Genomic DNA, 71,887 nt, shown 5'->3' with positions numbered 1-71,887 from the left:
TCCAATTCGGACCCAGATTTATTATGGGAGCCATCGAGTAAACAATCCATAGGTCAATGGGATTAGGAATTACATTTGCAAGTTTGTCTTCGCCATTAGGAAAGGCCCAATTGGTGTAACAAAAACGTCTTCCATAGATTCTTCCCCATTTTATTATGGGAGCCAAGAAAACAATCCATAGGAGGATCATCAATTCGGAAAATCAACTATCAAAGAAGCTAGAGCATGTCCTTTTCAAAGACAATGCAAGCAAGAAATCATCAAAGAGAATCATCAATCTGAAAATCAAATTTTAGTTTGGAATTAATTTGCATGTCCTTTTCTAGAAGGCATCAAAGACTTTCCCATAAATTTCAAATCTTCAAGCTTGATTTCGCATTACTTAAAGATCTTTTAAAGAAAAATACCCAAGATAACTTTCCCACCAACCTCCCATGGAAGATGGCATGGTTTTAATAACCAATGGATAAACTGCAATTTAACATGTCATTGAACCAATGAACCAATGCAAAGTTTTTTTCCATTTGAATAACGAATCTACCATCAAGTTAACACCGATAAAAAGACTGCCCACCATCTACCATCATCGAAAATTTAAAGTAAAGAACTAACAGGTTGATGAGTCAATTGTAGGAGGTATATGCCAATAGGTGAATTGCCAAGGACTTGTCAATATAGGAGGATCGACCAAGTACTTCTTTGTTGTTGCAATGCCATCTCACAATCAACGTTCCAAGTTGTCACGCCCTTTTAAAGTCCGAAGAAGGGATGACAACGATCGGAATATTTAGAAATAAATCTATGAAGAGCGCAAGCCGACCAAGAAGTCGTTGAATTTCCTTCTTATTTTTGGTGATGGCATATCAATAACGGCGCCAGATTTGATCAGATTAGCCTCAATACTCTAATACGAAGTCATGAGGTATCCCGTAAATTTTCTAGAAGAGAGGCCAAAAGAACATTTGGCGGGATTCAGTCTCATGTGATACTTGTTAAGCCTATCAAAAACAAGTTGAAGATCGGAAAGATGATCACCAGTAAGCTTCAATTTAACGACTATATCATTGATATAAGCTTCCATTATTATCCCCAGCAGATCGGAAAAAATTGTATTGACAAGCTTTTGGTAGGTTGCACCGGCATTTTTCAGACCAAAAGGTATAACAGTGTAGCAGAAAATGCCTTGGTCGGTAATGAAGGCAGTGAACTATTGGTCATCCACATTCAAAGAGATCTGGTAGTACCCTGAAGAAGCATCCATGAAAGATAGGCGTTGGAATCCCGAAGTGGCATCCACTAGTTCAGAAATTCGTGGCAATGGATACGGATGAATCGGACAAGCTTCGTTAAGGTTTGTGATAAAAGCCCAAAACTGTAGTTTTAACCCTGTAACAGTCATACTTTTAGACCAATTATGTGAGTAATAATTAAGAGTTAAATCGACACACGTGTTTTATGCATTTCAGGCTTCAAAGTCCATTATGTGCGAAATGTGTCACTTTTAAAGGAGATAAAGGAGCAAATGGGTTGCTAAGGAGTTCTGTGAATAAAGGCCAAGATTCAAGGAGACAAAGCCTTTGTAAAGCCCGATCAAAAGCTAAAAAAAGTCAACACGGCATAAACAAGACACAAGTTAGTAGAACTTCCAAAAGTCGTATCTTTGGACTCGGACCTCGAATTGGGGAGTATCTTATGTCCAAACGACCAGCTCGGAAAGAGCTTTCCAATGGTCCAAGCCTTGACCCAATCAGAGGAGCAAAAGTGGACGAAATATCTGTCGAAGCCAACTGTGGCTGAAGAGCCCATTTTGGACTAAAATCGGGTTTTGGTCCGATTTTCCGCCCAAAACATGGCTCCAAGCCCATGCACGATTTTTGGATCTGAAAGTATAAAAACAGAAGCTTGACTCTTTGTTAATAATAGATAGTTAGGTTAGAAAATAAATTAGGTTAGGATAAGAAAAGTAGTCATTAAACCTTAGTTCTAGATCTAGTTTTAGATTAATTAATTAGTTTATTTCTTGAGTATTGAATCATTGTTTTTATTGTTCATTAGATTAATAAGTAGTTGTTATTCATTCAATCATATATTGTTCTTATTGTTCTATTAGATTTATAAAGTTAATTACTTATTCCATAATGACATGTTCTTATTATTGTTCTTGTGTTGGGAATGGTAGTATAGAAATTTCACATCAAATCATTACTCTCACCATTGTTCCTTTTGGGTTTGATTAGTTGAATTCAATTTAAGTCTAGACAGTTAAGAGTGGAACTAATCCTTACTCATTATATTGCATGATTATGTTTTGAGAGTAAGAAGAATTGATTTAAACGTAAGAACGGTAGATTACGTATTAGTGTTGTTAACATTAATATTTAGGATTTTACTATTTTTTACGGTTATCAAATGGGCGCTGCCATCTTAATCTAGTTCAAGACAAGAATTCAATTGCTTGAATCCAAGGGGCAATCCCCCATTCTCTACCCACCCACCTTTTTAATTTTTCATTCTTATTTCTTGAATTTTCGGAACCCATTCAATCGTTTTTAGGCATAGGGGCTGCGAATTCACAGAGAAAACACTACGGTGAAGGTATTTCTAAATTTTCGAAAATTCTGAAAAGTTTTAGACATAATATTTAATGTGTTGTTGATTTACTGGAATATTTTTAGATTTTTCAAAGTTGGTTTACCTTGTGAAAAAATACGATCTTTACAATGCTGCATTTCAGTTTTCACAACCGTATGTTCTTGAAAAACAGACGAGTAAGGTTATTTAGGGAGTTCTAAAAATTCTATAATTTTTATAGGAGTATCTATCCTAAGTCAGAAGTTTGTAGTAAAAATTTGACGAGTTTTTTATTTGTTTTGACCTCCTAAATAGTAGAGTGTTTCTAGTGTGTTTCTGCAGTGTTGCAAACACTTAATATCTGGAACACCAGCCGATAAGGAGAGGTTGTAGAACTCCAATTGTTCTAAAGTTTTTACAGCAACAAGTAGGATATGTCAGGAGTCTCCAGTAAAAATTTGGAAATTTTTGGCTTTGTTTTGATGGGTTAACCATTCGGTTGTTTGTATTGTGTCTGAAAACTGTTTTGCAAACTTTGCAGGGTAGTAGAGGGACTTTCATAGCTCCGATTGATCTGAACTTTTACAGGCTATTTGATAGACGTCTTAGAAAATTACTGTAAAAATTTCAAATTTTTTGGAATACGATAAAAGGCCTAAAACTCGAAAACCCTGAGGCACGACCCGCGCCCAAAAGGAGCGCACCTGCCCTCAAAACACTGGACATTCGAAAACCCCGAGGCGCACTCGCGTTCTAAGCAAGCGCACTCCGCGCTCAAAACACGGAAGTTGAGCAGCGACCTGCGCCCATACCGAAGCGACCCCGCCAAAACACTAGAACTCGAATTTGCACCGAGCACCTCGCTTGATTTTGCCGGATTTCCACAAGTTTGATTCAAATTTTCAATTTTCAAGTTTTTCGTTGTTCTAACTTGTTATATACACTGAACACGCTGCGTGAACAAGACGCTATTTATAAGTGAAGCAAGGACGCAATCAGGTATTCCCTTCTTCCACTCCTCCTTTCTTTTTTGTCGAGGAGTTTTAATTCTAGTATAATCGGGCTTGTTTTTCGTAGACATAAATACTACACGCCTATCTAAGAATTTCACACACACCACCGATATAATGGCTGAAGAAAGAGAGACTCCTCTCTCGACTTCTACAAAGCCTTGAGCGATAGCCCTAAATCTTGCATCGCTCTAGCAGACCCGGTGGGGGATTTTTCGAATCCCCAAATATTTTTAATTTGTTACCCGCTTTTTCATGGTTTAGACCATGAAAACCTTATCGACATTACGTAGGGATTGAACAAGTCCTAACAACATTCCACCATCCCACGGTTGGTGCGGAACAAATTAAACTGAGGGTATTCCCTTTCACCTTAGCCGATAAGGCGGCATCTTGGTTAACTGCCCAAACGCCAAACTCTATGGACTCATGGGCTCAACTTGTTCAATTGTTCATGGAACAGTTTTACCCGCCACTGAAGACAAATGAAATGCTTCACAAGATTCATTTCTTCAGCCAGAATCCTCATGAATCCTTTTCAGAGGCCGGAATCGTTTTCATCGATCTTCTCATTGAATGCCCACATCATAATCTTGGCGAAAGACACGCTTTGTTCGTGCTTTTTCAAGCGGCATTCACATTATCATAAGGAGGTTCTAGATATCATGTGATCGGGGTAGTTTTCTTAGTAAAGAGCCTTGGAGGCTTATAAATTCTTAGAAGATCAATCTAAGAAGAACAACAATGGGGGAGGTAACGATTCTCCCGCTCCTCTCCTTCTTCTCTTAAGGTTAAATATGATCCCGAAGCTTAAAACTCTTATCGATGCCCTCACTAAAAGGTAGATGCCATCTCTCGTTCAACAACAACCCACTCCGGTCATGAACATTAACTCTACTCGTTGTAATGTGCATTTGTAGTCTTGAGCATTCTCGACTTCTATTGTCCTCTTGTCTATGCACAAACACCACCACAACCATCACACTTCAACCGCTTAACTCAACATCAAGGACAAGGGAACTTAGGTGACCCGGAATAGAGGTTTAGTACCCATAACCCTTAACTATCAACATCAAGACATGAACGCCAACAAGCTTTAATTCCAATACAACCATCTACGACAAAGTAGTAGTGACCTTGTTGGAGAAACAAAATCAAATTATGCAACAAAACTCTAACTTGATGAAAGATCAAAGATGATCAAAACTCTAATATGATGAAACAAATGATGCAAATGATGCAGTCTTTGTGCCAAAAGGTTATTGACATGTCTTCTAACCAAAATAATAACCAAACCGGGGCGTTTCCAAGTCAAGCGCTGCCTAATCCTAAGTCAACAAACACCCCTTTGAAATAAACAAGATTTTTATCAGAATGGTAATATAAACCAAGGGGACCTACATGCAGTCACTACCCTTCGTTCTGGGCGAGTAGTTGATAACCAAATGACTATGCCTAAAGATTACCCGCAAACTAAAAATGATACCATACCAAATACTATAATAGAAACTGAAAACCCTACAACTGTAGAAGTACCAGTTAAACTACAACCAAAAGGGAAAACATTACAAGACCCAATAATAGAAAGTGAAGATCCTACACCTGTAGAGGTTCCAATATGGACACCTAGATGGAAAACGGCTAGAGATAAAGCAAAGACTAATAATACTTTTATCCCTTCTGCTAAAAATAGTGATAAAGCACAATATCCCCAAAGACTAGTCGTGTTTAAAAAGGACGAGAATTTTGATGAGATTAGGAAGTGTTTAAAAATTTGACTATAAACCTACCTTTTCTAGAAGCTATAAAAAGTCTACCGACACGCTTAAGTTTCTAAAAGAGTTCAGGCACCAAGAAGAGGAAAACCAACATACCTCACTTAAGCATTCTTAATCTGAACAATATCCTTCTTTATCTGAACATAACGGAATTGTTAAGTACAAGGACCCCGGTCGCCCTATCAGACAATGCACCTTAGGTGATACCTTCATAACAACTGCTTTTATTAGACACGGGGGCGAAGTGTTAACTTACTCCCCTTTTTATTTATATAAACAACTAGGTCTAACAAAACTTCAACCAACCAAAATGACTTTTGGTAAAGTTAGCCGATCGTTCTATTAAGTATCCTAAGGGTGTAGTTGAAAATATTCTTGTTAAAGTTCAGGATTTTTACTATCCAAACCGACTTTGTTATTCTTGACACGAAGTTGCTCATGATTCCATTCCCATCATCTTAGGGCGTCCTTTCTTGGCAACCGCTAATGCCCAAATCAATTGTCGGGATGGCTCAATGACTCTTTCTTTTGGAAATCTTTCTGTAGAAGTTAACATATTTAGACAAAAACAGGGACAACTAGGTTTGCCTGTAGAAGGGGAAGTGAAGTCCATTGAGAGTTTTGAACCTCACATTAGTGCGACTGACACTTTAGTCCCCACACTAGTAGATACCCCTCTTATGGAAGAAGACAAGGATCACAATTTCTACTCCCTAGACGTAGATAACATCAAGGAGGATTTCCTTCGACTCTTTTGCAACCCTTCTTTTGTCGCGATCGCGAAGTTCTCTCCTATTGACATCCATTCATCTCTTGACGCCATGACGGAAGAAGAATTTTTATCCCTCTATCCGGTTGATTCTTCTTACCCACCTATTGAGGAATGTCTTGCATATCTCAAGGCCCTCGATGATATAGACCTAAGAACACTAGTTGAACACCATTCACCCACCTCACATCCTCATGTCACTCATTCACCTTCCATCACGAATGTTCCTCGCCTCTACCTTTTCAAAGAACCATTGAGTTTGTATTTGACCTTGGCGTTTCTCCTATGCTTCATAACTATCTAAAACCAACTGGGTGAAGAAGTAACACCCAAGGACAAGCCACCGACACTTTTTTCATTTTTTTCCATTTTTTCCTTCTAAAAATTATCCACATCCTACGTATCTTCCACAACCATCAATTTTCTCACGTTCATTTACTTGGCATCCCCTTCATAGGAGGACAAAGAAGAAACTGTATGCTCGATTAGGTTTTAGATCTATAAGGCTTTTTGCTCTCATTCCACTAAGCTACGCCATAGGAAATCTTGGTGCTTAATTACGTTTGATGGTGCATTCCATGTTAATTATGTGTGGAAAGACCCACAACTTTTTCGATTGTTGATATATGGTAAACTGCATTTTAATACATATATATTAGATAAAGTCTCGAAAGTATCCGACTATAAAAGACTCATTTTATTCTTGATTGTACTCCATTCCAATCTTATGTTATGGGAGTGCACCATTAAGGCAACCGGACCCTCCTTTTGGAGTGAGTGGTTGTAAGTGTCGGATTCTTAATCTACGTTTCATGTGACTCACGTATTTATCTCTTGCACTTTTTCTCGTGGATTGAGTAGTGCTTCTCTATGGAGTGAGTTTCATTTTTATTTCTTTATCGTAATTTTGTTTTGTTTTTCTAAATATCAAACATATAAAAACTAAATAAAATAAAAACATAAACATATATTAGTAAGTCTAGGGAATCGACTTTAAAAGACCCAAGTTTTTCAGACAATACCAACTTTCTCGATTATATAGGCCAAACAAAATTTTTAAACTTAAAAAGAGTTTTCCAATTTTGTTTGGGGGGCTTGATTTTGGTATTCATTTCAAATCATGTTGCCACCCTAAGCCTGTTAGGGTTTACTCCAAAGAGAGTTTGTGTTATTTAGCAATGATCGGTTTAATTGTGCTTCATATTATCATATCATCTTTACAATATTTCATTGCTGTGTCATGCCAATTTTTGCTACGTTTCTATGGTAAATTATTTCCTTATCTCTTTACACTTTGAGAACAAAGCGTTCGATTGTTTGGGAGTGGGATAGAAACATTTGCAAAAATTAGACACTTTTAGGATGTAAATTACGACTTTTATTTATAAAATGTTAAAAATTATAAAAATTAGATAGTTACATAATTTAATTGTGCCATTGAATTGTTTCATGAACCCCTTTCTCCCAAATTGTTTGGGGGTGGTATAGAAACATGATGTAAATGTTAAGCACATATTAGGTTGTATATTACGCATTATTTGTCTTAAAAATAATAAAAATAAAAATAAAAAGTTTATGCTATACACTTAGGAATATTGGTATTGTTTCTTTCTCTATGCTCTTAATAATCTAGAAGTCTCAATGTAGCTTTTGCATTAGAATAGTTTTTAGAAACTTAGGTTAATATGTAGGTAATAATCTTTGCATCTATCTATAAATATATTACATGAGTATCTATGATTGTTTGGCAAGAAGTTTCAAATCTAGGCTAGAGTACTTATTCTACAAACTCGTGAGAATATAGCCTAAAACCTTATATGAGTGAAACATTTGAGAAATGACACATGGGAGAAGTATATTCCGAATAGAGAAATCACACGTCCACTTGCTTGATCACTATGCCATATCTTAAGCGAGAATTTAGGCCCTCTTTGGATCGATATAGCCAGAAATTCAAAACTATGAATTATTTTCCGCTAGTCGCCCCTCTGAGCCTTTCTTTAGTCTTCCATAAACCACAATTCCTTTACCCTGTTACAAAAACAAAACAAAATAAAAAATTCAACTTACCCAATCTAGAATAAGTCTGAGAATAGAATGAGTGAAGAAAGAAGAAGAGAAAAACTTGTGTAAACAAAAAATTAGTTAGTTGCTTTAGAAAAAGAAAAGAAGTTTCCATCCAAGGAAAAGAAAAAAAAAATAAAAATAAATAAAAACTCTAAAAATAGAATAAAAGGGAGTCAAAAGCCAAAGAAAATAAAAAGAAAAATATGGCTAAGGATGGAAACAAAATATAGAAGCAAAAGAAAATAACAAGGTTTTCTCTAAGTTACATAATATGAAGACTCTATTATCTCAGACTTGTCCTTTTGAATATCTATTTCTTTCCTTCTTAAACCATCTCCTAATCCCCGCAACACCTAATAAAGACCTCTAGCTCAATTAGGAATAGGTTAGTGGGATAGTAAGTGGCAGATGTGTTTGATCCACTTCCGCTTCCTTGTGTGTCATTGAGATTGTAAGGTAAAGTATGCCCACCGCATTAACTTTGGAGTAGCAAAACTTGAGTGGAAAAATCGAGTGATTTTTGTCTTGACTTTTTATGTGAAAACCTACTTAAGGACGTTATTCCAAAGTTTCATAAACGGACACATTCTTGCATTTCATAGCATTACTCATGTGTATATGTTTATTGTAGATGATTGATTATTATGCATATATTAGCTTAGGTTTTGACTTGATTACTCTATATGCATTGCTAGTGAGAGGTATAGTTAATTTAGAGCATGAATAAGGAAACAATAGTTTTATTTCTTAGTCATTGTACCTTTACTGAAAAACTCTCACGAGGCTATAACTCGTCCACTAGGTAATTCCTAGTGGTTTAAGGCCTTGTTACATATGGTCAATGCAATCGCACTCAGCGAAACGAGAGTAGATAGAACTCCATTTTTGGTCACTTATTCTAATTTCTCATCTTTGCTTGAGGACAAGCAAAATGCTGTTTGGGGGTGGTTTGATAAGAGCCCAAAACTGTAGTTTTAACCCCGTAATGTGATCATACTTTTAGACCAATTATGTGAGTAATAATTCAAGAGTTAATACCGACACGTGTTTTTATGCATTTCGTGCTTCAAAATCAATTATGTGTAGAAATGTGCCACTTTAGCGAGATAAAGGAGCAAAAGGTCGGTTGCTAAGGAGTTCTATGAATAAAGGCCAAGATTCAAGGAGACAAAGCCTTTGTAAAGCCCGGTCAAAAGCTGAAAAGTCAACACGGGCAGAAATAGTGCACAAGTTAGTAGAACTTCCAAAAGCCGTATCTTTGGACTCAGACCTCGAATTGGGAGTATCTTATGTCAAAACGACCGGCTCCGAAAGAGCTTTCCAATGGTCCAAACCTTGACCCAATCAGAGAAGCAAAAGTGGACAAAATATCTGTCGAAGCCAACTGCAGCTGAAGAGCCCATTTTGGACTAAAGAAATTGGGTTTTGGGCCCGATTTTCCGGCCCAAAACATGGCTCCAAGCCCATGCACGATTTTGGATCTGAAAGTATAAAACATAAGCTTGACTATTTGTTAATGGTAGATAGTTAGGTTAGAAAATAAATTAGGTTAGGATAAGAAAAGTAGTTATTAAACCTTAGTTCTAGATCTAGTTTTAGATTAATTAATTAGTTTATTTCTTGAGTATTGAATCATTATTTTTATTATTCATTAGATTAATAAGTAGTTGTTATTCATTCAATCATATCTTGTTCTTATTGTTCTATTAGATTTATAAAGTTAATTACTTATTCCATAATGACATGTTCTTATTATTGTTCTTGTGTTGGGAATGGTAGTATAGAAATTTCACATCAAATCATTACTCTCACCATTGTTCCTTTTGGGTTTGATTAGTTGAATTCAATTTAAGTCTAGACAGTTAAGAGTAGAACGAATCCTTACTCATTATATTGCATGATTGTGTTTTGAGAGTAAGAAGAATTGATTTAAACGTAAGAACGGTAGGATTACGTATTAGTGTTGTTAACATTAATATTTAGGATTCTATTATTTTTACGGTTATCAGTTTGTAAAGTCAATACAAATTTTGATTTGTCCGTTCTTTTTTTGGTAATGCGACGACATTAGCAAGCCATTTTGGGTAAGTAACTCGTCGGATAAAGTTAACCGCAAGTAGCTTATCAATCTCCTCTTTAACTTTGCGCTTCCGATCAGGTGCCATTCTTCTTGGTTTTTGGCGAACTGGCTTGAAACTTGGATCAATGTCAAGTTTATGATAGGCAAAAGAAGGGTCTATTCCCAACATTTCCTCAATGTTCAAGCGAAGATACGCTTTATTTCATTTGTAAAAGGAAACCAACTCTTTTTGTTCTCTATCGCCGAAAAGTTCAGCGGAAATAAAAGTGGTTTCTTCCGCTGAATCTCCTACTTGCACTTCCAAAAGTCGATCCACTATAGGCGGCCCTTGCACATGAGCCTCAATATTATAAATGGAGGGCACGCCGCTTGGCAACTATAACTTGGGCAGGGATCTTGCAAGGATTGTATTATCTCGAACTTCAGATTTTTTATAGTCATCCATTGCTTTGTCATGACAGGCATGGGTAGATACCTGGTCACTACGAACCTTGCAAATATGCCCAGATAATGGGAACTTGACACACTGATGAAATGTGGAGACTACAGCCCCCATGGAATGCATCCAATCTCTGCCCAAAATTGCGTTATAGTGGGAGTGATAGTCCATCAATAAGAAATCGAGCTCAACTTCTTTGTTCATTAATTTGATTGGTAAGGTAATTCTTCCAACCATCGAAGATGTTGTCCGTCAAAACCGATGATAGATTGTCTTCGCGATGATCATACCCTCGCGAAGTTGCATCCGAGAATAACATCCACCGAAAATGATTTGGAAGTGGCCCCGTGTCAATCATTACCCGTTGAACATGAGAAGCACCTATAGACACAGAAATTATAACTGCGTCATAATAAAGGGTGATATACACCAAGGAGATCATCATCGCTGAATCGGCGGATTCCTTTGACAAAATCGACTTTTTCGATACGGTTAAACTCACCAATATAACTAACTTTCAAACGCTTTTGATTCTTACTCGACTTTTGGAAAGAGACTCAACATAAGAATGGGAAACATTAATGACATGCTCATAAGTTGCAAAGAACTCACTGTTGAGAGTTTTAGTAAGATATTCATTTAAAAGTCCTTTCTCCACTAATTTCTGAATCTGACCCCGGAGAGAGCGACAAAGTTCTGTGTCATGGCCATAGTCATTATGGAATTTACACCGTAAGGCTTTGTCCCTTGTACCTTTGGTATCTTCTCGAAAGTGGATAAAGGCGGGAAAGAAGATTCCCCTTTTCAACTTCTCATATATAACAGAGTACTTGGCATTGAGCGGGGTCAGTTTTAGCTCAGGTAGAGTCTTTCCATCACGATTGAAATTGACTTGCTTCTGATTGTCATTCTTTCCATCGTTATGTTGTTGATCTGACTGTCCTTGCTTCGGCTTAGAATTCTTGCTGTCAGAAAAATCTTTACTCCGAATATCTTTGTCTCTTGCTGCTTTTGCCGATAGGTTCTCCTCGATATGAATGTGTTGTTCAACCCTAACATATAGATCGTACCGCATTTTAGGGACATCTTTAATTAGAGAGTGGTAAAGATCCCTTACAATGAAATTCGAACTTCTGTCTCTTTCATAATATAATGCTTCTTTAAAGGCGAAAAGAAGCATCCCATCAGAAACTTTTGGAACATCTGTTGCTGCCTTTCCGAACCTAATAACAAAAGTACATAACTTTTCGTCACGTTGTTGCTTGATGTTTAGAAGTGAGTCGACATCTTTTGGCGTCTTGCAATTGTGGCGGAAACGATTAACAAACTGATTTTCTAGTTCATTGAATTGGTGAATTGATCTTGAAGGCAACTCACTAAACTAGCGTAATGATTCTCCCTTTAGAGTTGATGGAAAGAGCTTACATATGAGCGGATCATCTCCACCCCATAACACCAATTTATTTTTGAACGATAGAACATGCAAGCCAGGATCTCCTTCCGACTCATCATAAAGTTCAAAATCGGGTTGTTTGAAGTCGGGATGGTGGTAAGCTTCCTGAATGTCGAGCGAAAACTTATCAAGTACGCCATCATTGACTGTCAAGTTTTTCATTCTTACATCCCTTGACTCTCTATCGTTAAGTTCTTTTACAATCAAGTCTTTCAACTGTTGTTCTGTTAGAGTTAAAGTATTGGCTCGAACAACTGGACGCCCCGGTCGTGCCCACGTGGAGAAGGATACCTTCCATTATCTCTTATTGGAGTTAGAGATCTTTGGCGACGCACGCATCAACTCGACCGGGTGATTGTCTTTGTCTATCCTCAGAACTGTACTGTCGGGCGGTTGTCACCCTTGGTCGGTGGTTGGTATAATTATACCACTTCTCCATGTTTTGTTGCTCTTTGCGGGATGCCGCCTTCCGGTCATGTCGGACATATCTCGGATGACGGTCTTCCCTAAAATTCCTTCTCACGGGTAAATCTTCCTTCGAGATCGGACATGTCAGGGTAGTAGTTATCCCCGCCAATCCGATTCTCCCCATAAGTACGGGTAATAGGGTCATTACTCTTAGAGCGCGTAATTGGTTGATTGTGTTTGAGAAATAACACGTTCTTCGGAGGGACGATAAAGTGGATCTTCAAGATGGTCCCATACACTGGAATGGCATGCGCCCCTTCGCGGGTCGCTTTTTAATATTGTTGAATTTGTAAAAGATCGTCAACCGGCCTTTGCCTCTTTGCCGCCTTCCTTCTCAAGTTCCTATTTAAATTTTTGACTCGTCGTAACTCACGCCAACCGTATTAGGGGTGAATTGGTTGTTACTATCACTTTTTCCGTTAGTTGGTGTGAGAGTAATGTCCACGTCCATATCCATGTCAACTGAAGGATCGACATTGACAGGCAGTGGACCGCATGGAGGATTACCGACTTGTCGGTTTTCTTGTTGCAAGACTGTTAGGGTTGGTGCCTGGTTGTACTACTACCTTTGGCGGTGGTGGAGGCGTATGGCGGTTCGCTTCTACAGTTGGATGTTGAGAATTGATCCTACCACTAGGAGCAACTTGATTGTTCAACGGTTCTTGCATTGGCCGATTTGAATTTCGAGGGTTGCAATTCCTATTGGCAGGAGGAATATGTTGACTGTTCAGTCTGCTTCTTGTGCTTACCATCTTGATTGTTTTACGTGATAATTGATTCAAAAAACCCACAGACGGCGCCAATTATGTTTCGGCAGTAAACTGCTTCAACACAACGAGAGCAATGGTAAATAACATACTAAGAAATAGAGGAATTTAATGTTGGGGGAGATGAAACTGAACCAAATAATGGCTGCCTACGTACCCAAGATCTATTATCTAGGGATCAAGTTTCCACGTAGTTCCTTATGAAAAATAGTTTGGTATTTATAGAGGTAGAGTAGAGAGTCCTTGTAGCTCAAGTAATCTTGTAGCTTGAGTAATTGTGATAGACTATAACTCTCAACTGATAATTATCTCTTTGATAAGAAATGAATCTGGACATAAATCAATGTACATTAGTGGCAAGCCATGTGGCTAAGGTTCAGCCTTAGACACATGAGTTAATGGGCCTGTACATCCATGATATTGCAAATTGGGCTTTAGCCCTGTCGATTAAATGAATAAAATAGAGACCCCTATTAATGGACGTTTGCCACGTAGGTGGGGGTTGAAACAGTTACTAATAAAAACATTATACGTATATATTATTATTATTATTATTATTATTATTATTATTATTATTATTATTATTATTATTATTATTATTATTATTATTATTAGGAAGCTAGCAGTTACATGATTCATCATGGGTTAGGGGGTAACGGATCAAGCAGTAGCTAGACTTGCTAGCAATGTTTTTGAGTGAGATTGATGATGCTATTTTGAACTTTCTGGGGTATTTATGATACAAGTCATTGAATGCAGCTGATAAGGCGTTCCTCTCTACCTATATTTTGGTAGATTTAACGTCCAAAGTTCCTATCTGTTTTGGTGAGGTATGTTGGCTAAACTTTTTGAGTAATTATATTGCAAATTGGTTCACGGGTGATTCTATAAACTGCTCATTAATGCTCATTCCATTTCTACTCTCTTTCTAAATGAATTTGTATAAGATAAAAGTGTACTTATCCTCTGTTGCTTATATAAAATGTTGTTTCTATAAGCTTGGCTAGGAGGCTAAGAGAAAACGATATTAGACCTTGCAAAGATTTCGATGAATTAGTTCGGTTTGGCTAACGTTTTTTTGTTTACGGATTTAGTGCATTATAGTGTGTTAGGAACAATTGATATCTACTTTAGTGGGGATTCAAACCATCTACTTATGTGGATCGTCTAGGTTTTATCCGAGCAAATTGTGATTTTCTCCAACACCTTCATCATTGTCTAGCGATGTGGATGGAGTTGAAGTGGAGGTTACACGGTTTCATGTTTTTTTGAAATATTGAAATATGTGTACTACACCGCGTGAATGGTGTAAATGAATACAATAGTATAGCTGAGTTTGCAAGTTGAAATATTTAGGTACATGTAGATAATGACATTGGGAGTTTTAAGGATTCATGGGATTTTCAGTTGCCACAGACATTGTATAGAAAAGGGTGAGGGAGAAGCACTCAAATATGAACGGATTCCACACAACATTAGCCAACAAGAACTAAATATACTCTCCCATACAACCATAACCAGTATATAGTAATAGGAAGTGGCAGCAATAGTTGTGTTTTAGGCACTGAATAGAGTCACCCAGATTACGGTGTATGACACACGTAAACTTCCAGGTGAAATCAGGTACTTGGGGCTAGAAGAATGATGCCATGTTTTACCTTCCTATGTTTACGGTGTTTCTGGAGTCCTTACTTCTCCCCATTTTGCAGCCAATTTCTAATTTCTCAAACATGCAAATTGATTCTTTTTTCACTTTCAGTCTTTAGGACCTCCCGATGTATTTATTAATTCGTTAGTACCAATCAAGCTGTTGGCAGAAGCAATAGATGGATTGATCTTCTTCAATGCGGCTGATCTATCACATGGATTCTTATATGCTAAGTTCTTCTTTAAACCGACCGCGGATTTCTAGTGTGATTTTTTTTCTTGTATATTGATTAGTATTCTAATAGGTATTTGTATTGATGAGTGCATGGACTGTAAAAAATAATCGCCCATTGTTAAAATCAATGCTTTGTAGGTCGTCAATGTCAATTGGAGAAATGTTTAAGTATTCTCGTGATTAGTATTTACCTTTCAAGGTAATATTTTCATGGATTGCTCTCATTTATTGATTTAAACTATTTATAAATAAGTCCTGCGTGCTTGGTTGTTCTTTCCCCGATTGTATTCCTCTGAAGAAGATAAATTGTTTATTGGCTATGTTAGTGTGAATGGGGAAGGAAGATGGAGCACAGTGGCTAAGTCGAGGTAATCACTCTTAAACCAACATCTGAAAAAAAAAAAAAAAACAACAAACGAAAATGGTCGCTTACCAAAGTTAGAATATGATTAATAAAGCGTTGTATTTGAGTTTGTGCTTATTATCTTGATCCTTTGAGTACTTGGTCTTCAGGATTGAACAGGAATAGCAAGAGTTGTAGGCTGAGATGGGTTAACTACCTGAGGCCTGGCCTTAAAAAGGGGTCAACTAACTCCTGAAGAAGAAAACATTATCATAGAGTTGCATGTCATGTGGGGAAACAAGTAAGACTAGCTATTGTATTATTTGAAGAACTTGATCATGTATATATAGTATTTCTTAATTTGAATGACACGAACATAATGCTAAGACCTTCTCGAAATGAAGAAAAACTAGGAGTTCGGACACTGAGGCGACAAAATTAGTTAATATGAATAATGTCCAATGCCAAGTAGAGCAAAGTGAGTACCAAGTACCAAGCAAAGTGGGCAGGAAATCATGTACCCTAACATGGAGGAACAATGCTTCCCTATGGTATCACAAAATGGTGTCTCAACCTCACGTAAAATATGTCTCAGTTTTTCTATGAACAAAAGAACAATATTCCTTTGTTATTTTTTGCTCGGTAAAGTGACTTTGCATGAAGAGATAAAACTCCATAATGGATTTTTTTGTTGTTAGGGCATATTCTCCCTGGTGATGTGGTCATAGTAGCTAAGTGCTAACAGTTGACCTTTGATTCATCTCCTTATGGACCAAACGAGGGGCATGAGAAATGAAAGTGGTTTTGACATCAACAATTAAATGTTGTTGTTTGCCTATTAGATTAGTGGACTTGGGTTTTTCAAGAGATGCCCAAAATAAAATTTGATCAATTTCTATATATTTATTCCACCTTAGAGGAATCAGTACAAATGAAAAAGACCAAATTGTCGGTATAACTTTAAAAAAAAAAAATCACGTAGCAAATCTGGCCGTATGCAAAATATAGTTAAATTGTTGGAAAATCACTATCAAATAATGAGCTTTACAACGAAAAAAGTCTTGATGGACCCAAATAATTTTAAAGCCCAATACACATGAATAAGAGACTTAAGCAGGTGAAAATTAATGGGCTTTTTCATCTATCAATATAGCAGGTCCGTCTTAAGTAAACCATATTTTATTTCCTTTTATATTGAAGTTTTTCCGAGAAGGTATATGGATCAAATGTTCCCAATAAAATGTTATAGTTCTATATTCGTTTCTTAACAGTTAAAATATATGTTTGCAATGTAATAACAGTGCACTACCATGTATATATTTGAGTAGGTGATTCCATGTGAGAGTGTATCCATTTGTTCTCCTTTTCATCCGTGCAAGGAACAATGCAACTTCTTAGTTTTTTTTTTTTTTTTTTTTTTTTTTTTTTTGGAGAGTTTTGGTTTTTGGCTTGTACCTTATGTATGATTTATTTTATAGTAGTGATGTTTTATTGATTTGGGTATTATTTGATTTTAGGAATGTAAAGCATAAGATTTTTTTTTCTCTTCTTATTCTCCTTTCTGAAGTTGGTAGATAATTGCATTGTTTTGTATTGTGCTGTTACTTTGTTAGCTTTGAAACTTGGTTCTTTTATTGTTTTTGAAGGCTTAAAGTGATACCATATATTATGCAATGTATTTAATCATAAGATCATCCACTATTAATGTAGTAAGCCCGACAATGTCCGGGCCAATTAGCTAGTAAAACAACAAATTATCCATATAAAACAACAAATTAGGACCCTACCACATAATTAAAGAAAATATTGAAGTTCACGTGCAAAGCACGTGTGCAATTGCTAGTTCCTTTAATCAATCAAATAGGCAATGCCGCACCTCATAACATTTTTTTTTTGGGTAAAGGGTGATTATATAAATTGCAAAAGAAAATTACATTTTACCTTGTGTAGGCTCCTCCAACATATAGTTTAAGCTAAAAATCTGAAGTAGGTAGTTCCTGACTTCCTAGGTGTTCAAGTTGGTGTTCAACTGAGATTAAGAAACTCAACATAGTATCCCCATTAACTGCTACATACCCTTAGAGCATTTTTAGGAGAGAAACCACGAAAACACCAAACCAAAAAAACACCAACCAACTTTAGGAGCAACATCAAATTTTCGACATCAAATGACGCGGTTTTGGATAAACCGTGCCATATATCCCACGCGGTTTTCCAAAAACCCCGCGGTGTTCTCAACACCGCGTGCTATTTCTATATAAAAATGACCAAAACCACATGGTTCAATCACTTTTAACTTTTCTATCAATTATAAACCCTCTCCTTAGTAAAAAAAAAAAAAACAAAAACCTACCTAAATTCCTGAAATTTTATATGGATAATTTTCAACCTTTCGACGATGAGTGTTAATTGGTAGTACACAAACGACATTGGCGATGATGTAGAGGTAGAAGAACACGAGAATGTACAAGACGGTGGGGGAGAAGAAGTCGAGGATGTTGTGCCGACTGATAGACATCCCTATGTACTTGAGTATCAAATGAACGACTTCGATTGGCAATTTAATCCTAATGAAACACTTGATATGCAAGTTGTGTATTCTACACGTAATACAAAACACGTGTCGAGTGCAGTGGCTAATTCTCAAGTAATTAATTAGTTTTGATTAAATATTTTGAATATTATGCATTAATTAGTTCAGTTGGACCAATTAATTATTTATCTTATATTCATTATTTTTTTTTTCATAATATGAGCAAATTATTGACTACGGAGTTAGATCGGCTTTACTTGGTGTTAGAGAGTGGTGGAAAGTTATTAAGAGTTTGGATGAGTTTGTACATATTAGAGATAATATTCTATGTACACCTTTGAGTCTTTTGGTTGATGTAGATTATGAGAAGGCTGATTGGGCAGTGGTCATAGCTTTACTAGAAAGATGGTGGAATACAACTCATACATTTCATTTTTCTTGTGCTGAGTTAGGGTTCACACTACTAGACTTCACCATGATTTCTGGGTTGAGTATCGGTATAGGTCAACCGATACCTTTTAATACAAATTATGAGAATATTGGTAGTATGCTTATGATTTTTCCTCGCTTGGATGCAGATGCTTATGATTATTCTGGTATTAAGCTATCTCATATTAAGACTGCATATATGGAACCCCTCTTCGATCCTGATATATGAGCGGAGTTAGCTTTGACTGTGTTACCTAGTAGTGAGGGTGTTGATGTGTATGTTAGGGCTTTTTTGATATTTTTTATTGGGCATGTTTTGTTTCCAAATAGTCATTCTACGGTACGACTTGGATATTATGCTTATGTTTCTGATTTGCATAATATGAGAGATTATGGCCTTGGTAGCTCAGTATATGCCACATTAATATCGGCGTTAGATAAATCTTCACAGACATTCGGAAGTAGAAGTCCTCAGATTGCAGGATTCACAAGACTTTTAGAGATTTGGTTTTATGAGTACTTTCGTTGTCTTTGTCCTAATATAGACATGATTGCTGATACTCGCCCTAGATTTGCTAGTTGGTCAGGGCCTCACTTGACTCGTAACATGGGGCATATTAGAAATAATGCTTGTGTGGCTCGTGCTCAGATTGATATTAGATCATTGTCATCTATTGAGTGGAGACCTTGGCGTTTGTCTACTGCCTTTGACGATCTAGTTGTGCAGCATGCTTGTGTTTTGTCACGTCACAGAGTTGTTTTTGCCACACGTGACTGTAAGGTTTGGTACTGTGGCGACAGATGTTGGAGACAGATGATTGGACGTTATAGAGTTCCATGTGCTCCCATACCAGATGTTAGTGATGCTAATTCGTGGAGTAGAACTCAAGTTCATGCCAGTTGTGGTCCTTGGCCAGATGCGTCTTCTTTTGTTGTTGAGCAGACTGCTGATTAGTATTATAGATGGTGGAACCGTGTCTCCATGGGTCTGTTGTTGTCACGCCCCGAGACCCAACACACATCCCGAGGACGTGGAATGAATCTCGAGGCAGACACCTATCCCAATTCTACCGAAATTTCGGCAGAGTTTCCTTTGTTTGATCGACGTTCGTAAACCCTAAAAACCTGTCATAACCTGTCATAAACCCTGGACATCTTATAATTCATTCCTCCAACCATACATACATCCAACAACCATATACACTACACTTAACTCTAACTACTACAGGGATATGACGATATAACTACAAAACAAGGAGAACCGTTGCCAAATACGATTATTACATCAAAATGACCTAGCTCTCTATATATACAACAAAAGAAACTAGTCTCTTTCTATACAACCAAAGGAAAAGAGCTAGGCTCATTATATACAGCAAAAGAATAACCTAGGTCATCTCTATACAGTCCAAATATAACCTTTCGCCTCTCGTCAAGCATAAGGGAATCCTCCCAAATCACCATACCCGCCATCACTAGGGTTTGGAAACCCTCCTCCCAAGAATCGCTCGCCCGAAATGTTAAGTAGGATGAGCAAACAACTATGCCCAGTAGAAACGCACATAGCCAATAAATAGTTTACTTATAGAAAACATTTAAAACATGCAGGGTTTCTATAATAGTATTCAAATATTGTGACTAGGTATATATACATCACTAACTAGCAGAAATCCTCTTGACATGCTTCATTGATATATAAAATAGAGTTTTCACAATCATCATACAACTATTGTGGCCGCCGTGATCCTATTAGAATGGTGAGGGTACGACCGGTAATTTTCCGCCACAGCAATCTCGGTTCAGTACTTCCCAGTGTGAACCATGCACCGTTGTTTTCCTGATTTTTACCGGAGGGGAGCTGAAATGCCGTTGTTGTGTTCGTACACACAAAATCCCCAAAGCTTTTAGGGCTCGGGTGGGCCCTGTGACCACGACCCCCATACGGGCTGTCACCTAACTTACGGTGGTCAACCGTTCGACGACCGCAGCACCGCCAGATCCTCGACACATCCGAGTGGACTAAACTCTCACTCCTCGCGTCTAAACCTCATCGAGGTAACATGTAACCCCACTCAAGCTAATCACCATACAGCGTGACACTACAAGCATGGTTATCTAGAAAAGTAGAAAAGGAATTCCCGGACTACATCCAGTGATGCATCCCTTGAAAGGTGGCCCACCACCTCGAAAGGTGTACACCACAGTTGGAATCCTAGAGCGAACTGCCGTCTCCGGAAATGCGACAACAGTTCCTTCTTTATAGGAATTCACAGTTCCTTTTCTAAATCCCCTCGTGATAAACATAGTAATATCTATATATATATATACTCGTATTACCGATTGTTTTCAAATACTCTAGTTACATATCTAGTTTTTCTTTTAAAACTGTTGATTATATAGGTGTGAGTTCCTGGATTTCCCGAAATCGAGTAGAACAACCTATGACTCCCTAAACGGGCTATCATAGTAAATAACAACCGATGATTCCTAAACGGCTAATCATCAGTAAATAACACAACCATTCCGGAAAAATCAAGAACCTCGCGACCTAATTCCAAACAACCGGAAATCCTTCCCCAAGATTACAAAATCCATCTCTCCTCTCCCTTATCGGAGACAAGAGACCTTAACCTTTCCCCAAAACCAGTTTTTCACTTTTAACAAAGAAAACAATCCCAACTACCCCGATTTCACAAACTCATTTCTTTTCACACAAAAGCTATCCATATACTTAATTCATATCGAGAAAAACTACAATGCAAAAACATGAATATCATATATACATGCATGGTTGATATGCTAAAACTATTTCTTAACATTTTAAACAACTTAAATCATGCATGAAAATAAGCGGACTATATATTGGTATGTAGGTTCCTACCTTAGCAAGCTCCGCTTCTCCTCAAGCCCACTTAACGTAATCAAGCTCGCTTTAACCCGAATCCCCTCAGATTTACTCCTACACATCATATATATATATCGTCGACCATTAGAAATTATCGAACTAACGAGAATTCTTATATAACGTAAGTCGAGAAGAATCTCGACACTACGAATTTGGTTTCGGGTAATCTAACTACCGTTAACAGAGCTACAGGCCATTTCTGGCACTGTTACTCTGACGGTCTCTACGGGCTATTTCGGCCCATGGCCGGCCCTCATATCGACGCCAATCCTATCACATCTCAATTCAAATTCCCAATTTCGACTACAACCAATTCTACACCTCTCAATTAACATTAATTCTATTAATAAAATCGGTGGGTGTTCCTTATCCCTCGGTCATTACTCAATCAACTCTTATACAGTTATAAATCGACATAAATCTCTTGAAATTGTAATGAATAATCAAATTCTTACCGAAGTCCATAGCAACAATCGCCTCCTAGCTCGCAGCTCCACCAAAATTGCAGCTCTCCTTCTCCAAACCGAAGCTATCGCCATGGTACATCACCCCCAACCCAATTAATTCCATCAATACATCACCGCTAACGCATTTTATCGAAGTTTAAATTATTTGATGGAGGCGAAATCACTCACCTTTCACTTCAATTTAAGCTTTGGTATGCTCGAAATTCCCTAGCTTTTCCAAACAAGCATGAATTCTACAACTACCCCATTCAAATGTCTTCAAGAACATATCCAATCCATTGAAACGAGTTTAAACTAATTGTTTGAAACCAAATTACTCACCTTTCAGAGAAAACACGATTAATTCAAATAAATTTTCGAATCCACCATTTGTTTCACTCCACTCCAAATCCGCCCATCGCTTTGCCGACCTTCAACACCCACAATACTTTCGATTACAATCGAGGTATCGAATTCCATCAACATTTAAATCAAATTATCACCTAGAGACGAAATCGCACTCACCTTTCTCTGCGATCCGGCGAACTTCCAGTAATTTTTGTATCTCCACCTTCGAATTCACGGTTTCTAAGGTTTGGGGTTTCAATTTCTTGTTTGAATCGATTGGATTTGGCGATTTAGAGTTTCTCTCTCTTAGGGTTTTTAGTAGTGCGAATTGGGGAAGAAGAGAATGGGTTTCGCGATTTCGGTTTTACTGTTGGTTTCGTGCGTTTTTTTTTTCAATTTCGCGATTTTCGTTTTTCTCTAGTTGGGCCGATATATTTGGCCCAAGCCCAATATATCCTACTTAGATTAAACGTCCTACTTAGACTCCTAACCACTAACGAATTTGACGTCGCGCCGTAATTATTTTTCCTCCGCCATCCCGCTAAATTTAATCTTCTATATTCTATCTCACCGCAGATGCTATAATGATGACCCAATCATGCGTAAGTGTTAACATTAACTTCGTTCGCGAGACTAGTAAAACCGCTAACCGCCATTTTGGTCAAATTTTCGCCTATGGTCGCCTACCTAACGGACTTATGAGTCGGAGTTAAGTTTCATCCAGTTACGACGTTTGAAACATAAACCCGACGACCAATTTATATAAATGACCCTAGATTTGATATGAAATTTTTACAAATACCCTTAATAATAATTCAGGGACTTTACATCCTACCCTCCTTAAAAGAAAATTTAGATCCTCGAAATTAAATCATACCTTATTGCTCGAACAATTCTCGATATTGTCGCCTTCATATCGGCTTCTTTCTCCCGGTGTTGCTTCCTCTACATTGTGATTTCTCCACAAGACCTTTTACCAACGGAATGACCTTTGACCGCAATCTTTTCTCTCGTGATCTAGAATCTGAACCGCCCTTCCGGATAGGTAATGTCTTCTTCCAACTCCAACGATTCCAAATCAACAATATGTAGTGGATCCGCTCATACTTTGCGAGCATCGAGATATGGAACACGTTATGAACACGTGATAACCTTTTCGTAGCTCGAGCTTATAAGCTAGCTCGAGATCTTTCTGAATAATCGGGAATGGTCCCACATATCTAGGTGCAAGTTTCCCTTTCATCCCGAACCTCGAATACCCTTCTTCCGGAGATACTTTCAGAAATACCTGTCACCTTCATAAAATTCCAAGGGACGCGTACGCTTTATCCGCGATAGCTTTTTTCTCGACGACTGGGCTGTGAGCAACCGATTCAGATCACTCACGATCTTTCGGTGGTGTCACTAACCATCTCTCGCCCCAACATAATACTATCTCGGTTTCAGTCCAACAGAGGTGTTCGCAAGGTCCGCCATACAACGCTTCAAAGCGGAGCCATACCAATACTAGATTGGTAACTGTTATTGTAGGCAAACTCAGCCAATGCCAAATGAGTCTTCCAACTACCCCCAAAATCAAGCACGCAAGCCCGAAGCATATCCTCTATGATTTGGATGACTCTTTCCGATTGCCCATCGGTCTGCGGATGAAATGCTGTACTGAATTTCAGTTTGGTCCCCAATTCCCTTTGAAGACTTCTCCAAAATGAACCGGTAAATTGAGTACCTCTATCTGAAATTATAGATAATGGTGCCCCATGCAACCTCAGTATCTCTGACATGTAGATTCTACTTAGCTTTTCAGCAGAGTAAGTAGTCTTAACAGGTATGAAATGAGCAGACTTGGTCAGTCTATCAACAATGACCCATATAGAATCCATTCCCTCATCGGTCCTCGGAACCCGGATACAAAATCCATGGTTATATTCTCCCACTTCCATTCCGGAATCTCCAGAGGTTTAAGAAGACCAGGTGGTCTATGGTGTTCAGCTTTCACCTGTTGGCATGTGGCACACTTCTTCACATATTCCGCAATGTGCCGCTTCATTCCGGCCACCAAAACTGACGACGCAGATCTCTGTACATTTTGGTACCGCCAGGATGAATGGTATACTTCGATCTATGGGCTTCACTCAAGATATTATTCCGCAAAGAGTGATCAAAAGGTACCCAAATTCTTCCTCTGAATCTGATGCTTCCATCTCCGGATTTTTCCCAATCAACATCCTCAAGATTACCCATATCCTCGATTACCTAGGTCCATCCCTCGATGTAGTCTCGAGCAGCATCTACAATCTCTCGAACCAAGGTGTTTTCTGTCACATCACCGTCATCCGTGCTAAATAACAAACTTATGAGGATCTCCACTTCCATTTTTCCGTGATCTCAAAACCATAAGAAGCAAGCAGACTCAAAGAATTGCCACTCCTTCATCATCATCCGAAAGCGGACACATGTTCTCGCTTCCTACTCAATGCATCGGCAACTACATTTGCTTTACCCGGATGGTATTGCAATGTGAAGGTATAGTCCTCCATGTACTCAACCCATCTCCTCTGCCTCATATTCAAATCTTTCTGCGAGAACAAGTACTTGAGACTCTTGTGATCCGAGAATATCTCAAACTTCTCACCATACACATAATGCCTCCATATCTTTAGAGCATGAATGATCGCCGCTAACTCCAAGTCATGAGTAGGATAATTCTTCTCATGGGCATTCAATTGTCTAGAAGCATACGCTATCACTTGGCCTTCTTGCATTAAGACACATCCTAATCCGTGTTAGAGGCATCGAAGATAAATCACATAGCTCTTTCTCCGGATCCGAATAGTCAAGATCGGTTATTTATCAATCAATCAGTCTTTAGCTCTTGGAAAGCTTTCTCGCATGCCTCCGTCCATTCAAACTTCACATCCTTCTGTGTCAATCTAGTTAAGGACGACGCTATGCTAGAGAATCCTTCTACAAAACGACGGTAATAACCTGCCAATCCCAAGAAACTCCTGATTTCCGTCGCTGACGTCGGTCTCGGCCAATTATTCACTGCCTCTATCTTTGAACGATCAACTTTGATTCCATTCTCCGATACAACATGCCCTAAGAACCTCATTTCATTCAACCAGAACTCACACTTGCTGAACTTGGCATAAAGCTGATGATCAACTAATGTTTGGAAGACAATCCTCAAGTGTTCCTTGTGTTCCGCCCTAGTCTTGGAATAAATCAAGATGTCATCTATGAATACGATAACAAATTGATCTAGGTATTTCCACATCACTCGGTGCATGAGATCCATAAATGCAGCCGGAGCATTGGTCAATCCAAATGGTAACACCAAAACTCAAAATGCCCTAGCCGCGGTGTAAAAGTCGTCTTCAGATATCTTCTTCCCGAATTCTCATCTGATGGTAGCCTGTTCGGAGATCTATCTTCGAGAAATACTTGGCACCCCTTAACTGATCGAACAGGTCATTAATCCTAGGCAACGGATATTTGTTCTTGATAGTCACATTATTCAGCTTCCGATAATCCACACATAGCCGAAATGACCCATCCTTCTTCTTCACAAATAACACCGGTGCTCCCCAAGGTGACTGGCTTTCCCTTATAAACCCCAATCTTTTCAATTCATCTAATTGGGACTTGAGTTCTCTCATTTCGAGAGGAGCCATTCGATAAGGAATCATCGAAATAGGCGACGTTCCCGGCATTAGATCTATTACAAAATCTATCTCACGCCAGGGAGGCAATCCCGCAATGCATCCGGGGAACATCACAGCAAACTCACTAACTACAGGAACAAGCTCGGAAGATTCAACTTCGCCTTGGAGACTAAGACCAGCTAACAACCAGATCTATCATACTTGAAATCAGACTTGGCCTTCACCACTTTCGAGATACCGTATTTCTAATCCCCTCAAACACAACCTCGGGCTGTCCCAGACTCTAAGCGCCACTTTGTTTTGGCAAAACAATCTACATGGGCATGATACTTCCCTAACAAATCCATCCCTACGATGACATCGAAATCTTTTAGGTCCATCACCGTTAGATCGACTATCATCTCCCTATCACCTATCTTTATCACACAATGGTGACAAACTTCAAAGAACATAGTTTTTCTTTCCTAGAGGAGTAGATAGAATAAAGCTTCCTCGGTATTAACTACATCCAAACCAAGAATCTCCACCATATTTTTAGCAATGAATGAATGAGTAGCACACCAGATCAAACAAAACATGCACCTTATGAGTAAACAAACATATCATACCTTCCACCACTTGATCGGTAAAGCACCGATATCTGCCCCCATAGCATTATATACCGTGGCTTCCTCTTGGACTGATGGGATCCACAACTTCTTCCTCCGCACTAGATAATACACCTTGGCCTCGTGGTCTCTGTTCCACCCCCGAAGTGGACTTGGGACAAAACCGCTTTGATATGCCCGGCTTCACCGCAACCATAGCAAACCACACTCTCTATCCCCCGACCGTGTACTCGGGGTATTACAGATTGCAATCTAGCTCTCGACCGGAGGCCTCAAATTCTGCACGGTGCTCGTGCGAGAAGGGTACCCTCGGTGGCCTCGTGGATCCACTCATCGGTCTCGCGGTGGTGGTAGACTCAGGCTGGCCTAACCACATTCAAACCCACGGTATACTGGTGCCTCCACGTGTGTGCTCGGGCTGAATGACCGCCTATACATCTGTTGTGACCACGAACCACTACCCTGGGTAAACCCGCCTCTTTCCCGTGATCCCGCCTACCCCGAGATGCCCATCGTCTTACCCTTCCAACCTCTTTGCCTCTCAGAGCAATAACCGATCATCAACTCTTTCAATTCCTTGAGCTCTTCTCACAGCCTCAAAGATAAGTATCGACCAAGGACCGACATCTTGCTCTGCGATATACGGTTTCAAACCGCCAATGAATTTCCGAGCCTTAGCTTTTTTTCGTGGAAATCATCTCCTTCCCGATCGCGGAAAGAACGGTGAATCTCTTCATAATCGCCCCACGGTCATGTTTCCTTGTTCTAACTTGAGGAATTCCATTCGCTTCTTATCTCGCGCGCTTCGGTGACATACCTCAAAAGGAAGAGTTCCTCAAACTTAGCCCAACTCATAGGAAACGTCTCCACATCCTTAACATCGATCCACTGTGTTTGGCTTCACCTCTAAGCATGAAGGCAGCCAAAGTAACCCGCTTACGCATCGGTACACATCATGGAGTCCAAAGATACTAGACATGTCTAACAACCGGTCTTGGCTACTTTAACCTCGAAGACCCCACAAATTCAGGTGGACGTAACTCGATGAAATTTTGCCAGAAAACGATTGATTGACTTTGCAGAATCGGTGGCTGAACTCCTCAACCCTCACGTGGTGGGGATGCTACCTCGGTGTTACACGGGTGGAATAACGATGGATGTCGAAGAGTTTGGGGCTCGTTCGACTAGCCCCTCAAACTTTCGATCTCAGCTCTCATCTCATTTTGTGCTTGAGCCATTTGATTCATCATCAGAGGAGCCTATCCATTCGGTCCTCCGACCACGATCCAGAAGATCATCACCACTGGTACTTTTCGGGATCCATGGTGACTATTCTGCACATACACAAAGAGCCAACTCAGTGTATGATACATTAGAGAGAATTTCTCAAAATTATGCAAGAGCATAGGCCGCGCCCTATTGAATTCACATGCATAGAATGAGCGTGAGTAGAATTTCAAGAGATGGAGCGCAGTCGTCGAGGTAAGGCTTTGGGCAAAGCAGTCGCTACCTGCACCTCGAAATGAAAATTCACTCCGACCTAATGGTGTCCGATTCGTCAAATTCCTCCGACACGTGTCCACACTCGACATTGCTAAACTAGTATTAACGCTTAACGCATTACTAACTAGGGGTAGTGTATCTAGGGTTTATCGGGTTCGATGAAACTTTAGAACGCTGCGTCGCGACCGAAGTCCCCACTACTACAGCTCCCAGACGGATCTAATAGTGGACGCTCTGATACCACGTTTTCTGTCACGCCCCGAGACCCAACACACATCCCGAGGACGTGGAATGAATCTCGAGGCAGACACCTATCCCAATTCTACCGAAATTTCGGCAGAGTTTCCTTTGTTTGATCGACGTTCGTAAACCCTAAAAACCTGTCATAACCTGTCATAAACCCTGGACATCTTATAATTCATTCCTCCAACCATACATACATCCAACAACCATATACACTACACTTAACTCTAACTACTACAGGGATATGACGATATAACTACAAAACAAGGAGAACCGTTGCCAAATACGATTATTACATCAAAATGACCTAGCTCTCTATATATACAACAAAAGAAACTAGTCTCTTTCTATACAACCAAAGGAAAAGAGCTAGGCTCATTATATACAGCAAAAGAATAACCTAGGTCATCTCTATACAGTCCAAATATAACCTTGACTCTGCCTCTCGTCAAGCATAAGGGAATCCTCCCAAATCACCATACCCGTCATCACTAGGGTTAGGGAAACCCTCCTCCTCCATGAACCGCTCTGCCTCGAAATGTTAAGTAGGATGAGCAAACAACTATGCCCAAGAGAAACGACATAGCCAATAAATAGTTTACTTATAGAAAACATTTAAAACATGCGGGGGTTTCTATAATAGTATTCAAATATTGTGACTAGGTATATATACATCACTAACTAGCGTAAATCCTCTTGACATGCTTCATTGATATATAAAATAGAGTTTTCACAATCATCATACAACTATTGTGGTCACGCATCCTATTAGAATGGGAGGGGTACGACCGGGTATCTCCCGATCAGTAAGCAATCTCGGTCAAGACTTCCGGTGTGAACCATGCACCGTTGTTTTCCTCGATTTTACCGGGCAGGAGCCGAAATGCCGTTGTTGTTCATTACACACAAAATCCCCAAAGCTTTTTTAGGGCTCGGGCCCCTGTGACCACTAACCCCCATACGGGCTGTCACCTAACTTACGGTGGTCAACCGTTCGACGACCGGGCAGACCGGGATCGACACACATCCAGGAGTGGACTAAACTCTCACTCTTCGCGTCTAAACCTCATCGAGGTAACATGTAACCCCACTCATAAGCTAATCACCATACAGCGTGACACTACAAGCATGGTTATCTAGAAAAGTAGAAAAGGAATTCCCGGACTACATCCAGTGATGCATCCCTTGAAAGGTGGCCCACCACCTCGAAAGGTGTACACCACAGTTGGAATCCTAGAGCTTAATCGCTGCGTCTCAGGAAATGCAACAGTTCAGCCTTCTTTATAGGAATTCACAGTTCCTTTTCTAAATCCCCTCGTGATAAACATAGTAATATCTATATATATATATATACTCGTATTACCGATTGTTTTCAAATACTCTAGTTACATATCTAGTTTTTCTTTTAAAACTGTTGATTATATAGGTGTGAGTTCCTGGATTTCCCGAAATCGAGTAGAACAACCTATGACTCCCAAAACGGGCGGTCATAGTAAATAACAACCGATGATTCCTAAACGGCGAATCATCAGAATAACACAACCATTCAGGGAAAAATCAAGAACCTCGCGACCTAATTCCAAACAACCGGGAAATCCTTTCCCCAAGATTACAAAATCCATCTCTGTCTCCATCGAGACAAAGACGCGAACCTTTCCCCAAAACCAGTTTTTCACTTTTAACAAAGAAAACAATCCCAACTACCCCCCGATTTCACAAACTCATTTCTTTTCACACAAAAGCTATCCATATACTTAATTCATATCGAGGAAACTACAATGCAAAAACATGAATATCATATATACATGCATGGTTGATCATAAACTATTTCTTAACATTTTAAACAACTTAAATCATGCATGAAAATAAGCGGACTATATATTGGTATGTAGGTTCCTACCTTAGCAAGCTCCCGTTCTCCTCAAGCCCACTTAATGTAATCAAGCTCGCTTAACCAATCCCTCAGATTTACTCCTACACATCATATATATATATCGTCGACCATTAGAAATTATCGAACTAACGAGAATTCTTATATAGCGTAAGTCGAGAAGAATCTCGACACTACTGAATTTGGTTTCGGTATTTATTTTATCTAACTACCGGATCAGAGCTACAGCCATTTTTGCATCGTTACTCGACGGTCTCTACGGGCTATTTCGGCCCATGGCCGGCCCTCATATCGACGCCAATCCTATCACATCTCAATTTAAATTCCCAATTTCGACTACAACCAATTCTACACCTCTCAATTAACATTAATTCTATTAATAAAATCGGTGGGTGTTCCTTATCCCTCGGTCATTACTCAATCAACTCTTATACAGTTATAAATCGACATAAATCTCTTGAAATTGTAATGAATAATCAAATTCTTACCGAGTCCGCAAGCAACAATCGCTCCTAGCTCGCAGCTCCACCAAAATTGCAGCTCTCCTTCTCCAAACCGAGCTACTGCCGCGGTACATCACCCCCAACCCAATTAATTCCATCAATACATCACCAGTTAACGCTATCGAGTTTAAATTATTTGATGGAGGCGAAATCACTCACCTTTCACTTCAATTTCGCTTGGTATGCTCGAAATTCCCTAGCTTTCTCCAACAAGCTCCACTTCCGAATTCTACAACTACCCCATTCAAATGTCTTGAAGAACATATCCAATCCATTGAAACGAGTTTAAACTAATTGTTTGAAACCAAATTACTCACCTTTCGTAGAAAACACGACGCAATTCAAATAAATTTTCGAATCCACCACTGTTTCACTCCACTCCAGCTCGTCCACTGCTGCTGCCGACCTTCAACACCCACAATACACTCAGTTACAATCGAGGTATCGAATTCCATCAACATTTAAATCAAATTATCACCTAGAGACGAAATCGCACTCACCTTTCTCTGCGATCCGGCGAACTTCCAGTAATTTTTGTATCTCCACCTTCGAATTCACGGTTTCTAAGGTTTGGGGTTTCAATTTCTTGTTTGAATCGATTGGATTTGGCGATTTAGAGTTTCTCTCTCTTAGGGTTTTTAGTAGTGCGAATTGGGGAAGAAGAGAATGGGTTTCGCGATTTCGGTTTTACTGTTGGTTTCGTCCTTTTTTTTTTTCAATTTCGCGATTTTCGTTTTTCTCTAGTTGGGCCGATATATTTGGCCCAAGCCCAATATATCCTACTTAGATTAAACGTCCTACTTAGACTCCTAACCACTAACGAATTTGACGTCGCGCCGTAATTATTTTTCCGGCTCATCCCGCTAAATTTAATCTTCTATATTCTATCTCACCGCATGCTATAATGATGACCCAATCATGCGTGTAACCTTTAGTTAACGTCGTCCTAGACGCAGAAAACCGCTAACCGCCATTTTTGGTCAAATTTTCGCCTATGGTCGCCTACCTAACGTGACTTATGAGTCGGAGTTAAGTTTCATCCAGTTACGTACGTTTGAAACATAAACCCGACGACCAATTTACATAAATGACCCTAGATTTGATATGAAATTTACACAAATACCCTTAATAATAATTCAGGACTTCTGGTTGTTGCCTTGTTGGTCCGGGCTAGCAACTTCGAAGTTTAATGGGCCTATAAAGGGATGAGGCGTGAGCTATGTATTCCTCATCCGCCCCACACCGTTTTTACAACCCACAACCTTTGAATGCATATCATCCAGCTCCTGTGTCTACCACTAGTCCTCAGATGTTTGCTGTGTGTGGACCTGATGAAGAGGCTACTTACATTTCCATTCCTGAGGTGCATGATGCTCGTTTCTATGAGTTAGAGCCGTAGATTGATCAGTATACCATGGTGAGTTTAGTTGTTTTATTTATCTTCTTCATTATATATATAATATGTACTCACACTGTATTTTCTTGGATTTTCAGGCTGAGGTTCGGGAAAGATATGAGAACAAGGTTCGTATGTTTGATGGGATGAGGACTGCCGTGTATCATTATAGCCAAGAAAGAGATGATGCATATTCTTAAACATATCAGCAATCCCAACATGCATATGACGAGACTCGAAAAGCGTATGAGGATATTCAGCAGGTGTACATGCAACAACATCAGGGATATGATGAACTTAAGGCTGAGGTAGTTAATCTTCGTGCAAACATAGAAGGTCTTGGTTCTCAGGTTAGGAACTTAGAGGACCAGCTTCGGAACATCCAAATAGAGAGAGTAGAGGCATCGAGTGGTAAGGGGCGTAAGAAGAGAGCTAAATAAATTTTATGTAATATGATAGGTTTTAGATCATTTTGGATATTGGATCATAATCATATATTTTGGATCATTTTTATCGTTTTGGATACATAATCATAATTATAGGTTTTGGATCATTTTTATCATTTTGGATACATAATCATAATCATTTTTATCATTTTTACATACAATTGCACAATTCTTAATTTCTTCATTTGCACAGTTCCTAATTTTTAGAAAAAACGCACGCGGTGTTGGCAAAACCGCGCCAATAGAAGCCCAAGCTGAGGTGGTGTTGGCAAAACCGCGCCATAGAAGCCCACTTAACAGCCCAAGCCCATGCGGTGTTAGAAAAATTATGTGGTTTTTCCAAAACCGCGAGAGAGATTTGATACAGCACCAAAGCTGGAACCACATTTTGGCCGATTTGGTGTTTGGTTTGGTGTTTTCATCAACATGTGACTCTCCTGAAGATGAAAAAATACTAAATTATTTAAAATTTAATGTTTGATGCTAGTAAAGTATCTCACCTAAAGATGTTGTTAGGCATAGTCGCCCCATATTTAACAAATTTGCAGCCCCAAAGTTAACTTCCATGTTGACGTCACAACACGTGGTTACTACATGCTCATACTACTCAAACAATATAGTCAAGTACTCAATATTACTGAAAAAAAGAAAAAAGTCCAGCAATCAAGTGGTCTACTTCTTTTCTCTACTAAAATCAAAATTGAGGTTTCATGTTTTACCAAATTCTAGAGTACGCAGGGTGAGGCAACATAAATATTGTGAAGACATGGAATGTTGGACTTACGTCAGGAACTTTATTTTGAGGTTCAGTATGAACTATGAACCAAGGAACAAAATATCGTCGGTGATATATATCCTTTTTTTACACCGATATCGATATATCTGATATATATCCACTGAATATTGAATTTTTTTCAGATATATATCAGAATTTCCGATATAACGATATATATCGACCGATATAAATTATTAATTTTGATCGATATTATTGATTTTGACCAATATATTATCGATATTTCTAATATAATAGGTAATATTTTCGATATAATCAATGATATTTTTGATATATCGATATACAAAACAAAATTTTGACTGGTCAAAAAAAAACTGGATATATCCGATATATTTGGATACAACGATATATTCACCAAATTTGATATTTTGATCCTTGCTATGAACCATGAACGTATGACTTATCAATCCTTTGTTTTTGTGCCGGTGATGTCAATCACCATCAAGTAAAAAGACGAAAAAAGAAAAAGAAATTCTTCCAAATTATATAATTTCATTTATATTCTTTCAAAAATTGTGTCTCACTTTGTTTTGGATCATATCTGGTTGCAATAATTCATTACTTTTTTGGACAACCACAATGTAGCATGAGTGTGGAGCCAATTCTAACATTGGCGCCAACTCCGTGGCCAAAATTTCGATTGTACATAGGAATCTGTATGCAAAGGCCCAAAATGTCCATATATCCAATCTACTCCTGGTTTTCCGATTTATGTCACGAATTATATTAAGTTCAATGGAAAAAGAAAGGTAAATCTGTAGATATATAAAATGGCCGGAAACATTGACTTCCGTTAATTAATATTCCAATATACTGAGATATTTTTCTTCCATGTTGGCATACTTAATTTAGAGAATCTCAAATAGGGTGTAGATTTACATCTCCACAGGTGCCATTAGAAATTTTGGATCTTACTCGGTTACACCACTATTACGTCCACAAACAATTGACTGAAGTTGCCTTCAATTCTATATTTATATCATCTATATTGATCAATATCCCAACTTTATGTTATGATTAGCCACCAAAGAAGAAAAGAATAAAAAAATTTAGATACACTTGTGTTGGAATCTTCATGTGTATTTCAAATACTTGTGTGTTGTTTAGTCCCACATTGATGAACCACCACTAGCAAGTGAGGTATTTGAGGTGAACCTCTAACATAAGGGCCTGCCCTTAGGGTACAAAGGCTTTTGTGTTAGGAGGGAGGACTCACCCAAAGCGCCACACACGCGCGCGCCCGCCCGCCCCGAACCGAGCCGAGTCGCGCTTGGGCTGGGCTTTCTAGTGGGTAGTGGATTTTTCATGTGCTGATTAATGATTTGAAAAGTGAGGGTATTAATTTACCCGAATCCTTTGTTGCTGGATGTTTGATTGAGAAACTCCCCGAGTCTTGGAAACACTATAAAAATAGTATGAAGCATAAGCGTAAGCAGATGACTCTTGAGGATGTGATCATTCACATTCACATAGAGGAAAAGAACAAGACTTCGGGATGAGGGTGTTGTCTAAGGAATTTCATTCTAAAGCCAATATCGTTGAAGGTAATCCCAAGCCAAATCTAACAAAACCTCTAAGAAGGTAAGTCCAACAAAAATAAGAATTTCAAGGTCAAAGGCACTTCTTTTAAAAGGAGTGGTAATCGCAATGGAAATTGTTATGTTTGTGGTAAACCCGACATAGGGCTTTTCAAAGGCGCATACACAAGAAAGACACCGATGATCCTCCCAATGCTAATCTAGTGAGGGAGATGATATTGTTCTTGGCCGCGGTCACAAGTGTTCATAGCCACCGGGAAGAGGAACGGGTACTAGATTCCGGTGCCACCGCCACGCCGTGGTGATGTTGAAGCCTTCTCGGACTACATACTAGTGAAAGATGAAAAGGTCTATATGGGTGACTCTAGGTCTATTCTGTTGAGGGAACAGGGCAAGGTTCTTCCGGTTAACCCGTGGAAAACCCTTTCACTTAGTAATGTTCTTCATGTTCACGAGATTCGGAGAATCTGATTGTGTCCCTATTGGGAAAAGTTTGGCCAAGGTGACTTTTGAGAGTGACAAGTTTGTTCCGACAAAGAATGAGGGTTTTGTTGGTAAAGGTTATTGTAATAACAGATGGCCTTTTCATGTTGAATGTACTTGACAACATTATTATTAATAAGAATGAATGCTTCGCCGCTTACTTGCTTGACTCTTTTAATATATGGCATGGTAGACTAGGACATGTGAATGTTCAAGATATGAAAAGGATGAAAGCATGTGGTTTGTTGTCTAATATTTTGATTTTTCTAATGATAAATGTGAGATATGTCTTTGAGACTAAAGCCACGAAAAAAAACAATAGAACTGTGTCTAGAGATAAAACCTGGATTACTAACTCTTATTCATACGGATTTGGGTGAATTCGTAAGTACCATGTCTAGAGGGGAGAAGTTTTATTATATTACATTCATAGATGACTTCTCTAGGTACACCATGGTATATTTACTTAGACACAAGCATGAGGCGGTGAGATGTTTCTCAAGTACAAAGTCAAGTTGAAAACCCCTTTAACCGTAAGATTAAGAGACTTTGGCCCGATAGGGGTGGAGAATATGAGTCTAACCCCTTCCGGGGACTTTTGTGACAAGAGTGGCATTATTCATGAGACTACTCCACCATACTCTCCCGAGTCTAATGGAGTAGCCGAAAGGAAAAAACGTAACACTTAAAAGAGATGATGAATGCTATGCTTGTAAGTTCTCGAGCTTCCCGAACTTGTGGGGAAGCAATCCTATCCGCTTGCCATATCTGAGAATAGGATACCCAACAAGAAAACAGGAATAAGACACCATATGAGTTATGGAAAGGTCATGTACCTAACCCGACATATTTAAAAATGTGGGGGTGTCTTTGCTAAGGTTCTTGTGAACTAACCTAAAAAGAGAAAATTGGGACCTAGAATCGTTGATTGTATGTTCATTGGTTATGCTCATAATAGTCTTTGCATATAGATTTTTAGTAGTAAAATCTGATAATAACCTTGTCGATGCTAACACTATTATAGAGAGTAAAAAATCTTGATTTCTTTGAGAATTTGTTTCCTTTGAAAATGGCATTGAGAGGTTGGTAGCTCCTAGTGAACAACAATCAACGAGATCCCCGAAATTTCTGAACAAGAAATTCGGAAGAGTAAAAAGAGACAGTGAAATCCACCAATTTTGGTGATGACTTTACACATTTCTTCTTGATGATGATCCCGTGGACGATATAATGAGGCAATCAGTTTCGAGATGCTCCTTTTCGGAAGGATGCTATACACTCGTAACTAGATTCGATTATAGCTAATCACACATGGGAGATAGTTGATCTACCTCCTGGGGCGAAACCTATACGTTACAAGTGGATCTTCAAAAAGAAATTGAAACTAGATGGTTCCATTGAGAAATACAAGGCTAGACTTGTAGTCAAGGGGTTCTCCCAGAAGAAAGGCATTGACTATTTTGATACTTATGCTCTCGTGAACTCAGGATTTCTTCTATAAGAGTTCTAATGGCTCTAGCTGCTATTCATAATTTATTTATTCATCAAATGGATGTAAAAACTGCATTTTTGAATGGTGATCTTGATGAAGAAATATATATGATGCAGCCTGAGGGTACGATAGTACCGGGGAATGAGCATAAAGTATGCAAGTTAGTTAAGTCTTTATATGGGTTGAAACAAGCGCCAAAACAATGGCATGAAAAGTTTGACAGTGTCATGATGTCTAATGGATATCACATAAATGATGCTGATAAATGTATTTACTTCAAATCTTTTGATGTGAATTCATACGTGATTATCTGTCTATATGTGGATGACATGTTAATCATGAGTACTAGCCTTGATGTTGTGAGAAACACCAAGATGTTTTTATCCTCCCAATTTGAAATGAAGGATTTGGGAGAAGCTGATGTGATTCTTGGAATCAAAATCATCAGAAACTGTGATGGCTATACGCTTTCACAAGAGCATTATGTTGAGAAGTTTTTGAAGAAGTTTAACTTTTATGATAGTAAGCCATGCGGTCGCACACCTTATGAGGCAAATAGTGAACTTCGGAAAAATGCTCAACATGGTGTACTTCGATCTAGATATGCCCAAATTATTGGTAGTCTCATGTACTTGATGAATTGCACTAGACCGACATTGCTTATGCAGTTAGCGGGCTAAGCAGATACACTCATTGTCCTAGTCGGGAACATTGGAGTCGTTAGAGAGATTAGCCAAGTACTTTGAGAGGAACAATGAATTACGGCATAAGGTTTAGACAAACTCCACCGTGATAGAGGGTTATTGTGATGCAACCGGATATCGATTCTCATTATATCAAGTCCACTAGTGGTTATATTTTCACCCTAAAGGTGGAGGTGCGATCGCTTGGAAATCTTCTAAGCAGACCTTGATAGCTCGTTCAACCATGGAGTCCGAGCTTATTTTTTAGATAAAGCAAAGTCGAGGCCGAAGTGGCTTAGAAACCTCTTGGCAGATCTTCCTATTGGTACAAAACCGCTTCCCTCCGTATCTATGCATTGTGGACTGTCGTGCCACAATAGCAAAGGCAAAGAGCAAAAACAAGTATAATGGGAAAAGAGGCATATTAAATGCGAGACTACATGCTATATAAAGCATTCTTTGGAATCTGGAGTATTGGCTCTAGATTATGTGAGGTCGAGTTAAATTTGGCCGATCCGACGACAAAGCCACTTAACGGGAGAGACAAGTGGTTGATACGTCGAGGGGGATGGGACTTTTGCCTTAGATAGAGGGCTTACACCGACGGAACCCCACCTATGTGATTGGAGATCCCATGAAGTAGGTTCAAAGGGAAAAACAAGTCACCTCTCATTTCCTGGTATGCTATTGTCTTTCTTTGAGACGTCCCACCCTATGACTAGATAGCATTATTGTATACTTTGTATAACTTGAATAGCAATGAGAAAAAGGATGAGTTATTTTACTCTTAATGGAATCCATAGCCCATTATTTTTATGAGATAGTGTATTTTAACTGCTATGTACACTTGATGGATATCCACCTACGTGAATGTAGAACTGGGTCGGTTCTTATGAGTATTCAGGCAAATACTCTAGAGCATTCACATAACACAGGAAGCGCAAGGGCCAAAAAGCGCAACACCGCAGAACAGGCATATAATGAAGGAGCAATGTGGGTGCATGTCCTCTATTTTACTACAAGGGAATGTTGGTTCAAAGATTTTTAATCCACCACTTTTCGCGTATTATAAGACATGTTACCCTATGACCGGTTCAAGCCCGAAAAGCACCAAATATCTTATGCATTGTTTTTCGATTCTCTCCGGCATTTCGTTAACCCATTTCTTTTGTAATATCCTATTCCAAAATAGTGGGGACTATAAGTATTTTGAAATAGTGGGGATTGTGGAATCTTCATGTGTATTTCAAATACTTGTGTGTTGTTTAGTCCCACATTGATGAACCACCACTAGCAAGTGAGGTATTTGAGGTGAACCTCTAACATAACAGGCGTGCCCTTAGGGTACAAAAGCTTTTTGTGTTAGGAGGGAGGACTCACCCAAAGCCACGCACACGCGCCTCACCGCCTCGAACCGAGCGAAGTCCGCGTCGGCTTCTGACTTGGACTTGGACTTGGCTTGGCTTTCTAGTGGGTAGTGGATTATCAATTGCCTAAACTTGTTTTTTGCTTTTGCAGCAAGTCTCGGCTAAGCTAGAGTTCTACTTCGATTTGGTTTTGTGAAACCGAATTAGAGAGGTGTCCTTCTCCATCTATGATTCGATCATACCTCTATATAAACACTGCTGTGTTCATTAGAGAGATGAATCACTGAAGCAGAGAGAGAGAGAGGACGCAGAGATAGAACTTCGTGTCTTTACTGGGCCGCCCTCTACATCGGCGAGAGGAGAAGTCGCGGCATGCCGCTTCCACTATAGAACCACCGAATCCAATTCAAGAGAAAACCGTAAATCGCGGAATACTCTATCGACTTACATCCCACTTTTCGTAAAACAGAGATTCACACCTATTCTCTTCTTCTTCTTCCGGCCGCCCGAGAGAGTTATATTGTTGTTCAGAGGGTAGTGCGTTCTAGTGCAAAGTCGGGCGCTTTTAACCATTGAATCCTGAGGAGGAAGACGCTTGTCGTGCGCCTTTTCGCACCATTGGAAGGGGAAAATCTTTTCCTTAAGGACAAAATTTAATCCGCGGATTTATTACGCATTGCTATTCGTCCTTGTCTTCTATTGTTTTCTTTTATCTGCATACAACAACTTGTATAACAACTAACAATCCTAATTATCATGTAGAGGAATACCCTCTTTTGTTTTTTTTTGTTAAGTGAGTTTAAGATTATATTAAAAAAAAGGGGGGAAAAGAATACAAGGTAGTTTGGTAATTTCACATTTTCTTTTATTTTATTTTTTTGTCATTTTATAGAGGTAAAACTGTAGTTTTATAATTTTTTAAATTAATTTCTAATTATAATGGGCCTTATGCGTGGAAAAGTCAAACAAATAGGAATAAGATAGTTTTTTTCACATATGTTATAAGAGTATAATTGTAATTTTTTTTTTTTTTTAATATCTAAACTTTGCCATTTGTCTTCATTGCTAGATCTCCGTTGAATATGTGCACAACACATGCCTTTTGCTAGTCTATATAGAGGGATTACATCATTGTAATAGATCTAGTTCATAATCCGAAAATATTCAAGATGAGATGACTCCCATTTATAGATCTATGGGGTCTACCTACACATTTAAAAAGCTGGTGAGAATCCATCGTGATAGCTTTGTTGGTTGCCAAATCAGCAGAGAAGTTAGTTTCTCTCCAGGTCCTTGTAAAGAGACAATCTTGAATCTTCTCTTTGATTTTTCGCTACTTTTGAATGAGCCGCCATAAATTTCCAGTTCCAAAAGTTCCAAAAGCTTTTATCGTAGAGGAATACTCTCATAGAGCAATGATTTAGTATGCTTCTCAAGGGCTGGTAGTCGTTGGTTTTTGTCATAATTATACATCAAATGAATCATTCTCGCTATATTGAGTGAGGCTTTCTTGAACGACGGTGAGAAACTGCTTGGCCTAAGATATTCTTCATTCAACTTTTTCCTCGTATTCACTATCATATTCAGGACATGTTCTCGTGCGCTTTCAGTTGTTGCACTTCTATGCTCCTTCATATACAACTCTGTGTATGATCCATCATGTCCTTGCTGGTTTTCATCCTGTCAACTTGTCGAAATTGAAGAAAGGTTAAAATGCTGATATGGTAACATTAATCTTTACCAAAATTCAAAGGTCGTTGTACGCGGCTGCGATCAAAACGATGCCTTTAAATGAGGTCCCAAACAAGTCAGATGAAATTTAATTTAATCTAACCATGTGATTCATGTGTAATGCTTTAGCTGCTTGGAGACAAATGCAGGCCGGGGTCCAGCTAGTGGGCTTGAAAAAGCACTAGGTTCACAGATATTTATTTCGTGGGAGACCATTGTATTTCAAATAGATAAGCAATCAGTACACGATTATTTGCCAGGGATCTAACACTGCATTTCAAACCAGGGATTTTATTATTTGCCAAAGATCAGGGTACATGAAGTCCATAAGATTTATTTTAACATAAGAGCTACTTTCCTATATACATTGTTCTCGTACTGTCTAATCACCCATCGATTAGAATGTCAAATTGAAGCATAGTCTGTGAACTGATTTTCGTCGTATATATAATTCAGAAGGTCTCGTACCTGGGCACTTCCCAAGTCATCCCAAAGGCGAAGAATTGTTGCAGGGTAAGAGACTAAGCCTGGAAGGTTATCCACGAGATCTACAGTTTCCTTGTTTAGACCTTGGCCTAAAAGAAAGAATGTATGAACAAGCAACACATGAACTCCACTGCTGATCACGCCATTTTTCAGATACGCTTCCGATGATGGCAAGTGCCCAGAGGCAAACCATTTTGCTTCCACAAGAAATGCATTGCACAAACGGGTCCACTGAATTCATCACATTAGTTAATTAGCGGAGATATTTTTCAACAAGAATATCATGTTAAAGGGTAAGTAGATATAATTACCGCTTTTCTGAAGGAGTAGAAAGGATTCCATTTATGTTTTTTGAGGATCTTATAACTAATCTCTTCAGTGATGTCAAATAGAGCCTTCAAAAATATCTTCATGGAATTTGGTAGTTGCTTGTTGGTGTCAACTTCCCATCTGTTTGAGATATACATGTAGAATATTAATTAGGAATACATAATGGATCGGATATGATCTGATGGATGATCCTTTTTTCTTATATTTAGTAATATGGAAAAGTATGTCCAACTTACTTGTTGACTGCGTCTGTGAATAGCAGAAGTTCATCGAGTGTCCCATATACATCGAAAATATCGTCCATTAAGTAGATGAAGGAGATAAATTTTGTAAGATCGATTCTTTGCTCTGAAAGCGTAGGATGGGCAAGCGTAGCCATTGACCACATGTACCATTTAACTGGTTGGTCTCTTGCAAAATCTAAGACTCGAGTTAGACCCAGTTCTCTCCACCACCTAATAAGGGGAATAATGATATCAGATTAGCAGAGTTGCATGGTTGGTTGTGTTTGGCTAGGCTGAAACTAGAAGCTGATTTTCCTAAATCGTAAATTATGTTTATTAAACAAGTGGACAATCTACAATTACTGAGCTCAAAGATACCTAGATTGCAGCCTAAAAATGATTAGTAGCTAGCAGTAGCCGAATGAAACAACACTTCTAATCGCATAATTCAGCTCAGGAGAAAGCTTCCTTAGAAAGATATCAAGTTATAAGCTCAATTCAAGTTCAATATATAGATTACTCACAAACGAACTTCTGAAAGTTCTCTTATATGTTGGGACTGTACGATGTTGAAATCCATTTTCGCACATTCTTGTAGTAGGCCACGCGTTCCGTGCTCAGTTTCATAACTTTTGATGCAGTTTTTTATATTGAACCTTCCTAAGGTCAAGTGATATGGATGCTCTATGGTATCCTTGATGAGACTAGCTTGACTTTGATGTAATTGTGGCAAGGCATTATGAAGGTTCTTCCTAGTAAATGCATTAGCTTGATCTAGTATGTTCTCTCCTTCCACTAGATGTTGTGAGGCTTGGTATAAACCTATCATTCCTGTCAGGTCATTTATCAGTTGCTGTCTAAATTTCCCATCTTTGTCCAAAAATATGTTGAACATATCTGTTGCAAAAAGACAATGAAGTTAATTAATTAGTGAATCCCAATATTATCCTTCAGCAAATTCAAAGTTATTATTACGAACAGAACTCACTAGTGCTTGCGTGGTACCCATTCTGTCTTAATAACCGAAAGCTAAGAGAAACATTAACCAAATTGATGTCACTATCAAAACTGAGAAGAACACCATCATCTCCAAGACTTAAAGACTGCTTGCTTAAGAAATCCTGGATCTCATTCTGGAAGTGGTAGTCAATTCCAAATTGTTGAAGTGTATCAATTATGATCATGCACTCTAATGTGTTTTTGCTGCTTCCAAGTAGCTGCCCAACTTGTTTCAATTTTTCCTGATGTCTAATCTTCATAAAGTAAAACAAGATGAGCTGTAAGGATCAAATATATGATGATGGCCAATGAAGAACAGAATGACATGCATTAAGAAATATGAGATAACACAAAAAACAGTGATCGAATTGCAATTACACTAACATATACTAATGCTCTATTTAGTAACGTAGTAAGTTTTTACCATATAATCTTGAGAAGGTCTTGCAACTAAGCTGGAGTCCTGGGAGGGGCTTCGGGTTAAGGTAAGAGATGACTTGGAACAATAAGTAGTCACACCTTGTTGGCTCTTAATTAACACATTTGGAAAGGGGCGAAAGGAAAATAAGCTACTAGAGAAAGCCATGGATAACAAATACTATGGAATAGTTTGATTTGATGTGATGAGAACTTGAGAAGAACAACCTATTTAAAGTGAGAAGAACAACCTATTTAAAGTGTGGCCTACATATAGTCGTGGAGTTATGGATTGCCGCCCAACCAAACAACTTGTTATGTCAGTCTTCTTTACAGCTGATCAGTTGCTTTCACTTCTATCCAGTTCACTACTTCAATAAAATGGATGGGTCTCCACGACTCCACCATGGATTTGGGCCTTATACTTACGCGGACCGAACAAAGTAGGTTGGGCTGGGCCTACTTAACTTGCAGCCCACTTCTACGTTACTCTGCAAAAGCAAGGTACGCTGAACCACCATATCAGATTCTTTCTCTTTCCTTCAATCAACATATGTTCACTTTGTAGAATAGACTGAGTATTTTTTTTTAAGCTGAAATAATACAATATATTTTTTAATTACAAGTTATATAAACGTTTTCTATATACTGGGTATGCTTCATAGAGGAATGTTATGAATTATCTTGAATTGTTACTATGATGTACTGTTTTAATGTTGAAAAATGAGGGGAACATTGATTTGAGTTGGGGACACTATCACGAGTTGCTACTTAAAGAACATAGATGAGGCAGTAATCTATAGTGCGATGGTAGGAATGAAGATGATTAGTGATCTACACTTTTATTTATGTATTATATGGTGATCAGATTGAATTGGGTAAATTTATATAATACTGAGTTCAATAAAATTAAAATGAATCCGGTGATTGTTGTGGAATTGGGATATTTAGTTGATTTACAATTGCTATGTTAATCCGGTGATTGTTGATAAGGATTTATATGATACCGGCACCCCGCTGTCTTAAACACGCTATTTCATATAGAGGCTCGATGTTATAATCTTATAATTATCTATTATTTTATATCACTTTTTATCAATGACTCAAAGGATGTTCTCAACCAGGACAAGTCTGAAATGGGGGGTCTGGAGGTGGAAAAGCATGTCAAATACATTTTAGCACTTGAAAAGGTCCTAAGCTAATATCATAACATTAAGTTATGTTTAAAGCTGCAATATTTTCTGGTTTATGACTGACCTTACTTTAAATGGTGTGGTATATTTGTGTTCCAAAGAAAGATGATATTGAGTCTGTGCTTATGGAGCATTTAAAGATGAGCGGTGCATATTGGGGCTTGGCTACTCTGGATCTTCTGGGTAAGCTTGGAACGGTAGATCGAGATGAAGTTGTTTCTTGGGTCTTGCAGTGCCAGCATGAATCAGGTTGGTCAGCTAACAAATGGCCATAGTTTTTTTTTTTTTTTTTTTTTGAGTAGATTGCCAAGTCTGCGCACCAGTCAATCATTTGGAGACAATAAAAGAAAGTATATTGAAAACAAGAGTCAATATGATTGAATTAGTAGCCCGTAGAACAAGTTTCTGATAGATCTGGACTAAGAAATTAGGAACAGGTTCTTCTGAACAAAGGGAGTGTAACTTTGATATTAAAACAGCAGACTGAGATGCTCATGAAAGTCTGCCATCCATTAGTTACTTCTATTTTTTCGTGCAGGTGGTTTTGCCGGTAACGTTGGGCATGATCCTCACCTTTTTTATACTCTTAGTGCTGTTCAAATATTAGCTCTTCTTGGCAAACTAGATGTGCTCGACTACGAAAATGTATCAGATTGTATCCTTAAGCTCATAATTTTTTAGGAGATCAAATTATTTGCTTTTATTATTAAGGTCATGGTTATTTTGACTGTACTTTAGCAACTTTAGCAGAAGTTTGCTTGTTTCAACCAAATTTCGCTGCCATGTCCAAAGTAAAATAAATGATTGAATTTGACACAGTTGTATCTTTGGAGTGATATAACTACCAGGCAACTATATTCTAAACCTTCAAGGTTTATCAGCATCTTTTGCTCCCAGCGGAGCCTGTATGCTGGACCATGTTTTCATGTAGATGAATGCTTGACGTATCCTAGGTATAATGTCTATTTGAATTCACAAGCAGTAATATGTGTTCTGAGTTATCGGAGAGGTTGTTTTTCCTTTCATATGTAGGTGGCGTTTGGAATCATCTGAATCTAAACTTTTGAATGTTGAAATTTTCAAAAAGTGTTGTATTGACAACATATACACCAGAGTGAGAGGTTGTGAGCTAACCACAAGGAAGATGGAGATAGTTCTACAAACCAAGCAAGTTAAGAAAAGAGCGGGTGCGTCCTTCTGCTCAGGTCTCTATGAGGGGAGACACCGTACTCTACTTCCATGACTAAGTTGATTTTCTCTTTCATGGTTGATGGATGGAGTGACTAACCAATAAGAAAAATTTTCTTTATGTTTTGGTGGGACCATGTAATGGTGGTCTCTTAAGTTTGAAAGATTGTAGGCCAAGTAGATAAGAATAAAGGAATATAAAAAGAGAGACACAAGTTGGTCTCATATAACAAATATCCTTCAATTGATGGGAAAATATGCATAATTCCATGTGCTTCTTGTTTCACTTGATCTCATAAGCAGATGTTCTTGGGGTTGCAGAAGGAAGATGGATCCTTTGCAGGGGACATGTGGGGTGAAATTGATTCAAGGTGTTTACCTTGCTTGATTCTGTCAATTTTGTGAGTTATTCATTGGTCAAAAAATTTAGTATTTTTTCTAACTGAAAATCTGTGTATACAGATTTTCTTATATTGCAATATGTTGTCTCTCAATATTACATCGGTTGGATAAAATTAATGTTGGAAAGGCTGTGGATTACATCTTGAGCTGTAAAAATTTGGATGGTGGATTTGGATGCACACCTGGTGCAGAGTCTCATTCTGGGCAAAGTATGTTGCAAACCTTGAAGTTTATATGTTTAATGACTTTTCCATTGGATTTTCGAGTCGTAAATGTTATTTTCTCTTTTGCATTTTACTAAATCCCTTATGGTTATCAACCCTTCTAATTAATTTCTTAGCACTAGTCATTTACTCATATATCGCTACACATCTTGTAAGTAACGTACCCTCATACCCTGTTAGTGATTGAATGCTAACTGTTTGTATCTTAGTTTAAGTATTACAAATTCTTCTTCTTTATCTTGACAATTACGGTGCTGCTTGCTCTACAGAAAAATATTTCAAGAGAACAAAGTTTAAATATGATGTAATCTACAGGTCCCAGCTGATAAGTTGGTAAAATTTGTGGGACAAGAACCAAAGACATTGGTAAATGAATAGAAAATGTTAATTCCTGTCTTTTGTTTTTGGAGGGAACTGTGCTCTAAGTATTTCTAAGGATTATTTTGAAGTTAGAGTTGAACAGAAATGGATGATCTAAACTGCTGGACACTATCAGTATAACAGAGATTAATGATGATGATCTTTGATCTTTCTTACCTGTCCAGCCATATATTTTGAGTTTTAGTTGGATAACGTAATGAGATTTGTCTTTTCGCTTAGTACCATTTTAATTGGTTGTACTCTCTAGTCTTCTTTATTATGTATAAAAGCTGGTATAAAAGCTTAGTACCATTTCAATATCATGTTACTGCATATGGTATAAAAGCTGAACAACTAAATGAAGATTTGTCTTTTTGTTTAGTACTATGCCAGTTGGTTGTCCAGCTTATTCTTTATTGTAAATGATTGTCATGTTATTGCCTATGCCATATGAAGCCTGAGAACTCACTTCTCAGACTAGAGAAACCATTGGAACCGAAAGATACTGGGTGCAACTAAAAAAAATCAGTCTTTAATCTCCTTGGCCACTATCTTATCTCTTTTCTTTTTCCATTTAAACAAGAACTATTGAAAATAGATTGCCTCAGCATGGTACTCCTGCCTCAGTTTTGCTCTTAATATTATGCACAACTTGGCAAGGATAACTTGGTCACCCTTGGCTCATGCTATTGGTGTCTATTTTAATTGGAATGCAAAAGTACTTTTCTCAAAGCAAGCATGTTTTTTTTTCTTTTCAAGTTTAGTTTTTTCATGCTTGCCTGTGTTTATTACTTTGAAATTAGATAACACTTCTGTCTGGCCTTTGCATTGGCAGTTTTCTGTTGTGTAGCTGCCCTTGCTTTAACAGGTTCGCTACATCATGTGGACAAGGATCTTCTTGGTTGGTGGTTATGCGAGAGGCAAGACAAATTTGGTGGTTTAAATGGACGTCCAATGAAAGATCCTGATGTGAGTAACTTGAAACTCGGCTTTATAAATCTGGTTATCATTGTCTTCAGTTAATGATCCATCTTTTTTCTTTCTAGGTCTGCTACTCTTGGTGGGTGCTCTCTAGCCTTACCATAATTGATAGAGTGCATTGGATAGACAAGAACGAACTTGCAAGATTTATCATTGACTGTCAGGTGCCTATTAATTAATGTTTTAGCTCCTGGAAGTTTTGAATTCTAGAGTAAATGACGTTCATGGTGTTGGATGGTCACTGTACACACTAATTATTGTGGGTCCTCTCTTCTTCTTCTTGCTTGTAAATACAGGACAAGGAGAATGGAGGAATTTCCGATAGACCCAATTTTGCTGTTGATGTCTTTCATACGTATTTCGGTGTTGGAGGTATATATATATAGCTCGTTTATCTGATTTACACATAGCACACATCCCAAAGGGAGAAAACCATCTTTCATATGAATTGGCGTAGTTTTTCCTGGATAAATCAGATGGTATAATTTACTATAGAGCTATGAGATTATATTGTCCAATGAAGTTCATTTTGGCCTTCAAGGTCTCCCCCATTCATGTGAGAGCTGGGGGAGAGGGTCATCAGATTGAGATGAGCTTCCTTGTCATTGATGTGCTCTGACACCATTACATTCATGTATTACACTTTTGTTCCCTTCGCTTTTATCTTTGATTGTTGGTGCAGGACTCTCACTACTTGAATATCCTGGATTGAAGACCATAGATCCGGCTTATGCTTTACCCGTTGATGTTGTAAACAATATTTTCTTTGGGAAAGGCAGTTAATGTAGCCAACTTTCTCTTTACAACGTTGAATCATTTCAGTACATACATATATTTACAATTGCAGTGTTAGCAATCCTTGTTTAGTTGTTTTTGGTGGTGGGGGCATTCTAAGTGTTCTGAAAGATGAATTAGTGGCTCCTCGTCAGTAAGCAATAGAAAACTGATTGGAAGTTTACAATTTGGCCTACATTTCAAACTTTATGTTGTTAGTGAGTTCTCATGTTCGGCATGACTGCTTATAATTATACCTGCTTACAATTAGTGGCCAGACAGGCAGTCCACTTCTGAAACGTTTGTTTGCTTACCCATAAAAATAAAAAATTTCTAACTGTTTCAACATGCTATGTGACCATATTCTCAAAGGACTACTATTTCTTGCTTCACTTGGTGAAGCAACTACAAGAGCGTTCATCTACGATCCAACGCTATAAATTCTGGCCTGAAAAACTAGGTGCTTTGTGGACTGAGAGAAATGTTGGTAGGTTGACATCAACCACCTCTACCTGAGTGCTACTTGAAACCAGAACCTAATCCCTGTCTATTGACTATTAATAGTAACCAAAACCATTTGACAAAGTAGTCTAGTTTTTATTACGTCTGGAAGCTACCTTTCTGCTACTAAAATTTTGGGATAGCTAAACCTTCTACCAACTTTAAGCCTGACCAAAATCAACTAAATTTTGAGTAATTGATTCTAAGATTCATCGACTTCCCTTAACGATAAGGACGCTAATATAAGGAGCTCGTCAGGCACGAATCTAGTCAGGTAATGAGCTCATGGCCCAAAAGAGACGACGATCAGATAAAAGATTTATATGAAGCACACCATGCCACCATGGCATAAAAAATACGCGACAACTGGTAGTTTGATAGCATGCAATTTCCTGGTATACTGAAAGCATGATAGTATTCCTTTTCGCTTACAAATATTAAACTTTAATTTTCTTATAGACTTGACGTCTAAGCAGTAAGCGCAGCCAACCAAATGAAGAAGACCCTTACAAGCCGGAGAAATTAAGCTGATGGACTAAACTACAGATTTGATGATGTGGGCAGTAAGACGTAACAACATCTTAGCTTTCTACTTATCCAAAGTTTTCCACATTACACATAGTCCACCGCCTCTGCCGTGTGCACAAATTAAAGTAAGATTAGATAATACCCCAAACGAGAAAAGAGGAAGAGTGCTCATTCCTTCTTCCCAGCCTATTCTTTTTCACCATTGCTATTAAGACGCACCTACTATAAAACAAATACAACTTTCTGGAGTTTTCATTCAATTTCAGTATTCACATTATGGGGATTATTCTAATCCTCTCCTGTATAATTGGACTAGTTGTAAACGCGGAGGTAATCAGTAGAGGAGGTTTTCCAAATGGTTTTACATTTGGAACTGCTTCATCAGCTTACCAGGTACATTTTTACTGTTTTAGTACTCTTACTCTGACTCTCTGAGTATTCGTTTTAAGTGCCTGAACATAAGTTTTTGAATGCTGGTGGTAGTTTGAAGGAGCTGTAAATGAAGGAAACAAAGGAGATAGTATCTGGGATACTTTCACTCGGCGCCCTGGTATGAACTTTAAGAGCTGCAGAAACATAAAGTTGTCAATATTAGACGAAGACTCCACGTATTGATCTCACTTTCATCATTCTGACAGGTCGAATCATGGACTTCAGTAATGCAGATACAACAGTCGACCAGTACCATAGATTTAAGGTAACCATTAAAGAAGCTAGTTACGAGCTCAGAAAGCTTGATATTCTAGTGAGAACTTACATTTCTGTTAATTGAACATATAGTACTAAGATACATATATCCCAAACAATAGCTCAATAGTCAAAAGGAAAACATTGTCAACGAGCTCATTTACAAATAAGCTATACTGAAAACGGATCGAATATGTTTGATTATTACAACATGTTATGTAACATGTAAAGGAATACATTCTTTTGAAAACATTACATTATAAAGTATTTGAAATATATTTCCTGTTTGTCACATAAAGTCAAAATACTCACTAATAACATAAGAAAAATTTCTAATTAACAGACTGATGTAGATTTGATGAAGGACTTGGGAGTGGACGCTTACAGATTCTCTATATCATGGTCTAGGATCTTCCCAAGTAGGATGCATCTATACCCCGCTATTTGACATTTATTTTGTACATGTTGCCTCTTTCTAAGTCTTGAACTTGACAGATGGAACTGGAGAACCAAATCAAGAAGGACTTCAGTACTACAACAGCCTTATAGATACTCTGCTTACAAAAGGTCTTTCACTAACTGACTTTTCCATGGAAGTCAAGGAAACTGAGAACTCATTTGAGGTGTCTTCCTTTATCAGGAATCAAACCATATGCAACTCTCTACCACTGGGATCTTCCACAGGCACTTGAAGATAGATACAATGGATGGTTAAGCAAACAGAGTATGTAAGTATACACTGAAAATAAAAATTACATAAGCGTTATTTGGAAAATAATGATGGAAAAACTTTTACAGAGAAGACTTTGAGCGTTACGCTTACACCTGCTTTAAAACATTTGGAGATAGAGTAAAATACTGGATCACTTTCAATGAACCTCATGGTTTCTCACTCCAAGGTTACGACACGGGCCTTCAAGCTCCAGGAAGGTGCTCCATTATTGCCCACATGTTCTGCAGGAAAGGAAAATCCTCCACTGAACCGTACATTGTTGCTCATAACATACTTTTAGCTCATGGCGCTGCATTTCAAACTTACCAGATCCATTTCAAGGTAATTGTCCTCCAACTTTGTGAGAATAATTCCAATGCTAAGTTTCTTGAATGCAGTAAGAACCAAGAATAAGTCCCTCTATATGGATCTTCCAGGACAGACAAGGAGGCCTAATTGGAATAGCTCTTGATGCTAAATGGTACGAGTCCTTCTCTCACAAGGACGAGGACACTGATGCTGCACAGAGAGCGCTGGACTTCTCCCTTGGATGGTAACATCTAAGATTGTTACATTTTCTCGAATTATGTATTGTGAGTACTAACGAACAACAACACGGCGAAGAGTATGACAGAAAAACTACTGCAAGCAGGTTTCTTGATCCCCTTTTCTTCGGCAAATATCCACTTTCAATGCAAACCCTCATTGGTCAAAGACTACCAGAGATAACACCAGAGATGTCCCAACGATTGGTGGGGTCAGTAGACTTCATTGGCTTGAATCACTATACAACTTTATATGCCAGGAATGATAGGATTAGAATTAGGAAACTGGTACTGCAGGATGCTTCATCTGATTCTGCTGTTATTACAACCTGTAAGATGCATGGCCTTCTCCTTCCTCCCCCACTTTGTTAGTTTGATAAAGCTCCATTGTGATACTGATTTCTATGTCTTCCATTATAGCTTCTCGCGGTGGTGTTGTGATTGGCAAAAAGGTATGCTCTGTTATCTTCTTAGAGGGATACTATTTTTAAGGTGTACTTTTACATATTGAAATGAAAACCCTCTGATGATTCTTCAGGCCGCTTCCAATTGGCTGCACATTGTCCCTTGGGGCATTAGGAAGTTGGCAAGATATGTAAAGGACATATACGGGAACCCACCAGTTATTATCACTGAAAACGGTAAGTCTAAAAAATTAATGACATATCCTCAGAGTGCGAGATATGACATCTTAGGTCCCACTATTGCAGGTATGGATGATCCAAACAGACCTTTTATGTCCCTAAACACAGCTCTACAGGATGATAAAAGGATAAGATATCACAGAGATTATCTTTCCAACTTGTCGGCTGCTATAAGGTACTAGTATATCCCGTTTGTCAGATTTTTTGTGTTTTCCAGATACATCTGTATTGAGAGCTTGAGTTTCCAACTCTTACGTGACAAAAACCTAAATTAATGTAGGATAGACGGTTGTGACGTGCGCGGCTATTTTATATGGTCTTTACTCGACAATTGGGAATGGAACTCGGGATACACTGTACGATTTGGTCTCTACTATGTGGATTACAGAAACAACCTTACAAGGATCCCAAAGGCTTCTGTTCAATGGTTTAAAGATGTTCTAAGATAGACTAGGGATAATTGGTCCAGCAACATTCTCTAACATCTTGTTTGTTTTCTTGTCATTAGAGATTGTAATATATTATGTACTGAAATTGGAAGAGATACAATATAGACCATGAAAAGAGCAACCATAAACCTCCTTTGTGTTGTCGAATACTTACATACTATGAACAGACAAGAGCATCGTCAGCTTTTCTGTGTCATATGACTCATATCAACACGGATACGTATCCGTGCATCTGATCTGAACCTTTCTGAAAAAATGGTGTGTCGATGTTACTTAAGACTTAACTATGATATATAGTTAGAACCCCTTATATGAAATGTCAAAGAGAAGTCTTTAGAGTTTCTAAGGTGAAGGCAATGCTTGTTAATGACATCCTAGCAGCAGTTTATGATCTTTGAGTTGAGGCTCCTCAAGTCAATATTCAGTTAATTATACTCAATAACTGGTACTAAAGAACTCATAAAGCTATCAGAGACACTTTCAGGTAGATACGTTGGATAAGTAAGATAGAGTCATGAAGTTCTTGAATTCTTATTCAAGACATAAAGCTTTCTCTCAATAACAAAATAACAAAAGCTTCTAAGCAAGTTGATAAGATGCAAGTAAGCAACACTGTAAGTGGCATAAGTTTATCCAGTTCTTCCCACATTCAGTATTAAACGTAATGAAATTGTAGTTATCAACGAAGTAAATCAATTTGCAAAAGCAAACAGGGAAAACAAAGAAACCTGACATGGAAAATCTTGCAGAAAGGACAAAGATTGCTGATCCTTGAATCCTATCAGATCACTAACCAAAATAAGCATTAAACTGACAATAAGGAAAACTTTGCAAGATGAAAACATAAAAGGAAGAATTGCATCACTCTTTTTCTTGAGGCATTTTCAAGTTCGAACGAAAATATGTTTTTGACAATGCAGTCTCCACAAGCCCCTTCGCTTTTCCAACCTTCGACTCTTTCACCAACCCATCAACCACAACCTGCACTATGTAAGCGGAAATATGGCAATTAGAGGATTTAGAGCTAATACTCTCTTCACAAAGCTTAAGAGCAAGATCGAAATCCCCTTTCTCACAAACACATGGAATAAGTGCCTCAAAAGTGTACCAATCCGGGACAAGATCACTCTTCAACATATGATCATATACGCTTTTAGCTTCGTCAAGATTCCCATTACGGCAATACCATTTTATCAAAATATTATATGTATAACAATTAGGTTTCTCTATGCTATTCCCAAGCTGTTCAACTATTTCAACTGCCTCCGATACCTTCCCCGCATTAACAAAAGCCAGCAACTTCGCATTATAACAATATATATCTGGAACAATCCCACTCTCTTCCATCCTAGCCCAAATCTTCTCCGCATCCTCAAACTTACCATTGTTGTAAAACCCACTAAGCAGTGTATTAAAAGTAATCAAACCTGGCTTCACCCCATTCTTCTCCATCTCATCAAGCATCAAAACCACAGAATCAAAAGACCCCAATTCAACAAAAGCTTGAATAACAATAGTATAAGAATGAATATCCGGTTCTATGGATAACTTCAAAGACACTTCTCTAAACAACTTTTCAGTCTCATCAAACTTCTTAGACACAACACTAGCATTTAAAAGCGCATTAAAAGACTTAACAGTACGCGTACAATTCAACTCAGGCAATTCATCAAACAGTTTTAAAGCATGATCAAACATACCTGCTTTCCCATATAAAGAGATAAGTTTCGCAGCAAAACTTTCTTGAGTAATATTATCAAACTTCTTCTGATGTTCTAAAACTTGTTCTACTAACGAATGCTGTTTTGCTAATGCAAGACGGTTAATAATTTGTTCACGTAGTATATGTCGAGAACGAAACCGACGTCTTTCGGAAAACTTTTTGAAGTTTTCGACAAGGGTGGTAAGGTTTTTTTCTTTGGAAATTATGTTAATAAGGTCTTTTAGAGATGGGTTTGGAGGGGTTGATGGTTTTGTAGTCTTTTCTTGTTTTGGGAGTGGTTTTGTTAGAATTTGAGGTGGAGGGGTTGATTGTTTTATAGTCTTTTCTTCTTTTGGGAGTGGTTTTGTTAGAATTTGAGGTGGTGGTGTTTTTTTTATTAGGGTGTTGTTGGCAAAGAGACGGCAGAGACGAGAAATGGAAGAAGACATTGTTGTTTTCAGGTTTGGTCTCAAAACCAGTTGGAAGTTTGATTGTTTGAAAAGGGTTTAAGAGGGGTTTTTGGAGCTCAACCTGGAAAATGATGATTTTGGCAAAATTTCGTTCAAAATATCGAGACTACATTTGTTGTGGCATTCGGTTTCATAACTTATACGGTTATATCTAATCTAACTTCTTTAAAGAAAACGGTGGGAGGAACAGTGAAATTCATCACGCCATTAATTTTTTTTTCTAATTTTGCCCCTTTCCAAACACGAATATTACAGCTTATACCATTTGTTTGTTTTATTTTTTTATTTTGCTTTTTGCATGGGTAAAATAGTAGTTTCACGTCTATAATCTAACTTCTTTAAAGAAAACGGTGGGAGGAACAGTGAAATTCATCACGCCATTAATTTTTTTTTTCTAATTTTGCCCCTTTCCAAACACGAATATTACAGCTTATACCATTTGTTTGTTTTATTTTTTTATTTTGTTTTTTGCATGGGTAAAATAGTAGTTTCACGTCTATAAATTAATTAAAAATAAAATAAAATCAGAGATTGTTAAAAAAGCGAGAGTTTCAACAAAGTAAATTCATCGCTTATTATTTTTTTTTTCCGATTTTGCCCCTTGCCAAACCCAAATATTCTGAGGTCATGCCATTTTTTTTTGTTTACGTGGCAGACACGCATAAATAAACTAGTCTAACTTCTTTTTAAGAAAACGAGGGCTTCAATAGTAAATTCATCCGCCATTAATTTTTTTTTTCCAATTTTACCCCTTGCCAAACACAAATATTACACTCATGCTATTTTTGTTTTATTTTTTTATTTTGTCTTTTTTTGAGGGGGATAAAATGGTAGTTTCATGTCCATAAATTAATGAAAAATAAAATAAAATAGGAGATTGTTAACGTGGCGGAGACACGTACAAAGATGCTAGTATATATAGTAGGCATAATCCGTGCCTTCGACACGGTTGTATTTATGTTTTTTTAGAAAAAAAAAAGTTAATCTCTATTAGTAAAGTACACTATAATTAACCTGACCTTTTAAATTAGACCAACCTTTTATCTACCACTAAATACCCTTGATTATATATTAAAATATTCATATTCAATGTCTTTAAAAAGGACTATTCTGTCATTTCAACTTTTATTTCCATTTATACTCTTAAGTTATAACACACTCACAAAGGAGTTTAGGTGTAAAATTGATTGAAAACCAAATGCACGCACTATATTACTATATGAATTATGCGCCTATATTTATTAGTCATAAATTAAGACTTAAATTACCATAAATATACTAATCCTTTCCCTTTTTCGTCTCCCTCTCACAATCTCTACATTATCCCACCTTTTATTCTTGCGGATATATAACATCCAAAAAAAAGAAACACGAGGGCGCCAAGGATCTTGGTTCGTGCTATTGTTAGCAACCATTCAAAGTTGCCAACTTCGGTTCTTTTTGAATGGTTTGGAGATTTTTAAAATTTATTTAGGCGGGTTCTTTTGAATTTTTAGTTTATTTAGTTCTAAACCTCATTTTCCTTTCCCCTCCTTTTGTTCCCTCTTTTGTTGCGGTGGATGTACTTGATTCCTCTTGGTTTGATAGTGATGAACGGCTTCACCCAAGCTATGACCTTGCCCGAAAAAGCGGTGGGCACCCGGACTCCCAAACTCAGCAATCCACATCTTTATGTCTAGATTGTCGATTGGTGTTGATCGCACAGTTCTTCATTGACATTAAAGAGCCTTTTCTCAATTGTGAAATGTGATCTTTCATGCTTAGACTTGATTTGCTTCAGTTATGTAAAATTTTCTCATCTAATAGTTACATTGTAATGACATATTTTCCGGCAGTAAAGCTACACCAGTTTTGCATCAAAATGTGATAGTTATGTATCTCTCTACGTATATGTGTGACCTCATTTTAAGCGGAAGTGTATGTTGTACTTTTCTCTTTTAATTCTGTCTTTGTAGTAGATCGAATGTTCACGTTTACTCATCGTGATCTGTTGTTTCAGACATTGTTAGAGAAATTGAAGGCATTGTATTCAAACTTGGAGGGTCTTCCCCCTGATCGAATAGTCCCCACAGTTGGCCTTAACATTGGTGGGTGTAGAAGCATAAAAACAAAGCTTGTGTTTTGGGATTTAGGTGGCGTGTAGCGACATAAGCTCCTCCCCGCAAGTTTGTAGGTCACGAACTTGTCATTGTGATGCATAAATTTGCATTGAAAGGTTGGTCTCAGCACAATTTGGGAAAAATATTATGATGAGGCACATCTTTGTAATTTATGTGATTGATGCCGCTTGTCCGTCTCGCCGAAGATTGAAATCTGCATTGGGTTAGTGATGTTCTCTCCCGATTTTCTTGCCTGTTTAGCCTTATGTCCGTTATATTGTTTCCTGCGAGTTAAGTTTGGATGAATATTGTGTTTCATATATGAATGGTTTTGTGCAGAAAAATACTTGACACCGGGATCTATTAGGGGCACCTCTGTTGATACTAGCTAACAAGCGGTGAGATTTTGCAAGATTTCTCTCGGGCCTATGTATTGAACTCCCATTTGCAGTTATAAAAACTCAATGCTTTGGAGACATGGTGTACTTTCTTAATTCAACTTTTTGCTTCCCTGTTATTAAAGTACAATCATGTTGCATAACCTCAAACATCCATTGTTTCCATCTCAAGTCACATAAAAAATCACTAATAAAGATGAGATTGAAACACTACTATTGCATCTGCTTGGCTTGCTGTAGCTGTTGGCTTGAAGTCTTTCAGCCACTCTGAGGAATCTCAAGTGCAGGTATAACACCAAGTTTGTGAAAAAAATATATGTAACAATGCATAATTGTTGAGTTATGAAGTTTTTTTTCTCTAGGCTGGCGGTAAAAGTTTCTTTGCTCATAATTTATTTTTGTAAAGTTGCTTTTTGGTTTTTCTTAAACAGAGAAATATGAGTCCTCGCCTACATATCGTTACAATACCCCACCCAATCGTGAGTGTGTTTCTAGAGATATGTAGATCCTTCTTAACGCATTACAATAGGTTTGTGTATTTATGTTGGTTTTAGTTTTTTTTTTTTTTTGTTTTGTTGTTTAAATTATTGGGGGTGCTCTAAATTGGTTTCTCGGATCGGTTTAATGTCGGTTTAGTTTTGTTTGTCCTTTAGAAAATGACTTCTTCTTAGGACACATTGGTAGAAAGCAGATTATCTAAACTAGATACACTCAATCTACTTCGTTCACTCTCGACCCATTTCGGTCTCAACAACAACTACACATGAAAAAGATTTCAAGACTTTCGATGGGTTACAATCATGGGACCGTTCTTGATTGAAATTTAACTCTCGAATTCACTTTCGGGGAATGGGTTCATAATGTTCCTAGCTCCGGTAAGTAACCATTCATTATTTTTAGATAGTTAGAGTAAATTTTGGGTTGAAAGACGGTGGCTCTTGTGATTTTTATAGGAGGTAATGGAAATATGAAACCACCGAGTGGAATTCATAAAAACTTATTCTCTTTCAGGAAATGATTATCTAGGCTTGAGTTCTCATCCAACGATTACGTAGGGCGATTCTTTAAGAGGTATGCTTTTCTTTGTAATATGTCATTTGTTTTGACTTTAGACATTGTTAACCTTTGTATTCAGCAAACACTACAACATGGGATGGGTCCAAAGAGGTTCTCAGATCGATATTCATGGAGCTTTCACACCTTTTTTTTCAATGGAGCTCGGGAACTACACTTAGCAAATTTCCTCCACATGATTACAACCATGGCGAGTTAGACTCCACGGAGGAGGAGCGCATGAGTTCTTCATTGTAAATAGTCAAAAAATTTCAAAGCTTCCAGATGATGAACCTGTTTGGTTCATTTCCTCTTTATTATCTCAGAAGATAGATGATGGTAATTACCAGCCCACTTTTGTTTCGTTCACAACTGATAACCAAAACTGGTTAAAGTCTAAGAAGAAACCAAGTGTCAATACTAATTGGCCTCCTGCTGATTGGAAGACTGCACCAGATTTTCCTCAAGAAAATTGTTTTAGGAAAAAACCTGCGGTCCTGCCACCAAGTGATAGGTTAGAGATAAAGAATCAAGTCGAAGGCATCACTTGCACAGAAGATCACGGTGTGCCTGTTGGAGCTGGTGTTGACTGGATCATTTAAGATGACTCTGTAGATACTACCACTACTTTAGCTTTACAGGATTTGGGAGAAAGGGAAGACAAACCGCTATCTCGGGGTTCTGGTAACTACTGAATATTTTCCTGCTCACTACGTCAAGGTGTTGCATGGTTTATTTGTGTATTACTCTCTATATCCCCATTCTAGCCTATAACTCCCTGATTTGGCTGAAAGGTGAAACTTTTCAATTTGTTTGGAGTTCGTCACTTATGATTTATGTATTTTTTTATGAAATATTCTGAAATTGAGGTTTGGATTGCTTTGATGAAACAGAAATGGCATGTCAAGAATTCAAGAGAATTGGGGTGTGGTTAGGCTGGCTGGAGCAACCTCATGTCAACACGAGTCAAGAAAATTAAGCACGAGAAGGGTTCTGCGGATCGGAAATTGCACTCCTTGGCGATCAAAAGAGCTCTTGATCTTCTTGATCTTCAAAGCAAAACTGCAAAACAGGTGTGTTAAATTAATTGTTGATGTCTAACAATATTTTTCTTCTTCTTTTATCAAATATGGACTTGATTTAATAGAAACAACTAATATCTAATAATGTTTGTGTCTGTGTAAGTCTTCATCGAGAACAGAGATCTTTTAAGTAAAAGGAAGACCAATGAGCGAAAATGGAAGGATTGGCGATTGAAGCGCCATTTGAATCGGTGAAAATGGTGACACTATACACGGAATACTAATCAATCAACCTAAATTGTAGCAATAGTTAAAATGCAGAGTAAGAGTTGCCATGCAATAACATGTACCAACATTTAGGTTCCAAAGTACAAGTGTACAACTCAAGTGTGAGTTTTGGCTTTAGAATTACAGGATTAGGGCATTTTGCGAAGTCGATCATCTTCCCGTAGGAGAGTTATATATGAAGTTTACTTGTAAGATTAATGCCCATGAAGCTCTAAGCAACATAACTCATTACATCAATTTTAATTAGTATTTTACATGTTTTATGTATTTTGTAGGTGGTGGTTAAATGGTTCAAACGATTGAGTTGGTAACGGATGATTGATATGACTTTCCTATTTAACCAGAGCTATTTTAAAATACAAGGAGAAAACCGCGATGAAGCAATACAAATACTGCAATGTCTGCTAAGTCGCTATAAGGCAAATAATTTGTATACTATGCAAAAGAGGCTTTAATTTCTGCTGTTCAACTTTCGCATCAGTACACCAAGTAAATGATGGCATATTTAGTTAAAAGTAAGAAACCAAGTAATAATTGGCATCACTTTAGGTCTGATTTGGTTTGTCGGCAGATCTTAAATGTCCTAGAGCATTGCTTCTCACTTTCTTGGTGCTTTTTATTATTTTTTCATTTTTTTATATAGTTATGGGGTTAAGACCCCACCTGCTTTATTAAAAGTTGAAACTTACAAGCCTCCATAAGAGTTATAAGAGTTGGATCATTCAAAGGAGGCACACAGACTTCCAAGATCTAAAGACACTAGCTTGACATACATGAGAATACTCACTACACATACCACAAAGGGTCCTCACTAAAGTAGTGCGAAGAATAAACTCTCATCTCCTCTCAAGCATGGCCATAAATTGCTTCAATTATCTCGGGGATGATCCTTCCCCTAACGATGAGACCGCACTTTCATGGTATTATTGTTTGGTTTGATTCAAGTACTTTACAATTTCTATTAGAATTGACTAGCATGTGAACTATGTAGTACAATAACTTTATTAAGTTTGTGCTGGAAGCTACTTCTAATCACTTGGTATGCTAATTTGCGGTAACATAGAAGTATTGATGGGTTTAGGAAGGAAATTTGTTCTGATAGTTTAATATTGATTTATTACTGATTTGACATTCTATTAAACACCGTTGATGATAATTGAACTAGATAGGAAAACCACCCTCCTAACCAGTGTAAGATTGGGGTGTCACATATTGAATTAGCTTAGCAATTATTCGTGTTCTTGATACATATAAATGGTGTTTTAATTTCCATGAAAAATGTTAAACTTTCTAATTCTCGCTTTTTTTTGTAATGCAAGGTCATTAGAAGTTAATAGCTGAAGTCTACTCCTAGCTTGCTTACTCTGGGGAAACTGGTGGATATATTTTCCTTTCCTTATACAAACAACACGAAATTATTCTTCAAACAACCACAAAATTATTCTTTGCTTTGTAGGCGATTAAGCTGATTCAATATGAATTATTGCATTTTTTTTTCTCTATTAGGACACATTACAATGAGACATGGCAGAGCTTTGAGTACTCGGCCCATTAACCACTAGGTTGTATAAGTTTGCTATAGTCACCTCTCAATAATCAGCCAATATTATTTACAAATATGTAGCCACATTTTGCAATTGTTGGCTTTTAAATGGGTTATCTTGGGATTTTTCTCTTTCCTTTTTTCCTTTTATTCTTTCGTTTTCCTATTTTATTTCTATTACTTATTAGGTTTGAAGGCGATGCTCTATACATTGACTATTTAGTATTCACTCAGATTCACACGTGCTGGACATGCATTTTTGCTATATTGAATAACAAATTACCTATTCCATGAAAACAATGATATGATCTGATTACATTTTAGACTGGAGCACTTGAAACAAGTTACCTAGAAATGTCTGACATCTTTGATGTCAATAGCACCAAATATATGGATCAAATGTGATGGAAAGATTAAGCTCATCAGGACGCTGGAGCCAAGCGTTCGTGAGGTTTCCTCCATTGCAATTCATCCTACAGGTTTTGTTATCATTGCTCAATTTGTTTGTTTATCACTTTTCTTTGTTGACAAATCTTCTCGAGGTACACACCAAACTTGCTTTTCTGGTGTTAACTTTCCATCAGGTGATCATCTTATTGTGGGTAGTCGCGAGGGAAAACTTTGCTGGTTTGACATGGACCTTTCATCTCAACCTTACCGAAAACTAAAGTATGTCACTCCTCTAAGTTTGATAACTTTTCTGCAACTGCTTAGGTGCTATGTATCTACCCTTGGATGGCTTTGCCAGTTGTTAATCCCTCCTAATGATTCTGCAATCCCATAGAAGCTCTCTTTCAAAGACACCATTATTACATCTACAATTCAACTGGGATTAGCAAAAGGCTCAGACTTTTAAAGATATTCTGTTCTATTGTGACACTTCAAGCACTTTAGATTCCCTTCAACACATGGTTTTGTAACTGAGTCCTCAAATTTAGTTTGGGGAGAGGGTGACTTGAGGATCATATCAAGTATCAAGTTCTCCTGATCATCATGTTCATGTATCATCAGTTTAAAAGGGAAAAAATATTAGGGATTTTGATATTGTTTGAATATCCAGCTGGTTGAATATATTATACGTGCATTTTGCAAGCTAATTATAAAGGCTTAACTACCATGCAGATGATCAAGATATTCAGGCATTGTCTACCAAGAGAACCATTTATGCACATATAGTTACAATCTGATAAAGCTCTGCACTGTCAAAAATTCCTGGCGGTTCATGTATCAATTTTCTCTTTTTAGGTAGTGTCCTTTCAAAAAAATTAAGTTCTCACTTTATCCTTAATCGTCATGTGTTGATATCTCTTATTATGTTTTTCTTCTGCAAACTAAATCTCTTTCCATAGCTTTATTTCCAAGACGACGAGTACAATATTTAGTTTATAGCTAACGACAATTTTATTATTTTTTCAGTCATGCCACTACATGCGGTGAGTTGCTACAAATCATTATAAAAAGGTTTAAAATTATGGATGGCGACATGAATGAGGTTGTTTTATACATTTATGTTTAGGCGGACTAATTTAATTGCATGACAGTTTTAGTAAGCTCTTCTCTATATTTTTTTTTGTACTATATATGCTCTTCCTTCTTATATTAGATTGAATTTGGACTCATTTTATTTTTTGGCAGGGTTGGTCAAGAACAAGCTGCGTGTAGTCGCAAAACAACTTTGGTGCAATAACTTTGGACCATCATTGGCAACTAAGTTATAAAAGTATTAAACCTTGCAAGAGGTGACAAATTAGTTGTATAAACAATTTAGTACTTTTGGCCGAGCTTTATACATTTGTATAGTCATGAAAGCCTAAAATTTGCAACCTAATGTTGATGCATGTTGCTTTTATATTATTTTGACATCTGTAAATACTAAAAATTCATCCTACACTTTTATTTTTCATCCACGTGCGAGCGCGTGCATTTTAGCTAGTATATATAATTACTCAATATCATTTGTTTAATGTTCACAAAAAAAAAAACATATATTCCTAAGACATGTCAACTTTAACATGTAGTTGTAGTTTTTGACTTAATTGAGTAATTTTTAATTATATTAATGAGCTCTTATTGTCAACACAGTACATGTTTTTATTTAGATACTTTAGTAGGATTTTTTTTTTCAATAAAAAAAATATAGCTAATTGTCAATGATGTTATTAGATTCAATTGATCTACATTTCTAGTGGCTATGCTTATTGGTATAGTTTTTTAAATCATGGAATATGTCTAGAAACTTGACAATGGTATATGTATTTTGCAAAATAGACCTCTTTAATTAAATATATTGCGTACAAAGACACAATATATGGTTAAGGAGCTGCTTAATGCTTACAATTTGCAAGCAATTTGTACAACTATGATTCCCACCAAAGATCATCTACAATAAACTTCATTAAAGATGTGGCAACTCTTTGTACATATAAAGTAAAAAACTTTGATAAAATAAAATACACAACAATACAATATTAACGAAATATGCATTAAGTTAAACCCATGCAAAGTTCAACCACCAATAAGGATGGTCTTCCGAAAAATGCCAACTCTTACTTGTACTTCTCAATTCATTTTGGGAGGTCCAATTTATCAATTTCCACAATCCACTTGTATTCGATGGACTATAAGGTTGGTGGTACCCTGCTGTCAAGCCAATGCAAACACCTTATACTAATTTCTCTTGGGCATTCTTGATTGAGTCGTGTGTTTGATGCAACTGGGTGAATACCCATTCCAATATATGCAATAGGTAGGTGTTGCAGTCCTGTGGAAAAAAATAATGTTAAACTTTAGGAGGCTAAATTTCTCATCTAGGATTATCGGGAAAAAAAAAGCAATTTAACATCTCTCGACTTTAAGCTCGATCAAGTCGACTCAGCTTAGTGAAAATTCCACTATTTGAAAGTACTTATAAAAACTCATCTAGCCATCAACAATAGTATTGTCTTTGTTCCTAGCCATCAACTTTGTCAAATCTCAAAAAGTCTGTAGTAAAATAATTGTTTTTTGTTCTTAGTTGATTCGAAAATGGTATCGATTTCAAATACCATAAGAATTCTATAATTCATAGATTTTTTTTCCAGCTTTCTTGAGAAGAGTCCTATGGATTCTTATTGTATTGTGAAAAAGAGAAGCAAAAGTGTACCTTTAGTCCCAAATTAGGTATGGGGATTGTGAAAGCCTATTTACGCTACGTTATGAAAATTTTGGTTCTACATGACACCACTCATGAAACCATTTAATCCAACAATGGAGGATGAGTAACGACAACAACACAAAAATGAAATCCTTTCAACAAATTAGTTAGCATATACGATAAAAAAAAACACACACATTCATTCCATTTCAAAATCTATAAAGAAAAGAAAATGACCTTTATCTTAGAAACTACTATTGTGGAAGTCATGAACATACCTATAAGAAAAAAGAAAAATAAAAAGTCTGACTTCAAATGGTGAAGATTGACTACAATGAATACACACAAATCATTCCCAAGCCAAAAACTGGTTGTATATACCTGTTGCCATTGCTTCTTATATACCTTTGGTCCATATAATATTCTACCACTCAAAAAACCCTAGCAAGAATCATTAACACCTACCATGCTAGCCACCGCTTCTTCCACGAACAAAAAATTATGCCTATATGATGACCCTCAAAGCAATTAAAATTGAAAACGTGCTGATGAAGAAAACAAAAGTACTTCCTACCATTTTCTTGGATACATGCTATATGAAAACAAAGTAAAAACATTTGCAATTAATTTAGGATTAGAACCCTATTCATCAATAATAGGATGGTCCTAACCTCGACCAGACACGGTATGTCAGCACTCAATGCTTGAACACTTCGCGACTGTAATCCTAAGCGCATACATAATTAAACGATTATTCTTAAAGATGTGGACCTGAAAGTATAAGATTCAACAAAAGTTTAGAATGAACATCCACACAAAAAAAAAATGTTAAACCACAGAAACACAAAGTACAAAGTTGGTCATATTATGAATAAACAAATTCATGCTTCAGCAATATATGAACCGCATAAACAAACTAAACGACACCCAAATGCCTCAACCCCACTAAGTTATATGTATATTAGAAAATAACATATAGAGATAAGGAACAGGAGTATTTCTTTCCAGTATTATTAGGTGCAAGGGAATGCCTCGCATTCTAGGCTCCCCAAATTGTATTTTTGTTAACAATTTGCCTGCGGAGATCCACCGGTTCAAAAATGAAACAATGGCCACTACAATTATTAGGAGATGAGATCGAGTATCCCTTGTACAACAATAATCCTCTCCTATTATCTTCCTACTCGCCCCGCTTGAGCTATATATTATTGTTTTAAGGCTACCTCCCCATGCTTTATGTTGCCCACCTCCGCTTAGGTGGTATCGCTTGTATGTTTTCCAACCTTTGCAACTACCAACTTGCCTCTCATGAATACACAGTTCAGTATGCAAACACGACTACTATATATTATGGCAACCGAAAGGGCACAGTTCTTTTAGTTCAAACCATACTATTCTATAAACATATATAATTAAAAAAATATGACCCATATAGAAACAACACGACAAACCACGGAAAGTATAGTCTTAAGCATACTGGAAAAGAAAAAGAAATATGAAACATAGCAAGGTCTATGTAAGGATCAAACAACCGCCGGTTGCAAGACTTTGAGTGTACATGTGATCGAAACAATTAAAATTAGAAATAGGATGGCCATACCATTTCTATGGAATAAAATAAAACTCAGAAGCCTATGTTTTCTTACAATGCTTCTTGTCTCGTTTTAAGGCTCACTCAACGAACTTCTTGTGTTTTGTGTTCTTTCACGGCTCTTTCCTAAATATATGAAGTCAAAGCAATAAATTAAGGAGGAACATCTAAAATTAATGTCATCTTTCACTTTTGCTTTTTCTCCAAATCTTTCGGTAAAGTAAAGGCTATAGTATGTAAAATTTTCACGAGTAATATACCTTGTTTAGAAAAAATCAAAGTTTAGAAAAATACTACAAAAAAAATAAAAATAAATAATAAATAATCAAACAACCGTAACTTAAAATGAGCAAGTAACACGCACCACACTTCACCCCAAAGAAATCTGAGATCCATGAGAACTGATGAAGTGGGATAAGACGTGCTTCAACTCAAATAAAGTACAGTAAGAAACGAAAGTATATAGTCCAACTCATGCCAACGAAACATTAAAAATCTACCGAGCTTAGTCCTTTCAGAAAGAGAAAATAAAAGAAACTGAAAATTAGTAGTTTAGTAATTATGCAGCAAGGGCTTGTAACGTGCGTTTGGAATTTATTCTCTTTGATAATGCTATTTTTCAAGCTAACACTATAAACTCATTCCTAATTCATATTGTCTTCTACTCAGTCACCTACAACATCAACATTCATAACTACTCTTAAAATTAACATGTACTAATTTTTTTAGCTAGATTAAATAATTGTTTATCGATAGTGATGTAAAATAAGTCGTCACTATTTGAACAATGATGATAAAGATATTCTTAATAGATAAATTCAAACAGACACTATCTAATAAAATTTCATGTGATGTAAGCGAGATACCTTGACAAACGATAGGAACAAAATCACAAACTACATATTCAAAATTGATATGGCAAAACAATACAACAAAAACTCTATTTAATATAAATTTAACACCCATGTAAAGGAAGTATATGTAGGAAATTAATTAGCATGGAGAATCAGTTCCTTTTATATGTGTTGCAAGGTGTCTCCGCAGAAACGTTAAACACACACAAATTGACCTTAAAGTCTAGGTATATGAGGGGGCAACCGTACACTATCTCAAAAAAATTTGGAAGGGCGAAGCCTTATAGATTATTAATGAATTTTCGCATTGATTGTAGTGTAATTTCTTAGGTTTTCTAAAAAATTTGGGGGGCAACTGTCTCCCTCCGCCCCCCGTCTCCATCCTTGCTTGTCAGAAAAGAGCTGACCATATGTGTGGAAGGTCCAATGTAATAAGAATATGTTTTGCAAATGGAATCAGCAAGGCACTAAGCCACCATGTCATTTACTAATTCAGCACACACCAAAAATCATAACAACTTTCGTTTGTTATGCTCAAGTAGGTTGCGCACTAAAAACGTATGGTATTAAACAGATAAGACAAATTAAATAAACAAAGCATATACGCTCAACCATATTAACAATCAAACTATCAAAGTGAAATAGCAAATATTTCTATGGGTAAACAATTATTTCTGCATATTTCCAATCACATAAGCTTACAAAAGTTACTCCCTTTAGCTTCACATAAATCATAAACCAAGGTACAGACAACAGGTTGGAAATTATTGGCATGAGGTTATGAGCAATATTAAGATCAATCGGACATCAAACTAAAAAAATTATACACTTTTAAACCTATGGAAATTATGAAACACTTTTGAAATTTACTCCCTCCCTTTGTTTACAATATAAACATGTGACAAAAAGATAAACTATATAAAATTTCTAAAAAATAGGCAAGCTAGGAGTGGATTTTACTTTATTAACTGCAAGTGCATAACTTCAAATGACTTGCACGCATAAATACTGACAAAATAGAAAGAGAATATTTCATTGGGAAACGAAGGTTAAGCTACTACTACGAAAATGAAAGATTTCTAAATTCAATGAAATGAGACAGACACATATCCATAAGACATTTTATGAAGATACTTTATGGCATACAACTTAACAAAATCTATACATAATTCAATCTAAAATTTATACTCATAAAACCATTGAGTTGCACTATAGAAAAAAAAATTGGCGTTTGAAAAAAATTTATACCTAGTGCGCATTTGGAATTTATTCTCCTTGATAATGCCACTTTTCAAGCTAACACTATAAACTCATTCCCAATTCATGGGAGCCTAAATTCACAAATTAGTCGAATGTCACATTGTATCCTCTATTGTGTAGGTTGTGTTCGAATTTTTTAAAGCATTCTAAGTTGTGTGGTTATTGTACTAAATATTTATATTACAAATAGATGTGTCATTCTAATGCAATGAGCACAACAAATCCACTATGCTCAGTGATGATACAAAAAGCAAAACATACAATACTATCAAGATGCACACTTGATCATGCATCCTCTTCTCTATCATGTGTTGTTCCACAATAATTAATGCGAATCATTCTGACTCTGGGGACAAAAACAGGATCCACCAACCCAATACCAATACGAAGCTCCTATTAAGTTAAAAACTATTAAACCCCATACAATGATAAATTATAATTCGAGACATCATCGATTTACCAAATTGAAGTTATTTCAGTAGCAACATAAATATGGGATCGAAGACACGAAAATCAAAACATAGAGATTGAATATAAGACGAAAGAGACAACATATACCTGATCTTGGAGTTTCAGAATTAATTAACCAAGAATTCACCAAGTGCGAACTGATATTGCTATTTTTAAATCACCACCAATTCCGATTGACCAATTCAGGTTAGGATTTTGAAAAAGTGGAGAGAGTGGCGCTCTTAGCTAGACAATTAACACCCTTCCAGCTAGTGAGTAATACATAAGTCAGTAGTCACTCTAAAAAAACCTACCCAAATTTGAATACAACTTAAAAAATTTGTGGCACGAAATTAACATGTAAAACAACTTACATCTGCACACACTCAAAAGGCATAAGATGGAATTACACCGTGTGATTAGATAATAAATATTTACGCATATAATCGCCTAATAGGCTTCAATCTTTGGCACCTATAATATTGCAATTACAAATAGTTTTAAGATAACAAATAGATAACAAATGAAAAACCAAAAACAAAAACCAAAAACTAAACGAAAACATAAAAATGTGAAAGATAGAACCTGCTTGTTGAGATATGTGTAGAATGAAGTGCAGAGAGGTAGTATAGTTGTTATATAAAAAGCCAAAAGAACGAAATTTATATGTGGGAATTGCACAAAAAAAAATGGAGTTGGTTAATGTCAAATGGAGGAGTTACATCAAAATCGAATAAATTTGGACATGGAGAAAAAGAAAATTTTGATGGAAAAAAGAAAGTTGTAATAATAGGAGAGGAATAAGGATTAACATATGGGAATTTAAACATGGAAGTGAGAGATTTATTCTTCATTATTCCCATTTTAGTTTTATTTCTAATAAATACATTTACACCCATGAATTTCTTCATTAAGTGGAAGTTTTTTTTTTTTTTTTTTTAATTAATTTGGAGAGGCTAGGGTAATGAAAAATTATAAATAAATAAAACGGGATATAATACCATGAAGGAAGGATTAAATAGACTTTAATGTAGTAATTTAGAAATTAATTGAGGGAGTATTCAAAGGTTTTAATAATATAAATGTTTTAAGAGGCTATGAAAAATAATAAATAAATAAACAAATTGAATAAAACGGAATTAAAATATTATTAAGAAATAATTAAATAATATTTAATTCATTGGCACCTGCAATATTGCAATTACAAAAAAATTTAAGATAACAAATAGATAACAAACGAAAAACCAAAAACAAAAACCAAAAACTAAACGAAAACATAAAAATGTGAAAGATAGAACCTGCTTGTTGAGATATGTGTAGAATGAAGTGCAGAGAGGTAGTATAGTTGTTATATAAAAAGCCAAAAGAACGAAATTTATATGTGGGAATTGCACAAAAGAAAATGGAGTTGGTTAATGTCAAATGGAGGAGTTACATCAAAATCGAATAAATTTGGACATGGAGAAAAAGAAAATTTTGATGGAAAAAAGAAAGTTGTAATAATAGGAGAGGAATAAGGATTAACATATGGGAATTTAAACATGGAAGTGAGAGATTTATTCTTCATTATTCCCATTTTAGTTTTATTTCTAATAAATACATTTACACCCATGAATTTCTTCATTAAGTGGAGGCGTTGGTTTTTTTTTTTTTTTTTTTTTTTTTTTTAATTTGTTGGAGAGGCTAGGGTAATGAAAAATTATAAATAAATAAAACGGGATATAATACCATGAAGGAAGGATTAAATAGACTTTAATGTAGTAATTTAGAAATTAATTGAGGGAGTATTCAAAGGTTTTAATAATATAAATGTTTTAAGAGGCTATGAAAAATAATAAATAAATAAACAAATTGAATAAAACGGAATTAAAATATTATTAAGAAATAATTAAATAATATTTAATTCATTGGCACCTGCAATATTGCAATTACAAAAAAATTTAAGATAACAAATAGATAACAAACGAAAAACCAAAAACTAAACGAAAACATAAAAATGTGAAAGATAGAACCTGCTTGTTGAGATATGCGTAGAATGAAGTGCAGAGAGGTAGTATGGTTGTTATATAAAAAGCCAAAAGAACAAAATTTATATGTGGGAATTGCACGAAAGAAGATGGAGTTGGTTAATGTCAAATGAAGGAGTTACATCAAAATCGAATAAATTTGGACATGGAGAAAAAGAAAATTTTGATGGAAAAAAGAAAGTTGTAATAATAGGAGAGGAATAAGGATTAACATATGGGAATTTAAACATGGAAGAGAGAGATGTATTCTTCATTATTCCCATTTTAGTTTTATTTCTAATAAATACATTTACACTCATGAATTTCTTCATTAAGGGGGAGGTTTTTTTTTTTTTTTTTTTTTTTTTTTTTTTTTTTTTTTTAAGTGGAAATTTTATTAATAAAGATAACGAGTTTTACAAATAGTTAGGACAAGCGTGTAACAAAGGCTACATGCAAGTCCTTTACGGATGGCAAATCCTATTCTCCTAAATACAAACTTCGTTGGAACCAATTTGTCATTACATTGCTGATCCATAACTTTACTGCAATCTCTTAAGGAGCTCAACAGTTGTTGGGCCAAGAAACCAAAAAGTGTCAAAACCGAAAGGAATGAAACAATCTTTGGTTAGCTCTACAAGCTTCCTCGTGTTTCTCAATTTTCCCTGCCCATTTGCTCTATTAGTTTGCTTCTCCCACCTCAAAGACTCCATTCCCAAGCCCTACCAACGGAGGCTCCAGTTACATCAACACACGATGCCTTCCCTCGGACTAGCGTAGACCAATACATGCGGCGGTGAAGTGTCGATCTTCCTCATTGGGATCGGTGAGAAAATTTACAGGAGCTTCCTTCTTCACTTGTACCCGACTCCAAAATGCATCACATAAAATATCTCTGACATGATCATGTCGGTATTTGAAACCTGGGAAATACCTACAATGTGCTGCATGGTCCCCGAAAGCATCTAGTCTACTCTTTTTGCAAACAGGGCATAGACCACCATCAGAGTACAAAGGAATCATGAGACGGTACCGAAGAATAGAACGATACTCCACCGGCGACATACGCTGTCCAAGTCCCTCCATCGGAATAGCCAGTAGAAAATCCTTTGCATGTTCTGACTGCAAGCATCCAATAACTGCTTTCTGACGAGTAGATAACACAAACTCCCTCTCAAGACCAGCAACCATCTTACCGTAAAACGCTTCCGCCAAAACTTTTTGTGGTTTTGAGGGGACGGTAGCATTCACAGCAAGAGAGTTAACATTAAAATCGGGTAAAGAGAGACTCAATGCACTGCTAGCAACATCAAGAATCTCATCCGGCGGCAGCGTACCCGCTACAACTCCTAAGAATGTGGTTCAAGGAAGTCCGAAAACGAGAGGCCACAAAAGCAAAAGTAGAGACATCAGTGGCACAATAAATACCTAACCCACCCAGACGTAATGGGAGTGTCGATAGATGCCACTGCAAATCACCGAAGCCAAGGCCAGCTGAAACCACAATACCACACGGAGAACAACTGCGGAGATGCCGATCAAAAGTCTTGCCTCTCACGAAAAGAGTTGGTGGACAAGTACGAATCAAAGAAAGACCAACTTAGAAAGCCCAAAGACAAGCTCGTGGAGCGCTTAACTCCTGTGTGGATCTTCCAAAATAGCTAAGCGGTCCATCAAACTCATAGCCTTTTCAACACGCTTTGCGAAGCAAGGCCCATGACAAAGGATAAATCGATCGACCGCA

General features: G+C 37.3%; 5 protein-coding genes and 1 long non-coding RNA gene across 13 annotated transcripts; 3 read left to right on the top strand and 3 right to left on the bottom strand.

The window, feature by feature from the left end:
* Positions 1–40,014: 40,014 nt before the first annotated feature.
* On the bottom strand, positions 40,015–43,540 carry TPS14 (terpene synthase 14). 2 transcript variants are annotated; one of them, XM_086584071.1, is made up of 7 exons: positions 43,094–43,538; positions 42,659–42,923; positions 42,195–42,567; positions 41,683–41,901; positions 41,428–41,566; positions 41,099–41,347; positions 40,015–40,579 (listed from the first exon to the last, which is right to left on the bottom strand). In XM_086584071.1, exons 1-7 carry the CDS (start codon positions 43,253–43,255, stop codon positions 40,286–40,288), a joined length of 1,701 nt encoding a protein of 566 aa, XP_086440197.1. In that variant the 5' UTR covers positions 43,256–43,538; the 3' UTR covers positions 40,015–40,285. The 2 variants fall into 2 exon arrangements, with proteins under 2 accessions (XP_086440197.1, XP_086440198.1); XM_086584072.1 differs by having other exon boundaries at positions 40,452–40,586; positions 43,094–43,540.
* Positions 43,541–43,619: 79 nt separating this feature from the next.
* On the top strand, positions 43,620–48,395 carry LOC147477410 (geranylgeranyl transferase type-2 subunit beta 1-like). Its single transcript, XM_086584070.1, has 10 exons — positions 43,620–43,896; positions 44,211–44,276; positions 44,381–44,528; positions 44,818–44,935; positions 45,773–45,838; positions 45,930–46,078; positions 47,289–47,422; positions 47,500–47,598; positions 47,731–47,806; positions 48,117–48,395. The coding sequence occupies exons 1-10, from the start codon at positions 43,894–43,896 to the stop codon at positions 48,215–48,217; spliced, it is 960 nt and encodes a 319-aa protein (XP_086440196.1). The 5' UTR covers positions 43,620–43,893; the 3' UTR covers positions 48,218–48,395.
* A 140-nt stretch (positions 48,396–48,535) lies between these two features.
* BGLU41 (beta glucosidase 41) lies at positions 48,536–52,407 on the top strand. Of its 7 annotated transcripts, XM_086584063.1 has the most exons (14): positions 48,536–49,078; positions 49,169–49,279; positions 49,554–49,630; positions 49,721–49,787; positions 49,876–49,934; positions 50,268–50,343; positions 50,420–50,491; positions 50,565–50,652; positions 50,723–50,978; positions 51,074–51,189; positions 51,289–51,512; positions 51,602–51,633; positions 51,720–52,000; positions 52,106–52,407. In XM_086584063.1, exons 2-14 carry the CDS (start codon positions 49,261–49,263, stop codon positions 52,272–52,274), a joined length of 1,536 nt encoding a protein of 511 aa, XP_086440189.1. In that variant the 5' UTR covers positions 48,536–49,078; positions 49,169–49,260; the 3' UTR covers positions 52,275–52,407. The 7 variants fall into 7 exon arrangements, with proteins under 7 accessions (XP_086440189.1, XP_086440192.1, XP_086440190.1 ...); XM_086584066.1 differs by having other exon boundaries at positions 48,536–49,272; XM_086584064.1 differs by lacking the exons at positions 48,536–49,078; positions 49,169–49,279 and having other exon boundaries at positions 49,286–49,630; positions 51,720–51,822; positions 51,892–52,000.
* On the bottom strand, positions 50,633–51,104 carry LOC147477409 (uncharacterized). Its single transcript, XR_015208739.1, has 3 exons — positions 50,964–51,104; positions 50,750–50,878; positions 50,633–50,663 (listed from the first exon to the last, which is right to left on the bottom strand). It is a non-coding gene; the product is annotated as an uncharacterized LOC147477409 (long non-coding RNA).
* On the bottom strand, positions 51,615–54,549 carry LOC147477407 (uncharacterized). Its single transcript, XM_086584069.1, has 4 exons — positions 53,975–54,549; positions 53,140–53,260; positions 53,003–53,052; positions 51,615–51,734 (listed from the first exon to the last, which is right to left on the bottom strand). The coding sequence occupies exons 1-4, from the start codon at positions 54,423–54,425 to the stop codon at positions 51,682–51,684; spliced, it is 675 nt and encodes a 224-aa protein (XP_086440195.1). The 5' UTR covers positions 54,426–54,549; the 3' UTR covers positions 51,615–51,681.
* A 6,429-nt stretch (positions 54,550–60,978) lies between these two features.
* LOC147477406 (ribosome biogenesis protein BOP1 homolog) lies at positions 60,979–62,567 on the top strand. The gene is made up of 4 exons (XM_086586006.1): positions 60,979–61,328; positions 61,434–61,518; positions 62,266–62,282; positions 62,485–62,567. Exons 1-4 carry the CDS (start codon positions 61,220–61,222, stop codon positions 62,565–62,567), a joined length of 294 nt encoding a protein of 97 aa, XP_086442132.1. The 5' UTR covers positions 60,979–61,219.
* Positions 62,568–71,887: the final 9,320 nt, after the last annotated feature.

This window comes from Coptis chinensis, chromosome 9 (assembly GCF_015680905.1).
Source record: "Coptis chinensis isolate HL-2020 chromosome 9, ASM1568090v1, whole genome shotgun sequence".
Taxonomy (NCBI): Eukaryota; Viridiplantae; Streptophyta; class Magnoliopsida; order Ranunculales; family Ranunculaceae; genus Coptis; species Coptis chinensis.
This window is presented reverse-complemented; position numbering and strand designations above follow the sequence as displayed.

Coding starts and splice junctions, on each gene's coding strand:
- LOC147477407 (XM_086584069.1), bottom strand. CDS start 54,425: ATGTCTTCTTCCATTTCTCGTCTCTGCCGTCTCTTTGCCAACAACACC. Junction 53,261..53,974: donor CTCTTTATATGGGAAAGCAG/GTATGTTTGATC, acceptor CCGCTTACATAG/TGCAGGTTGTGGTTGATGGG. Junction 51,735..53,002: donor TGCAAGATTTTCCATGTCAG/GTTTCTTTGTTT, acceptor GACAATGTGCAG/CCAATTGGAAGCGGCCTGAA.
- LOC147477406 (XM_086586006.1), top strand. CDS start 61,220: ATGTCAATAGCACCAAATATATGGATCAAATGTGATGGAAAGATTAAG. Junction 61,329..61,433: donor CATTGCAATTCATCCTACAG/GTTTTGTTATCA, acceptor ACTTTCCATCAG/GTGATCATCTTATTGTGGGT.
- BGLU41 (XM_086584062.1), top strand. CDS start 49,514: ATGGGGATTATTCTAATCCTCTCCTGTATAATTGGACTAGTTGTAAAC. Junction 50,979..51,073: donor CTTACCAGATCCATTTCAAG/GTAATTGTCCTC, acceptor TGGATCTTCCAG/GACAGACAAGGAGGCCTAAT. Junction 52,001..52,105: donor AACTTGTCGGCTGCTATAAG/GTACTAGTATAT, acceptor AAATTAATGTAG/GATAGACGGTTGTGACGTGC.
- LOC147477410 (XM_086584070.1), top strand. Junction 45,839..45,929: donor TGGGGTGAAATTGATTCAAG/GTGTTTACCTTG, acceptor CTGTGTATACAG/ATTTTCTTATATTGCAATAT. Junction 47,423..47,499: donor GTCCAATGAAAGATCCTGAT/GTGAGTAACTTG, acceptor TTTTCTTTCTAG/GTCTGCTACTCTTGGTGGGT.
- TPS14 (XM_086584071.1), bottom strand. CDS start 43,255: ATGGCTTTCTCTAGTAGCTTATTTTCCTTTCGCCCCTTTCCAAATGTG. Junction 42,924..43,093: donor GACCTTCTCAAGATTATATG/GTAAAAACTTAC, acceptor TACTTTATGAAG/ATTAGACATCAGGAAAAATT. Junction 42,568..42,658: donor TGGGTACCACGCAAGCACTA/GTGAGTTCTGTT, acceptor TTTTTGCAACAG/ATATGTTCAACATATTTTTG.